The sequence below is a fragment of the Mauremys mutica genome, chromosome 8 (genome assembly GCF_020497125.1).
Source record: "Mauremys mutica isolate MM-2020 ecotype Southern chromosome 8, ASM2049712v1, whole genome shotgun sequence".
Lineage (NCBI taxonomy): Eukaryota > Metazoa > Chordata > Testudines > Geoemydidae > Mauremys > Mauremys mutica.
Window position 1 is genome coordinate 9,230,924 of NC_059079.1, and position 72,089 is coordinate 9,303,012.

Consider the following 72,089-nt stretch of genomic DNA (forward strand, 5'->3'; position numbering starts at 1 on the left):
CAAATTCCTACAGCATTTTGTAATGCTGACATTTTATTTTGAAACTGACGTTACTAAAAAGTTAGGAAGAATTTTTAATACTACAGGGGTACAGACCTTTTCCATTTGAACTAAAATTGAAATTTCAGTTTAAACAAATACACAGGTAATAGTGTTAGTAATAAAGTACTTTAGTGCTTTTCATGACCTCTCCTTGCCCCACCTCCACCCCCAAACCTTATGTGCTCTCTGCTTTGTGTACTTATATTATACTGTCAGCTAGGTGAAATCCTAGCTCTATCGAAGTCAATGGGCGTTTTGCCATCGACTTCAATGGGGCCAGGATTTCACTCTTAGTCTTTCATTCTGTTTCCCCCCTTTAAATATTATAGACTGTGAATTAGCTCTTCCTTCTTGGTAGCAACTAAAAGCTTTCTTTAAGAAAGAAAGAAACGCTGCTCATATTGGATGCTGGTAGATACTGTCCAGAAAGAAAAAAGGTGGGAATCACTAGCAAACCCCAAATCACCATTCATTCTAAGAACCCCGTTCTCATCTCAAAATACTGGCATGTTGTTACACATCTTGACTGATCTACTGCTACTTACCCATGGAGAAATGCAGCGAAAAGTGTTTTGTTTTCCCAAATGTGTACGGCAAGGCACTTTGAGTTTAGAGCTCAGGGGTGGCACTAGCTTAAAATAAATTAATCCGTGCTTAGCACTAGCTCTCCCCAGTAAAATGGGATTCATGTGCCATGTTGGACAAAGCTCCACCCTTCTGTTTTAAAAATAATGCTTTGCACCCCTCCGTAGTACCTTTAACCTGAGGCTCTCCAAGCATTTTACAGCTGGCTGACTAAGCTTCCTAACATTTCTAGGTATTCATCTGACATTGGAGATGAGAACAATGAGGCACAGAAAGGTTAGACTTCTCCAAGATCACACAGTGATCAATGGTAGAAACAGGGATAGAACTAGGGCCCCTTGACTCCAGTCCTGCACTTTAACAACTGGACAGTCCTCTCAGCTCTTCACATCGGGCGCAGACTGAGTGCAGCGCTCCCTTTGTATTGAGTGCATTGTGTGTAAGAGATGGCCCAAGCATCCAGGATTTCATTTCTGATTACCCCTGACTCATTGCGTGATCAACCTAGCATCCCCTCTCTTGAGTGGAAGAGACAGATGCAACATATCCCTTTTGGTCCTCCATGCATTGCCCCGGCATCCTGTTCAATACCAGACCCAGAGAAGGTCCAGTGCTCATCCTCAAGACCTTTCGTGAATTGGGCCTGACTACCTGAGAGGGGCCTCTCTGCCTGTGCATCATACCAAAGTCAACAAGGACAATGATAGCTATTCTAAATCTCTCCAGAGATGGGAATATGGTGTTCTTGATGTATAGCCGTCAATCGAAATTCTCTGCCAATGGATGGGTTTCATATCTTGCCTCCTTCAGAACACAATGCAAGATACCTCTTTGCAAAAGCTTCCTCCCCAACAAAGGCAGCAGTAAACAAACCAGCCACCTGCCTTCCCCTTTCCTCCCCACCCCCATGAAAACCAGTGAAACACCATCTTCATTGGAGGAGGAGCACAGAAGATAGCTTGTACCTGGATGGACAACACAGATTTTTAATTCTTCTATTTGGCACCCAGATAACATAGTGAGTAGTTCACTAAAAAGATGCCTGTCATATTTTTGAGGGCCAGGTTAGATAAATCATCATGAGTCTTCCTGAAAATTAAGGCTAACCCACTTCACTGTGCGTATCTCTGCCTATAGAGTTCCAGTGCTCTGTCTCCAGCTGGGTCATGTAGTGTGCATGAGTGACTTAAATTTGGCTCACAGAACATTATGCTCGTGCAAGACTAGCTACGTAGAGTCATTTTGCTTGTTTGGTCATTTTTTCAAAATATTGTGCAATTGATATTTGTCACAGTAAACGCTTTACCACATAATGTACGTGTTCTGTTGTCATGCCAAGAGACCTTCGTGTTAACATTTTCTACAGAGAATATATTTCCCCCCACCTTGGGAATTGGAGAGGGTGGCTTAAAGATTAGCAACTTGTTCAGAGTGCACATAATTGTTCCAAGTTTTTTGTTCTCCAATGAAACAAGTACAGGGTGTGTGGAAGAAATATTATTTGGGAAGTGGTCATTAGTGTGTAGGGACAATTTCCGGGAGCATTCACACAGGCACAAGGCTGATTGAATTAGTAAGAATCAAAGGTAAAATTCCCTTACCCCAAAACAAAAGTGAATTTTAAAAAAAATGATTTCTCGATAAAAGAAATCTGCTAAAGAAAAAAGCGACAAGTCTGAATGACACTGATTAACTGCTTTACTATCCTTTTTCATAGCAGCATCTGGGGAAACTAACACTGAAGTCCAAAATATGACTTTTTTAAATTTTCAAGTGAATTTTAAATGTACAGGATCATTCGCTTTACAGTGTGAAAGGACTGAATTTAGTTACTACTATCTATTTGCATTAAAGTAGTACTCATATGTCACCATCTTTATATTTCGTTTAAATTGCATGGGATCTAACAAAACTATATGCAAGAATTAGCTTTTTACAAACAATACAATTCTGATTTTGAAGGCAGCACAAGAAGCACTTAATTAATTTTGCATGATAAGGAATCTGTTGCAAATATACAGCGGTACTCCCACTCATCACCATCTGCCATGGAGGATTAAATGTGCAACTCACAAATGAAATCCTGCAAACTTGGTGCAAAAAGGTCCTTGCTTGAATTTAAACAAGGCTGTGGAAACCTGCAAACACATTGTAAAAGATCATGAAAACAATAACAGCTTTGTCCATCTGTGAGCCAGTTTTAGCAGTTTTTTTTATTGTGGTGCATTTGCAATAACACTTGCATCTCACAATGCAGATTGTCTGATATGTTTCATATTTCTTCCATTTGAACAGAACAAAATCATTAATGTTAGTACTTTGAATGCTCCAGTGCTTTGGACCAGGTTTTCTGAGGTTTTTAGTGCAATCACATGAAACACTTTTTTGTTGTTAGCTTTAACAATAATTTTGAGCATTTGTCAAATATGGCTATTGTTTGGGGATTATTTTATTAACAAATACTGTTCTGCACAGAACTGAAAAATAAACAGCAGCAGCTACTGTTGCCTTGATTAGAAATTCTATCCATGGAATAGCTATCCATGGAATATCTTTGCCGTTTTGACACTAATGCAGCTTAGTTCTTTTTTTATTCTTACTACTTTTACACTGGGGGCTTCATTGTTCTAGATACTGATTTTTTTTTAAGCTGAGCTCGTAATTGTATGTGTAAAGGAACTAGATGTGGTATTGAAGGGCCTAGTCTGATCTCTTGAACTTAGGTGCATATCCTGACTCAATTTTTGTCAATATATCTCATTGTCCTGAGAGCCATTCTCTTCTCCTTTCGGATATATGCCAGTAAAATGCTTCGGTGCACGTGAGAGGTTTGGATCTCACAGAAAACTACGACCCTACACACCTGATCCTGTAATGTTCTTGGCACTCTTAGTTCCCACAAAATGAACCCTTAATCTGATCCCCATAAACTCACACAAGATACATGCCTCTCCTACAAGTTGCAATTTGCAGCATTCTGAAAACTGTAACTACGTCAGTGAAGTTTCACTGAAATGTAAAAGCCTTTAAAAATCATAGAAATGGAGCCTCAGGAAAATGTACCAGCATTCTCAATGGTTACCATTTCATTCTGATGATGTGCACTGATTCAAAACCTATATATACCTAGGTATAATGTGACTGATCACAAAACCTATGTATGTAATATCATCAAGGCCATTGCTAGCTGGAATTGTGTATGTGCATCCGTCATCATCATAGGGTCTACTCCCCACACCTTTTTTTTTAAGGAGCCACATTCTCTTTAACCTATCTCGATCCCTTCATGTACCTGAAAAGGTTTCTTCAGAGCATACTATTTTTGTGTAACTTGCATGTTAAAGCCCCTGTTACACACCTTACTCAGGCAAATTATGTTTGCATTTGAGAAATGCAGCATCAGTGTTACCGCTTGTCTGTGAATTCATAGAAAGAATGGAATCGAATGAATGCCTGCAAGACTGTTTAAAAAAAAAAAACTACTACAGACCTAAGAAGGCCTCGCTCCTGAGCCCAAGCATCAATGCTATTATGATGTGTGTGGGTACCAAGCTATCACCACTGCTCCAGGCAGGTTTGCAGGCGTTAGCTGAATGGACAAGATCTGATGTTTAAGTTGCTGAGTCACCTGCTTCCAGCCATCACTGAGTAGGCCTGAGAAGTTGGTGGGAAGCCTGCCAAAAGAGGGCGTATGGAATACAGATGAAACTCCAGGAGTTGGGCCATGGGCTCTTTCATTCCTCTTTGGGCTTTTTCTCTTGCCAGCATGGTTACAAGGAAAGTGAGAATTGAGCCCTGCCATGGTGATGGAATAGTACCGGGGTAAGGGAAGGCCAAGTCTGACAGTACCAGAGGGAATTGGTTACCTATGAAATCATGCCTCCGAAAGGTTTGGCTGGCCAAGGTGACCTCATCCCCCAAGAAGAGTTATGCAGCCTCCGAGAAAGTACGTCCCACATCCAATTGGATCCTATCTCAAGCGAAGACAGCTATAGATGCAAAGCTGCTGAAGGCTAGAGCAATCCAGTCTCTTGTGAACACATGCTTAAGTCCAGCAGTATTGTTTGGGACAGGAAAGGGGAGAAACCAGAGGTCTTGGCTGATCTGAATGAAGGTAGCGAAACGGCGAGGAGCAGAGAGTGGACCTGATTTGCAGAAGCTGGGCAGGCCCTTGGGTATCTTACCTGTGCAGTACGAACTTGCATTTCTCAATGTTACGGCACAAGGGGGAAGTGATGGGCTGTGGGACTAGTAGGCAGCGTGAACCAACAGGAAGCAAGTTCTCTGAAGTCAGAGGTGCTGGAAGAAGCCTTTCCCTGAGTGTACAAGGAACAATTTGTTTAGAGAACAGTTTTTTCAAGAGAAATGTTTTTTTGTTTGAGACGGCACTTAGCTTCAGAAAGCACATGGCATTGAAAGTCATGGTTAATTAGTTCCACCGCCTCTTCCTCTTCGCACAAGGTCTCTCTAATTCAGCGAGGCTGCACTCACCTCCTGCACCCAGTCTGGGTCTGCAAGAAAAATACCTTTGGAGTTCATGAAGTCCTGCTGTGATCCTTCCCAAGGGAGCACACTGGTAGGCTGTGTCTACAAGAGCTGCAGGTGCTTCATGCTTAGAGGCTGTTTGCTCAGAGGCTGATTTTTGTTGTTTTTCCCTTTTTTTGTATTTTTAAGTGCCTCAAAGTCATTGGGCCAGACCCTCAGCTGGTGTAAATTGCTATAAATCCACTGGAGGCAACACTGCCATGGTGATGTGCAGCTGCAGGAGATTGGGCCCAATATTTTGTTTCCATGTCAAGAAATAGAGTTCAGTGGAAAAAAACAAAACAAAACCCAATAGCAGGCATAGTGCCAATAAGGACTCAAAGATCTAGCTCCAGTGGGTGCTGTCACCCCCTCTGCCCTTCAGAGTCCACATCACACTGTCTTGCAGCCTGATAAGAAAAGAAGGGTCATGAGAGTGTCTGGTTCAATCAGTAATGCTGTCCCTTAAGGAGGCTTGTTCTAACTGGTGCTCCTTTCCCTTTGTGCAAAGAGCGGTGAGGAACAGGATAATTTCTCACCCCCTTCCCTTTCCTGTCAGGTAACTGGCTTAGGGCCTGGTTGACCAATGAGTTCTCCTCCTGTTTCCATAAACTAAACACAGCAAACACTGAACTTCTCCCCTCTTCCTCACGGCTGCTACCCTCCCTGCCACTCACTCTCAAAGAGGGAGGGGCTCTCTCTGAATGTTCCTGTGACGGGTTCCACGTGGAACTGGGGTACCACTGAGTCCCCTGAACCACCAGCCTGGGCCCCCTCTCACACTGTACTGCTGTGACAAGCTACCAAGCCCTCCAAGCCTGCACTTTCATCAGCATTCACACAGATAAGGACACACCCAGCTGCAGTTATATGCAGGCTCTCTAACTCCCAGTCTGGAGCCCCAGAGCAGTACCGTCCTGCCCTGGTCAAATCTGGCCAGTATATGGGTTCAATATACCCATATACCCTCTGTGTGAAGAGGACCATACACCCTTCTAGAAACCAAGCTGAGATTTTCCCCAGACACCGTAGTCAAATGCACGCTGGTTTGGATTAAAACATAAAATAAGTTTAGTAATGCCAAAAGGGTAGATTTTAAATGATTATAAGTGATAGCAAACAGATCAAAGCAGCTTACCTAGTAAATAAACAAAACCGCAAACTGAGCTTAACGTACTAGATAGGTAGGATATGAATTAGCAAATTCTAACCCTGAGTGATAAACAGGTTGGCAGATTCTTAAGGTACAAGCTGCCTTTGTTTTGCAGCTTGAGTTTCCTGGGTTTTCATACACAAGGGATTTCTAGCCTTAGCCTGGGATCATCACTTCCCCCAGTTCAATGTTTCTTCCTCAGATGTTTCTAGGTGTGTTGTTGTGGGGAGAGTGAGGTACCATCATGATGTCATTTCCCCCCCTTTTATATCTTCTTCCCACTTGCTGGAAAGCTCTTTTGCTGTGACCTGGGCCAAACAGTTCCCATTGTGTTGTGCTCTCTCTGAGAGGTTTCTATTGTACACAGTTCCTGGGGTCATCCTTGTGTTTGTGTGCATTTCCTCAGTAAGCCATTAACATTGGCCTTTTTACCGTTGTACCTGAAAGGCTGCTTCTGGGTGTTTTCAACCTCACAACATGTTTCAGTAATACGTACATATGACGATAGCACATGCAATCCAACAAGATGCTTTTAGAATGATATCTCACAAGGCATACTTTGTGCAAAACATATCCTAATTATATGACAGTGGTGAATAAGGGGGTGCCAGGGTGTGTCAGTTCCCTTTCCACCTTTGCCCTCATCCAGCCTCTTGCCAAATCTTGTTGCTTCTCTCATCCAAGCATTTCTCAAATGGCTCCTTCCTCTCTGTCCCCTTTGCCAAACCCCAGGAATTCCCCCTTGGACTACTATCACCTTCTCTCCCAGCTCCTCAGCCCTGCCTTTTTCAGTCTCTGGCAACAGTCAACAGCTCCCGTCATCTTCTCCTTCCCGCAACCTGAGTATGTCTCGGACCATCTTTGCCGGTTCCCTGGACTTTGGCGGGAATGACAACGGGTGCTGCACAGTGCTGCCCTGGCAGAGCTAAGCTATGTGTGGAGTCTCCAAGTGGGATTGCTATGAGAGATGCCAGTCTGGACTGAGATGTGTTGATGGAGTTCTATCAGGAGGTATAGGTCTGGAATAACAAGGGTGGTTCTTTGCGTAGTGTCCCAATGGGTGCTCCACTTCAGGCACATGCTTACCCCACATGCCTTCGAGTGGAGATTTTCATTAGCAGTGTCCATTCAGCCTACACAGGCACCCTAGACAACCTTGTGTCCCACAATGAGGCTATATCGGGCCCTCAGTTCCTTCTCAACCACCTAGGCTTGTCCCCGCATTCACAACATTTGCCTCTTGCTGTCTTCAATCTAGCTTAAGTTAGATTTATTAGTGAATTGGTTAACTGACTTTTATTTGGAGAATTGTTTGGTACTTCCTTCCTTATGGGAGCCCTTTGTCCCTGAGAGGCACACGCCTGGTTCACTGAGTTTTAAACATTGCCTGAGAATCACTAGCATGTGGAGAGTTGCTCAATACGTGGCTGTGCCTAGTGATGATATTCCCTCCTTACCATACACATCGCATTCACCCTTCTTGCTCGATTCATAACAGACCAGATCCCCAAATTTTCCAATGGGACCAGGCTAATTTATATTTTAGTATTTGACTAATGGACCATAAAGGAGGAATCCATTATGAAAGCCTTGCAAATTGCTTCTTGTACAATCCGCTGGGCAGAGCTGGGATTTTTGTTTTGAATGGGTGAGTAAAATGTCCTTAGTTGGTTTTGTCATCAGCAAGAATCATATTAAAAGGCAGGTAAACAGATTTTGTGCCTGGCCTGGCACATTTTCACAACAATTTGCAAGGCTGCATTAGAAGCGGTCATATTTATGTATATTAGAAAATATCATGTGCTGGCAGAGTTAGATTTTCAAACCACAATATGGTACCTATTAAAATGCCAAAAGTAATGAGATCTTATCAGCTACGAGTTTAAAAAAACCCAAAACACCAAAAACTGCTGGTTCAATGTATACAGCTGGGAAATCTTTAACTGCTTTTGTATTTATATAGTTTAAAATGATCAAACTCTCTCTGTTTTCAATATCAAAATATGAAATACAGTTCTGTGCTATGTTATAAACTGAGTTTTGGGCAGTGGAACAAATTTTTACAGCTAAGTTATAAGCACTTGAGAATAAGGGGTTTATAATGGAAAAGCTGACAGACCCTTAACTATCGCACCGGGATTTCTCTTGCTGTTAGGACCAGATAAACCAACAAGGTAATTCAATGTAGTGTTCCAGCTCTGTGACGCTAATCTACTCCTTCTGGTCCCAGGTGTTTGGAGAAAGTTAAATATAAAACTTAATGAAACTGCAGTGACTACAGAGCTGGATGGTTATCCCTGCACTTGGGAGAGCGAATTTGTCCCCATGGGACGTTTCTAAAAGGAAAGTGGTGACCATCTGTGGACTACTGAAGTGCAAACAGAGAGTGGGAGTTTTCTGCAATTTTTCCCAAAGAAAATAAAATGTCTGAATAAATAAATCTGACTGCAATCTGAAAGTGGCTCAAAGCAAATGCAGTTATTGTTGGGTGCATCAGTTATCTGGGAATCAAAAATGAATTTAGATGGAGAGCATTTCTGTAAAATCAAATGAATGGAGGATTCAGTCTAGTTCCTTCTGGCCCTCTCTAAGATTATCCCATGTCAGCACCTATTACTGCAGGTGGGGAGAGCTTCAGTGATACTCACATATAGTCACTAAGGGGCATCTAATGGGAAGTGTCCATTTCAACAGCAGGGAAACTTGATTGGAAGGCAGACTCAGAATAGGAGGGGAGCACATGCCTAGGAGTGCAGGGACTGGCCCCTCCTCCTCCAGAGGTTCTCTGCCTTCTATTGGCCAGCCCAGGGGAGATGGGAGCTGATTGGACCTTTGCTCCCCCATTTACATTTATCCAGGTTTCTGGAGTCTCTTTTGCCTCATTTGTGCCTTTGAAAATCTCCCGCTCCTACTCCAGCACATGGTTACGTCCATCCCTGTTGAGTAAAGCTCTCAAGCATGTGATTTAGTGCTTTGCTCAACAGGGATGGACTGCTGAGTCAAGGCCAATCCTGTTAGCAGTCTCAGCAAGTAAACTAAGGAATGCATAGCTCAGCATAGTCCCTCCAGGTGGGAGGTATTGGCAGACAGTGTGTGTAAGCCTGCAGTGTTTGTACCTATTCTGTGCGCAAACAGAAGTTGAAGTCAGGGTAACACCAGAGGCAGGAGAAGTGTTGCTCATGCCAGGCTTCTTAGATGGTTTTTAGGTGACACAACCCATTATTGTTCCTGTTTATTTTAACCCCTCCCAGCTCACTGCATGAGACTGTTCCTAAGTGGGTGTGGTCATCCTGAACAGTCCTCCCAAACATTGTAAGGGAAGGTTTATTAGAGGTGGGACTGTTAACACTGTTTATTACTAAGGTTGCCCAACACTTCCCATTATAAGACTCAATTTTCAGTTGTTTCTAACTTTGGCAAATTTTAACCATTTGGGCTGAAATTTTCCAGGGTGGGTGGCTGCCTCAGCTTGATTGTTCCTGGAAAGGTTCAGCCAAAACAATTGTCATTTCTGAGAACAAGGGAAAAATACCTTGTTTTGCCTGTATTAAAAAAATTCTGCCTTTCTTTTCTTTGAGAAGCTCCCATGTCCATATGCTTTGGAGCAGGGCCTTGGAATTTGTCCGGGCTCTTCGCTGTGCCTGTGAAAATTTGTCCAAATGTAGCCAAGTTATAAAGCTTTGAAAATCTTAGTTTGCACATGCTCGGTAGTGACTTCTTAGATTTTAGCCTCCAAAATATCTTGAGTCCATCCTCAATGGGCACACTCTACCTTCGCAGAACTTCTAATGGTCACTGGACTTCATGTGAGCATCCCCACAGTGACTGAGCATGCTCTAGCCCAGGGATACGTGAACTAAGCTAGACCATCCCTGCAACTGCAGCTCCCACCTACTGATATCACCCCCTATAGTGGCACTCAGGCAGCACGGAGAAGGAAGCCACCAAACTCCAATGCAGAGGAGACGAGGAGCCGGGAAACTGCAGCTGGAGAGGAGGGAGGGAAACTGTGATTGACAGCAGTTGGAGGCTGGGCACGTGGGAGAAGACTAGGACTGGTTGGCCAAGGGCAATGGGACTGAGAGCCAAGCTGGGGTGGAGGGGAGGCTGGGATTCATTGAGCAAGGATACAGACGGGGGGAGAGAATCAGCAGGTGGGCGGGGGAGCCTGGGACTCAGACAGGGAGCCTGCAGGGAGGGGCAATGACTGCTGTGCAAAGAGACAGGCTGGGATGGGAAGCCTGAACAGTGGATTCCGGGACTGGCTAGGGGAGGAAGACTCATGATTGGGACAGGGACATATTGGAATGGATGAGGCAGAAAGGGTCAAGCTTGGGGCAGAAGGGTCTGTCGCCACTAGAGTACACACCCCTCCAGAGCCTGGAACAGAACCCAAGATTCCTGAGTCTCACTCGTCTGCTGCTGTAACAAATCCCTGTGAAACCCATTGGTGCCCAATTAGACATGCCTGGGACCTGATTTTTCGGAGTATTTAGCATTATACAGCACTTTGTATGTTCATCAGATGCCCCCCCATACTTAGTTACAGATGTAAGTGTTCAGCATTTCTGGAAATCAGACCCAGGGTATCATTATAGGGCACCTGTAAAATGAGGAACACACAACTAATGGCCCCACTGTAAAAAGTCTGGTTTAATGACTTTCACAGCATCACTCTGTGGCAAACGCAGGACACCATTCAACTGTCTTAACCATGACACCATCCTTTCACTTCCTGCAATCTCCTGCCTCTTTCACTACATGCCTTGCAAAGGGCCACCATCCCCCTAGATCCACAATAGGAACACACTTTCCAACTTCTGCAGCAAATAAGGCAGAGGTTCTACAGATAGCAACCTCCTTTACTACACAACCCTGCTCAGATAGGCTTCTGAAGTCACCTGGCAAGGATCCATTGATGAAGGTTCATATCGGCACAAATGACACTGTGTTGTGGGATCTCTCTCAGATAGTAGCTGACTTCAGGGAACTCGGAAACATGCTGAAGAAGAATGACCAAGCCATCTTCTCTGTGATCTTTTCTGTCCTCCGAGGAAAGGAACATAGTGTAACATAAGAATGGCCACACTAGGTCAAATCAATCCTCCATCTAGCACAGTATCCTGTCTTCTGACAGTGGACAGTGCCAAATGCTTCAGAGGGAATGAACAGAACAGGGCAATTATTGACTAATCCACCCAGTGTTGTCCAGTCCATGCTTCTGGCAGTCAGAGGTTCAGGGATACCCAGAGCATGGTGGTAGACCATCTTTGCTAATAGCCATTAATGGACCTATCCTCCAGTAACTTATCTAATTAATTTTTGAATCCAGTTATACTTTTGGCCTTCACAACATCCTCTGGCAAAGAGTTCCACAGGTTGACTGTGTTTTATGAAGAAGTACTTCCTTAAGTTTGTTTAAACCTGATGCCTATTAGTTTCAGTGGGTGATCCCTTGTTCTTGTGTTATGTGAAGAGGTAAATAACACTTTTCCTCCACACCATTCTTGATTTTATACATCTTTATCGTATCTCCCCTTACTCATCTCTTTTCCAAGCTGAACAATCTCAGTCTGTTTAATCTCTCCTCATATGGAAGCTGATACCCCTAATCATTTTTGTTGCTCAACTCTGTACTTTTTCCAACCTTAATATAGCTTTTTTGAGATGGGGTGACCAGAACTACATGCAGTAGTCAATATGTGGGCATAGCATGGGCTTATATAGTGGCATTATGATATTTTCTGTTTTATTATCTATCCCTTTCCCAATTGGTTCTAACACTGTTAGCTTTTTTGACTACTGCTGCATGTTGAGTGGGTGTTTTCAGAGAACTAGCCAGAAGGACACCAAAATCTTTTTCTTGAGTGGTAACAGCTAACTTAGACCCCATCATTTTGTATGTAGAGTTGGGATTATTTTTTTCAGTGTGCATTACTTTGCATTTTTCATCACTAGAATTTCATCTGCCATTTTGTTGTTCAGCCACCCAATTTAGTGAGATCACTTACGAGTATAAATTCAATCTAATTAGAATGACTGAAACCTGGTAGGATGATTCACAGAATTGGACTGCTAAAAATCAATGGTTTCAACCTATTTAGGAAGGATTGAGTGGGCAAAAGGGGAGGGGTTGGCACTCCTACCTGTTTCTGAGTCACTGATAACTGGGAGAAAAATGATCTTGAATGCTTATGGATCCATGTCCTAACGGTAACAGCATAAGATGGGGTATTAGTTGGTGTCTGCTACAGACTGCCAAATCACACTAGGGAACAGAGTGACCAGCTCTGTACACACCTATCTGCAATGTGTAGGGGGGGAAAAGCTGCATGATCATGGTGGGACTTAGTGACATATACTGGAGGACTCATACTGGCCATACTAAAATATCCTTGGAATTTCTCAACATAATAGATGACAATTTCCTAACTCAAAAAGTGTTGCACCACCATGGGAGAATTCTTTATTAGATCTTGTCTTAACAGATAGAGGAACTGATCACATAACTAAAAATTATGGTAGTTCAGGTTCAAGTAATCATGACTTCATCATATTTATAACGTGCAACCAGAATAAAGTCCATCACTGTAATATATATGCTTGGTGATTTAGTGGGGCCAATTCCAAAAAGCTGAAAACAATTATGAGCCAAATCAGATGGGAGGAAGAATTTAATCAGAAAAATAATAATTGGGAATCATTTAAGAACATGTTGTTAGATGTCCCAAAAGCAACAATCCCCCAATAAAGGAAGAAGGCTATGCTGGTTTTAAAAAATGACCTGGTTTAGAGGGAAAGTGAAGGCAACTGTAAAAAATAAAAAGATATTTATAACAAATAGAAGAAACAGAAAGTTGATAGTAATGAATATAAATCGGAAGTTAGTAACTGTAGAAAATTGATAAGGGAAGCCAAAGGACAAAAGGCGACCTCTATTGCAAGCAGAGTTGAGGACAATAAGGAATTTTTAAAATATATTTGGAACAAACAGAATCCTGAAAATGATATTAGTCCATTACTAGATGGAAATGGTAACATTATCAATAATAATGCAGAAATAGCAGAAGTGTTTAATAGATGCTTTTAAAGTTAGACATCTTTAAATCAGCAGAGCTAAATAACTTGAATCCAAGAGTTTTAAAAGAGTTGGTTGAAGAGCTTGCTGGACCATTAATGTTGATTTTCAATAGATTTTGGAGCACTGGGGAAGTGCCAGAAGACTGAAAGAAAGCTAATGTTTACCAATTTTTAAAAAGGGTAAATGGGAGGACGCTGGGTAATTATAAACCTGTCAGCCTGACATTGATCCCAGGCAAGATAATGAAGCAGCTGATACATGACTCAATTAATAAAGAATTAAAGGAGGGTAATGTAATTAATGCAAATCGGCATGCGTTTATGGAAAATAGATCTTGTCAAACTAACGTGATATCTTTTTTTGATGAGATTCCAAGTTTGGTTGTTAAAGGTAATCGTGTTGATGTCACATACTTAAACTTTTGTAATGTGTTTGATTTGGTACCACACAATATTTCTATTTAAAAAACGAGAATGATATAACAGTCACATGACAGACATTAAATGGATTAAAAACTGGCTAGCTGATAGGTCTCAAAATGTAACTGTAAACAGGGATTCTTCACTGAGCAGGTATGTTTCCAGTGGGTTCCCGAAGGGATAGATTCTTGGCCTCATGCCGCTTAACATTTTTATCAGTGCCCTGGAAGAAAACAAAATAATCACTGATAAAGTTTGCAAATGACACAAACATGCGGGGGAGTGGGTAAATAATAAAGAGGACAAGTCACTGAATCCAAGTGATCTGGATCACTTGGCAAACTGGATGCAAGTAAACAATATGTGTTTTAATATGGCTAAAAGTAAATATGCATCTAGGAACAAAGAATGGAAGTTATACTTACAGGATGGGTGACTCTATCCTAGGAAGCAGTGACTCTAAATAAGATTTGGGGGTTGTGGCGCATAATTAACTGACCTTGGGCTCCCAGTGTGATGCTGTGGCCAAAAGAGCTAATGTGATCCTGGGATGCATAATCAGGGGACTCTCAAGTAGGAGCAGAGAAGTTATTTTACCTCTGCATTTGGCACTGGTGTGACCACCGCTGGAATCCAGTGTCCAGTTCTGGAGCTGACAATTCAAGAAGGATGTTGATAAGTTGGAGAAGGTTCAGGGAAGAGCCATGAGAATAATTAAAGGATTAGAGAAAACGTCTTAGAAAATAGACTCAAAGGGTATGTGTACCCTGCAATTAAACACCCGCAGCTGGCCTGTGTCAGCTGACTTGGGCTTGCGGGGGTTGGGCCATGGAGCATTTTAATTGTGCTATAGAGGTTTGGGGTCAGGCTGGAGCCTATGCTCTGGAACCCCAGATGGAGGAGGGAAATAAACAGTATGTGATCACGTAATTAAAGACTGTATCATAATGGATCTGCACCAGAGGCCCAAATTAAGGTTGCAAGGGCAGCCTTAATTCTGGTATTTCTTAACTTTTTATTATGTGAATTTGCAACCTTAATAATGTTCTTTTAATGTTATTTTTGGAGTGTAATTACCTGAAGACGGCTCAGTGATTTCACTTGGAAGGTTATCTTTGAGTGGTCCAAACTGCCTTTGCAAGAGGCTGATGTTTACTGCTGCAGTGCGTGTATTTTGAAGCCAAGTTAGTGTGCTGTAAGAAATTACTCAGACCATTAATTTTGGAAACCGGTGCTGGAGAGATCACGAATGTTAACAATTCTAATTATATCAAATCTGGGAAATGTAATAAATATAAGACTTTTCATATGTGTCTCAAGGCATAATATTTGAATACTATGGGCATTAATTAAAATATCTGAAATTTTTAAAGACCCCCCTCCTTTTATGTCTAGTGTTAGAACAGACACATCATTCTGCTAAGGTTACAAAAAATAACGTTCTTTGGGGCTGATAATCTCATTTATAATCATGGCATGGCAGGAGCAACCTTTTGCAGGAATTTTGTTTATGCTTCAAAAATTTCCCCTCTGATAATTTCTCCTCCCATACAATAGCTGGCCTGTTTTTGTCTCCTCTGCAGTGCTGAAAAGATAAAAGTCCAGATGATTTGGCATTGTACAAGGGAAAAAAAAACCTCTCAGGGACTGATTAATGATGTTATCCATCTCAGAAGATAGTAATTCCCTCCTTTAGAGCCTAAGGGAAAAAATAGACTAACCTTTGAATTCATACTTCATCATCTTCCATTGGCATTTGTGGCTTTTCGCAGGACACTGGGGTCTGCAGCTCTGTTAGATAGTCACAGTGGTTGGGCTCTGAGCCAGCAACTATGGCGGCTTCCTCCCCACCGCTATTCAAAGCAGCAAATCAACAAGGAGAGAACAAGGCTGCTCTTCGCAGTTCTAATGTCTGCAAACCTGTCATATACTCTGCAGGGCTCCCTGCCTGCTTCAGAAGCTACCTGGTCTCAGCAAGGCCTCAGTGCGGGAGTCCTGAACGCCTCACATACGCCCTAGCCTTCCTCTGAGACAGTGATGTTGAATAGTGTAGCCACCTCAGGGACCTAGCGGCCATGTTCATGTTATCTGTGTGATTCTGGGGCTGAGGACTGGTCTCATCAATCATTGTTGATTGCACGCTAAGGCTAGCACAAAGTATTAGTTAGAGAGACTGCAAAGTCTTTCCAGAACTTGGGAGTTCAAATGAACTAAAGAGCTTAAAAGCTTCCTTTTGTTTTTGACCTTAAATTCAGGGGGCTGGGTTTGTTGGTTTGTGTTTGTTTTTAAAAAGCATCTAAATATACAGCTACCTGCTCAGTTATTAATGGTTGGACCTCACCGTCATGAATGCCATTCTCACTTTTTGGAGTGTCTAATTAAAGGACCAGCGGAGGAATTGCCTTTTGCTGTTAAACCACTCTGCTTGGTTTACAAAATGGAGTCTCTTTTCCAGCAGATGCAAACATAATGGATTATGTCTATCAGAAATCTCAGCTGCAACCAGAATCATTGCCACCATTGGGTCACTGCAGAATTAGATGCAATGAAACATTAGGCACAATGAAGAAGCTGACATGCATGCGGCAGAATTTAAACAGATATTTTCTCCAGCGAAGACACAAAATGTATCTGTCTGAAAAGCGAAGGTAGCATTTTGCAGTGGATCAGAAAATGAATGTTTCTACTAGAACAGCATATAAAAAAGGGACAGTTGCTTTTCATTTCAAAGACATAGATACAGTCCTCTCTCTCTCAAAAGTGTTGGGCTCAAAACACCTACTCCTGTTGGGATTCTGCACAGTGGTGCATTGCAGAAAGGACACAGGTCACTGCTCCCTGCTGGTATTTCCTACCCCAGAATGAACATGCAGAATCAGCAGACTTCCTGGTTTGCTTGCGCATGTGTCTGCGCTGGGCACAACCAGGTGTCATGCAGGTGAAGCTGCACGTATACATACTGAGAGCCCAGAGACTTTTTTTTTTCTTTAACGTGGCTGAGTGCACAAAGAAGCCTGCTGATTTTGTATGTTCAGTGCCGCGGAGAAGAAAATCGATGTGGGAACTACAGACGGCTGCAACGGTGTACTGTAAAGTGTAACATTAGGCTTCTTTTTTGATGGAAACAGAGCTGATTTATTCTTAATGGCTTAGCTTTGCTGACCGTTAGATTTTGTTTCATTATTCAAAGGCAAACACTGAACAAGCATTTTCGGAAAGTGCCAGCTCTTTCGGGTGGGAGGAGGCGAGCTCCATTTGTGTGTCCTTCAGATGCTTGTTTTATTTATTTCACAAGGCTTCAGGACACACTCTTCCTGTGGAATGCATCTGGAATGGAACTCTTTTCAACAGGCCTTTTGCTCCTGATTTGGGCTCCTGTACTTTTTGTCTTGTGTTTCTTGCATTACAGATCTGATCCCCCTTACCTAAGTATTTGTCTCGTTATAACTGTATTGTGACTTAGATACTGCACCCCCTGCCCCACCCAAGAAAATAACAAAGAGCCAAGTTCTGGCTCTCTGCAAGTTTTCCCCCAAAAGGGTAATAATCCTGCTTTTGCCTGTATTCCAAGCTGTATTCCTGCACAAACACCCCCAAAGATCCCTTGCACTGTTCACCTGTGCAGACGAATCCTGCCAGTAGCAAACGTAATCCACATGAGGGAGGTTGTGGAGTGGCAGCAGGGGACACACATTACACAGACACTGCCCCCTGAGCGCTGGATCTGAGTGCCTAGGCCTGCTCCAGAGCACACATCCCTGCTCAAAGTGCAGAGGCTCAATGGAGTGTCAGCTCAGCCCCTTCTCCTGCACAGCAAAAGCTGGAGACTTGATACCTGCCCAGACTCCAGCAGAGGTGAGGGTGGGGAGAGAGGAGCAGGATTTGTGCAGGGCTATTACAGAGACAGTTTCTTATTTATATGATTTCTCCCCCACCCAGCAGCTCCTCACCACCTGCCTGCAGATCAAGTGCAGTCCTTCATCACCAGGCTCAGTCGCCCCAGATTTGATTGGTCCTTTGCACACCCAGTTATCATGGTGGTAGGAAGCCCATTTTATCTAGAGGATCCTAAAGCTTCTTCCAGGCTTCTGTACAAACACCAGTATATGCAGGACTCATTTCATCTATCAGTGGAAATGCAGCCACCTCTAGGTGAAGCGTGGCGGCTGCTAACAGTGCACACGACCACTCTCGTGTTTTACAACTGGAAGTGATTAATTCTGGACCAATCTGGAACTGCAGGAGGAGTCAGGTAGGCAAAATGTAGTTATCTCAGTTGGACAATGAGGCTGTGACCCCTTTTGCTTGTGGAAAGTGCCAGTGCGTCTTTAATGACCATGAGTGGCTAGGACATTTTTTAGCCTTTTTGTCTCCTCTTAGTTTAATTGTGTACTGTATTAAACCTATAGCCTAAATCTGTAAGGCTGAAATATGCAGAATTTAGCAATTTCCCTGGCAGGTTTTAAGCACATAGAATTCAAATGGGTTATGTAAAGCAGCAAAATCTACACCATTTAAATTGCCCTGACTTCTGAAAACTGCAGGTGCCAGTACCTGAAATAAAGCCTGAAGGCTGACAGAGTATCTGAGGGAGGTCCTTTTGGCTCACAAAGATCAAGCACTAACTGAAAGTCAAACATACCCTTAGTTCTATTTTTTATCTCATTTCAGTTTCACGCAAAATAACGTTGCCCTAGAAATAAAATTTTCCCATACATCTACCATAGCTGCACAATGCCAGTTTAGCGGCGTAATAAAGCAAAGCACTAGGTGCTTGACAGTTCTCTTTGTAGCTGTCTCAACGTGCATCCTAACTCTGTAAAGCTATTACCATGTATGCCTATGTGTTTGGGTTTTTTCCCTCCTTTCTAAAGCAGTTACATGACTTAGGAATTTGGTCATCCTTTCTGTTAGTAAGAAGTGTATATAGGAAGAGGACACTGGTAGAAAACACTGTACATTAAAATGTAGCCAGCTGAGGACATTAGTAATGTGACCTACAGAGCCGTGCAAAATGAATTTTTATGATTTTCCCAGCTTAACATGGTAGCATTAATATTTCATTACTAGATTTCACTCTGATTTTGGTCCTGTTTCTGTCGCACCCAATTTATTGCTTGAGAAAGTTATTTTTAATCTGTAGTCGTAACTGAGAATAAACCCTTAGAAAACCTTCCCCAGCCTGGAATTTGCTTGCTATGTCTCATTATAGCCCATGTGATGCTGTATCCAACATCTTTGTTAATGGGAACAAAAATTACACAGCAATTTGCTGGGTTTTTTTAACTCTTAATTTCTAGCTCTAAATCCTGCATTCTTCAGTTTTCTTATTTTTATACATGAACTACAGGATAGGGATGGAGATGTATGAAAGCGACTTGATCCCAGGTACACCAGTGATGGAGCATCAGCCACTTGCACTGGAAGACCAATGGTTCATGGACCTGGCTGAGCTTCGTCCTGCACAGTATCTGAGGTCACAGGGCAAAGATGGCTTTTCACCACCTTTGTGCCTCCCCAACGCTGTCAATTAGAATAGCCTCAGGGTTGTCCCTAGCAGCCAGAGAAGAACAAAGGGCTTGTAACAGACTAGAGACTATAGTCCTAACTTGGTCACCTATTTGAACTTCCTAGGCCTAGTCTTGAAAGGTGCTGAGAACCTGTAACATCTATTGAAGTTAAGTGGAGAAACAGATGCTCAGGGCCAGGATGTGGGTCATTGTTACAAGCCATTTCCTGAGGTATGGCATAAGTCATTATTCCTCCCTCCTTTACCAGATGAAAAATATCTTCCACTTCCTTGATGTCAGCTCCCTTCAAACAGGTTTAGATGACGATATCCTCTCCTAGGGATATTTTCTCCTCCGCTTCATGCATGGAGAATGCAGGAGGGAATATGTCCCTTAGGTTTTTTCCTTGCTACATGTAATTTGTTCTTTTGACCTCTCCTTATAGGTCATTCCCTATGATCCCTTTACCTGCTTCATTGCCCTTTCTCTGTTGAAGGGTGAGATTGTGCCTAACTGCTCTGTAGGGACACAAAATGGGAGAGGAGGCAAGAAATTCCTTATCTGGCACCACTGCAAAACAGGCAGGCAGGGTTGCTCCATCCACCCCCTGGGAGGCAAAGATGCCCCGAAGAAGTTATAACCTAGCCCACTCTAAGAATGGCCAACAGAGCTGGCCAGGAGCACCTGTGGATTATGTTACATTGCATGAAAGGGTACATACGTGTTCCCTGAGCTAAATCAGAATCCTTCCCTCAGTTTTCCCTCAGGTGTTACAGCTCCCCACATGAGCTGTGCCTCTATGACATGCTTGAGCCCATTGTGAGGCTCAAAAACTCCTGGTGTGGTCACACCTACCCTATGTGTAGGGAGACTATTATGTTTGATCTGCTGCCAATATGCGTGTAGCCCAATACAGCACTGGGATTTTTAGACACCACATCACGTTCCATGACTTGTTTCCGTGATCACACAGAGGCCTTTCTGTGCATTACTGCTTTCTCCTCTCATTATAGTCCAAGGACATTAGAATAAGGTCAGTTCCAGAAGGCATCACCCAAGTAACCCCAAGGTTACCCGTGCAATTTTCTACAACATTTATTTACTATCTCCCCATGGCAACTGATTATTTAGTGATACCTCCAGTTGTTGGTTAAACTTTGTCAGATCTCACTGTATGTAATATACCTGAATTCTGGGGATTACTGTTGCCCAAAAACATCTGCTACAACCCTTTCTGTAGCAATTGTAGCAGCCTTTCTATCTGGGAGGGGCACATGTGCCGAGAGCTACAGCCAGCAGAGGAATGGTGGAGCACAGTATTGGCACCCTAAGCCTGCCTCCCGCTCCTAACACTGCTGGTGCAGCTGGTAAAGTTAGCTGCGTGGTTGGGGGTGCGGGCAGTCCCAAGCAGATCAGATTACAGATACAAACTGATGCAGCAGTGTTACTCTGAGCCTCTATGGGAAGCAAACGTGAAGTGGGTCTGAATTTAGCCTCTTTACAATATCTTTAAATGATGCCCTGACTCAGAACCAAATGATTTAACTTGGATATTTTTTGTATCAAAAAAGCGCTTCTGGTTCCTAAACTTTAAGTATATTCTGTGTACAGAAGACAAGTGGCAGGAGAGGATTTTCATGTGAAAGCACTCTCTCCTGTAATTTTTACCGAGCTGAGAAATGTAACATGTACATGGAAATTACAAGCTACTATCAAAATTACCAAGACTAAAACTACCATTTTATCCTGCATTAGAACAATTTTAACATTGTTAGAGGAATACATCTCAGCAATTTTAAAATTATTTGAGTCATGACAGAAAGACTCACAACTGCAATATTTATCTTTCAGTTTCATATTAGGATGTTCCTTAAGACTTGAGAGATGACATATTATATAACATTTTATGGGTGCCAGAGAAAGTTTCACTGACAAGTAGATTGGAACCATTGATTATGTATGTAGGATTTAATTTAATCTATTTTGTATTCATAGTACAATAAATAAAAAAGCCGTTAGTGGTCACTGCAGAATTGCAACAACTACTACAAAAATTCAATTTATTGTTGCTTTTTTTTTTAATGACAGCCTTTGGAATCCATTTGATTAAATTCTGCTGTTCAGTGGACTTAATGAGTATTTTAATTCTCAAGAGATTTCTATAGGCATAACAGGTAAGATTAGTCTATCAAGCCATAGCTGTGGTAGTTAGTACAAGGAGCTGACTCCTTTGAATATAAATAAAATTCATAAGTGTGCGTGCATATATTTGAATATTGCTGTGATACATATTGGCAGACCACTAAATAACATGAAGATTTACCCTCCTGCTCCTGTATTCATTTACCAATGTACAAAATTCCAAATAGTCCATAAGCATCTTTCAGGAATGTATTTCTGCTGAGCGGTTGAAGTGAGCCACCCTTGGGATTCTCTCAAAGAATCATAGACATTTGAACATTGTGATGGGGTGTACAAATTCCACACTGGGCAACAAGCGGTTAATGAGCCAACGTGGACGCCAGTGACCCTGCCTCATTACACCTGTGAGAGATGTCAGACTTGGTGGGAGGAGCTTAAAAGGGAGAAACCCAGCTCGGTTGAGGGCAGAACAGGGAGGAGAGCAGACTTTTAGCTCTGAGCTCCTGAAGAGAGGGCCAGCTGAAGGCAGGAACTCCTTGAATGACTGCTGCCCAATGGTCTCTCCTGGAAGGCCCTGATGGTGACTCACTCTATTGACTTGGGAACTCAGATTTACGGAGTGCCCTGTAAAAGGAAGAGAGCTTTGGGTTGATTCATTTGTGTTAATTCCCCTTTTGTTCTGTTCATTGACAACTCCAGAAGGGGGCAGACTATCTGGGCCCCAGCCAGAGGGCTAAGCCTTTTGGGACTGGAACTGGAGCAGGAAAACCATCTGGACTTCACAAAGCAGCACCCTAGGTGAGTCCTGGCCCTGCCCAGACCCTAGGGGGGACCCTGGGAAAGGAACTCTGGTGACAGACTGAACAAACCTAACAACTCATCCCAGCCTTCGCTGGTGGGCTGTCCTAAGAGCCGGAAGAGTCTCTTTTGGCTGGTTGGCTGGTACAGTGAGTTGCTAGAAACCAAGTACCCTTCTCCTCCCTTGCCCACCCTTGGCAGGAAGCTTTTTTTTTTCACCTTCCCACTCATGCTGAGCTGGAGGTTTTATAAGGAATGTCAGGCCACGAGAACATTGTGTTTGCAGCAGCGGGGCATGTAGTGCTCATTGCACTAATGCATTGTGGGGGATTTCCTGCACAGCTGTGAGAGTGAGGAATTCTGGCAGCATGACACTAGGAAACCCACCGGTAGAAGCTGCTGGGTGTTGAGCTAACGGCAGCTGTAACTCTTGACAGTGGTAGAGTGTTTGCTGACTTAGTAGTGGAAGTCAATTGGTATGACCTGGCTAGGCCAGAGAGTGGAGAGAGTCTTAGGACTGCCAGGGAGACCTTAGGGTCTGAGAGGCACTTTATGAGGATCAAAATGGGGCCTTCAGTGAGGGGACTCTCTTACTGTAAAAACTCTTTGTATCTGTCCCTAAAACTGTAGCCTCAGGTTGATGAATCAAGCTGCTGCCCATGTGCCAATCTTATAACTTAATATTGTGTTGCATCCTTCTTGTGGCTTGCTCACATGCATGTAATATGCTGGAGTGAATCCTTTGCTTCTGACAGAATCACCTTCATGTTTGCATTAGCCAATACAGCCTCTGTCATTCCGTTCAGTGGAATTAGCAGACTGTAAGATGCTCCAAATGTTTTGCATAGCCTCATGGGTTTGGGGTATTTTTTCTGTCTTTCTCAGCTAACCATACAATACAATCATCACAAAACAGTGGGTCACGTTCTCCACTTGATGGGTGCCAGCCTCCCTCATTAATATCCATAGGCTCTAGGTATGCATCATGAGAAGAAAGCGTATTCTGTACATTGCATGTTCTGGTTGACTGACTTAGGCTCAAATCTGGCAGTTGATTCTACATAGGTGTTGCACCCATGCAGAGCCCTATGAAAATTGGAAGTATAACACACAAGATCTCTTTCGTGGAAATCAGTGGTAGTTTTGCTTGCTTAGCCCTAATCTACACTACGAGTTTAGGTTGAATTTAGCAGCGTTAGATCGATTTAACCCTGCACCCGTCCACATGGCGAAGCCATTTTTGTCGACTTAAAGGGCTCTTAAAATCGATTTCTGTACTCCTCCCCAGTGAGGGGATTAGTGCAGAAATTGACCTTGCTGGGTCAAATTTGGGGTAGCGTGGACGCAATTCGACAGTATTGTCCTCTGGGAGCTATCCCAGAGTGCTCCATTGTGACTGCTCTGGACAGCACTCTCAACTCAGATGCACTGGCCAGGTAGACAGGAAAAGCCCTGTGAACTTTTGAATTAACTCCAGTATGGACCGAACGAGAGATTCTGCATCAGATCGCTGTATGGGGAGATGAATCCGTGCTAGCCGAACTCCGTTCCAAAAGACGAAATGCTGGAATATTTGAAAAAGATCTCCAAGGGCATGAAAGACAGAGGTTATAACAGGGACCCGCAGCAGTGCTGCGTGAAACTTAAGGAGCTCAGGCAAGCCTACCAAAGAACCAGAGAGGCAAACGGCTGCTTCAGGTCAGAGCCCCAGACATGCCATTCTATGGTGAGCTGCATGCCATTCTAGGGGGTGCCCCTACAACTACCCCACCCCTGTGCTTCCCTCCTCCTCCACCCCTCCTGGGCTACCTTGGCAGTTATCCCCTCATTTGTGTGACAAATTAATAAAGAATGCATGAATTTGAAACAACAATGACTTTATTGCCTCTGCAAGCGGAGATCAAAGGTGGGAGGGGAGGGCGGTTGGCTTATAGGGAAGTAGAGTGAACCAAGGGTGGGGGGTTTTCATCAAGGAAAAACCAACAGAACTTTCACACCGTAGCCTGGCCAGTCATGAAACTGGTTTTCAAAGCTTCTCTGATGCACAGCGTGCCCTGCTGTGCTCTAACGGCCCTGGTGTCTGCTGTGCATAATCAGTGGCCAGGCGATTTGCCTCAACCTCCCACCCTGCCATAAATGTCTTCCCCCTTACTCTCACAGATATTGTGGAGCACACGGCAAGCAGTAATAACAATGGGAATATTGGTTTTGCTGAGGTCTAACTGAGTCAGTAAACTGCGCCAGCGAGCTTTTAAACGTCCAAGGGCACATTCTACCACCATTCTGCACTTGCTCAGCCTATAGTTGAACTGCTCCTTACTACTGTCCAGGCTTCATGAGCCATGGGAGCAAGGGGTAGGCTGGGGTAGGTGTGACCACGGGGTGCTGCTGACTGGGAGAGCAGCCTGAGGCAGAAGCCTCCAGCTGGCATGATATTCCAGGCAGGACTGAATCTCCATTAGACGAAACTTAAAGAAGAGAATGACCTGGAGTCATTCCCATTTTTGTCCTGGCGCCCCCAGCCAACCTCACTGAGGCCAGCCAGGAGCATCCATGTCTGCCCAGGAGCCCCCGACCAACCTAACTGAGGTCGGCCAAGAGCACCCATGGGACGATGACGATGGTTAGCAGTCGTATTGCACCATCTGCCATCCACAAGGCAAGGCAAGGGGATGCTGCTGTGTAGCACTGCAGTACCGCGTCTGCCAGCAGCACCCAGGAGACATACGATGACAGAGAGCTGAGCGGGCTCCATGCTTGCCATGGTATGTCGTCTGCACGGGTAACCCAGGAAAAAAGGTGAGAAACGATTTTTTGCCGTTGCTTTCACGGAGGGAGGGAGGCCTGACAACATGTACCCGGAACCACCCACAACAATGTTTTTGCGCCATCAGGAATTGGGAGCTCAACCCAGAATTCCAATGGGCGGCTGAGACTGCAGGAACTGTGGCATAGCTACTAAAGTGCAACACTCCGAAAGTCGACACTAGCCTCGGTACTGTGGATGCACACCGCCGACTTAATACGCTTAGTGGGGACACACACAATCGATGTATCAAATCGAATTCTAAAAAATCTACTTCTATTGAATTGACCTAATTTTGTAGTGTAGACATACCCTTAGAGACTCAAAGGCAAAACTCCCATTGATTTGAATGGGGCTAGGATTTCACCCTATATGACTATACATGCATTTGCTAGCACAGTGAAGATTTTTTGATGATGTTCACTTTGCATCTCTAAATTGAACTTGGGTGATAGGGTGAACAGCATGAGTGGCTTTTGAGGGTTTAATTAATCTGTGCTATCCAAGAATGAATAATAACAAATCCTAGCTTTTATATAACACTTTTCAGGTGTAGATCTCAAAGCCCTTTACAAAGGAAGTCAATATCCTTATCCTCATTTCATAGATGGAAGAAACTAAGGCATAGAAAGGTGAACAAACTTGCTCATGATCACCCAGCAGGCCAGTGGTGAGCCAGGAATGTAACCTGCAACTTCTGAATCCCTATCCAGTGCTGTCTCCACTAAGCCACGCTGCCTCTCATGAAGTAAATATACTTCTGCTGCTGTAAGAAGTGATAGACCCAAGGTGTAAAGTTTGGATCAATAATTGAACTTGGATCAGACTCTCTCCAACTATTGGGAGGGTGGGGAATTTGGTGTTTTATAATTTTTGTTGTCTCTAGTTGGATTATGTTACTTGTTCCCATAATACAAGAACTAGGGGTCACCAAATGAAATTAACGGGCAGCTGGTTTAAAACAAATAAAAGGAAGTTCTTCTTCACACAGCGCACAGTCAACTTGTGGAACTCCTTGCCTGCGGAGGTTGTGAAGGCTAGGACTATAACAGCGTGTAAAAAAGAACTGGATAAATTCATGGAGGTTAAGTCCATTAATGGATATTAGCCAGGATGGGTAAGGAAGGGTGTCTCTAGCTTCTGTTTGTCAGAGGGTGTAGATGGATGGCAGGAGAGAGATCACTTGATCATTGCCTGTTAGGTTCACTCCCTCTGGGGCACTGTTGGTAGACAGGATACTGGGCTAGATGGACCTTTGATCTGATCCAGTACGGCCATTCTTATGTTCTTGTGTTACTTCTAATAGTAACCAATGGCCAATTTTTAAACAACCCAGTAGAGTCAAAAACAAAGGCACATTAAAAGAACAGATTAAATATAGCTTGTGCTTATGCTGATTTCCAGAAATAGGTTAATAAACAGTGCCTAGATGAAAGGAGACTCAAGCATTAAAAAAGAAATCAAAAGGTCTCACTTAAGTAATTTTTTGGGCAGGAATCAAATTAACGAATATAATATGCATTGCTGACAAGGTGCTCAATCATTCTCCGCCGGGAGAATTTTTTTACATATATATTATGTATCTATATGTTGCTTCCATTACCACTTCATTTGATAATGATAAATGGCATTTTTATCTGAAAGGAAAATAGTAAAAGTTATGATTTGCAAGAGCAAGTTAGAATAAATTATATTATTCCATACTGCAGCACTTTCTGCTCCCGTAAAAACACTGGCTTTTAACTCCGGGCTCTGCTGTAAAAGGAAGGCAAACATTTTTTTCACTTCACTGACTATTTTCTTCCAATCTAATCTGTAAGCAGCACAAAATTCTGTTTGGCTGGGGGTTTATTTTAAGGGGGGACGTTAAAAAGAGACAATAGAGACAACAAGATTGTGGCAGTCTTTTCTTAAGCAATATAGCATCTTAATTTCTGGTGAATTCAAACAACCTCCAGCTGGGGGCTGATTCTGTCAGTCTGTCTGTCTGTATCTGTGTCTGCTTTTATCTCTCTCTCTAGGCATTCATCACCGTGACTTTTGAGCCCCACTGAATAAACAAGAGTTCTGTAGGCAGGGTGGCTGCAGAATCCAGCCCCTACTTGATGCTGATCGAGTCTGACACTGACAAGCACTTATCCCCAATTCTCTAGCTCTTTGTATTTGGCCTTAGATACACGTGTTGTCTGGGAAAAGTTAAAAATAAACCATTTGGGTCTAAACTGTGGCCATTTCTCATGCGGTTCTGCTTTGCGTGGGAGGGAGAGCCCAACTCACATCAGGGTCAGCCAGAAATGCTGTTAGCATGCTTGAGGGCACACATGGGTTGCTACCAAGATGTTTCCCCTCCTAGGAGCAGTTCACCTGAAAGGCACCAGGGTGGGATAGGGAGTAAGCAAAGCCAGGGTTCTGCCCCCACTTTGTATTAGCCAGGAAAGCTGGCTGGCCATCCAGGCCCAGGAATAGATATTGCGCCTTAGGGCTGGTCCAAAATTTTCCATCACCACTTTTTTCAATTGCAAATCAGGTTTCTGAGGAAGTGAGAACACTTGCTGAAAGTATCTGGATACCCTGAAAACGGTCCTTTTTTTTATTTTATTCATTTATTTATTTATTGAAAACCAAAATTTTGAAAATAAAAAGTTTTATCTGAAAACCAGTTTTCCAGGTTTGGGGTTTTCTAAATTAAAAGTTGAAAATTTCCACCTTAATAACTTTGTGGGGTGTTTTTTCCAAAATGCATATGGACTCCCCCCACTTTTCTGACCAACGCTGCTGCAACCTTTTAAGAAGTGTCACAAATTGCTCTTCCCCCTTGCCTCAGGGGAGCTCCCTTAGGCCAAATACTCCCAAAGCTTCCCTAGGTCCGTTCCACCCCCCTGCAGCCCCTTAGAGCAGATGGTGGGTAAGTGTTACAACCGATCCCTTTGTTAACGAGCTTGAGAAATCATTTGTTCTCGTTCACTCTGGTTTAAACAAGGACCAACTCCACCAAAGCCAGTGGAATTGTGCAAGTGGAGGAAATGAGATTGGAATCGCGCCCTGAGACTTCAGAGTTTTGTCTCAGCAAAGATGCCCATGACAAACAAATATTAGATGAACAATTATTCTAAGGTGCTGCCAGATAAAATGATCAGCCATTATACAGTATAATGCAATTTTTTTATATGTATTGATTGCCAAGGAGACTTGTGCTTGAAAATATACTTGAAAAGTAGTGACTCTCAGACTCGGTACAGCAGGAGATTTAGTGATGTACTAATGTGCACCTTGGCTCTGAAAGCACATTCTTATCATTATTACAGTTCATAGTGACAGGTCAATGCATCCCACCAACTATGCCCACTGACTAGGGCTAAGCTGGAAGCCTGTAAGTGTAAGCAACAACAGAATGTGGCAGCACTCAGAAAAGTGACTCAAGGAAAACAATGTTATGGGATCCATATCTGAGGTCTCTTTGATTCTGTATTAAGTCTGCGTAGTTTGGAAGTCAAAGGATGAAGTTTCCAAGCGTCAACTCTGCAACCTCACTCTGGGCTCTGAAAGTCAATCTATATCGTGACTTCCTCCTACTTCATCACCAATAATAAAGACTGAGCAATTAGCGCACACATGATCATTCAGGGCCGAATACAAAGACTTCAGTGGGAGTTCACTTGAGCCCTTAGCTGCTAATGTGAAAAGAAGAAGGGAATCCATCTCTCTCCCCCATAGCTATAATGACTTTGCAGGGCTAACACAACAATATTGTGGAATTTTGCTGATGGGAGCAGAAGCTGATCTTTTGAGACCAAATATGTCTTAAAGAAACATATAGAACATATCTGCTGAGTCAGAGGGTCCCACTTGTACACAGCCCTTCTCTGACTGTAGTCACTCGGTAATGTTTTAGAGGTTTGCGGGTTTTTAAATTGAGAAGAAAACAACAGGGCTCTAGATACTGCTTCTTGCTGCTGCCATTCAGTATTGCAATACAATGCATTCCTAAGGTACATTGATTCCATCACATACTCCAAGAAGTGGGAATAGCCCTGTGCTCTCAACTGCGATATTCAGTTCATTTAATAGGAACATCTATTTCTAACATGTAAATATTCATCGGGGAGATAAATCACTTATTGGTTATCCTTCAAGAGTGTGTTTGTTGGGACAAACGAGGTCAGTAGGGGGGTAGAGTGGAAGGGTGTGCGTTAGACAACTGCAGGTAACCACCTCTGGCTTTTCGTATAGAAATAACAATAACTAAAACATGTTCGGTTGATGATATCACTAGTGTATTCAATAGAGCAATGATGTACTGACCACCTTTACCAGTGGAAGCAGTACAGGAGGGGTAACACTTAGTAAAAGAATGTTAGATATAGATAATGTATCAGTAGCATGTGTTTTAGATGTTGGACTTCTATGACTTATATATTGAAGTAACAGGAAAATGCCCCCCTCCTGCAATATATATACAATATATAAGCATGTTGGTTATAATAAATATTATCACGCACACGTCCATTCCACATGGGCTTATTGTAAGGATCCGTGGGTTTAGAGGCTGCATTGTGGGGTCCTGGGCAACCACCATCTCTGCATCGCCACTGGGGAGCCAAATGGAGCAGCATCTGGATGGTTAGGCACCGAACGTTTAAAAGAGAATGTTTAAAAGGGAACTGGATATATTCATGGTGGCTAAGTCCATAAATGGCTATTAGCAAGGATGGGTAAGAATGGTGTCCCTAGCCTCTGTTCGTCAGAGGATGGAGATGGATGGCAGGAGAGAGATCACTTGATCATTGCCTGTTAGGTTCACTCCCTCTGGGGCACCTGGCATTGGCCACTGTCGGTAGACAGATACTGGGCTAGATGGACCTTTGGTCTGTCCAGGTACGGCCGTTCTTATGTTCTTATGTATGTTCTTATGAACGAAGTTCTGTCCAAAGAGGCCAGAGTGACAGACCCCTATGGCCTGCCTGATTGGTCCATACCAACAATTTAAACCTGGAAGTTTCCCCAGGGAGCCAGCTGAGCAGTAATGCAACTTCCGGCTTGCTACTGCTACAGCTCTTGTCTTTTGCCCTGTCTTGCTCCTGACTCCTGCCTTCAATCCTGATCTGGCTTGACCTTGGTACCCTTCTCTTGGCTTGTCTTGGTAACTAGTCCCAATCCCTGTCTTTGACCCTGGACCAGTGGACACTATCAGCCAGTCATCTATGCCCTGGCCATTTACCTATTGACTGAACACAAGACATCCTAGAGAAGTTAATGGGATCGCCCTTTGAATAAGGAGAGCAGACTTGGTTCTAACGCTCCAGTTCATCAAAACAATTAAGCAGGAACCCTCAGCCCGGCACCCGCATACAATGAATGGAGAATTAGGTGCCCAAGAAAGGATCCCCAGAAGCCAGCAAGCTGAGAGGGGCCACCTGAGCTAGCCACGAGTGAAAGCCCAAAAAAAGGCACAGTGCGAGGAGCAGGGCTTAAGTGCCTAGGTGACTGACCTGGGGTGCCTGGCTGAGGAGCCATAGAAAATAAGAACATAAGAACAGCCATACTGGGTCAGACCAAAGGTCCATCTAGCCCAGTATCCTGTCTTCTGACAGTGGCCAATGCCAGGTGCCCCAGAGGGAATAAACAGAACAGGGAAACATCAAGTGATCCATCCCCTGTTGCCCATTTCCAGCTTCTGGCAAACAGAGGCTAGGGACATCAGCCCTGCCCATCCTGGCGAATAGCCATTGATGGACCTATCCTCCATGAATTTATCTAGTTCTTTTTTGGACCCTGTTATAGTCTTGGCCTTCACAACCTCCTCTGGCAAAGAGTTCCACAGATTGACTGTGTGTTGTGTGAAAAAATACTTCCTTTTGTTTATTTTAAACTTGCTGCCTATTAATTTCATTTGGTGGCCCCTAGTTCTTGTGTTACAGGAAGGAGTAAATAACACTTCCTTATTTACTTTCTCCACATCAGTCATGATTTATAGATCTCTATCATATCCCTCCTTGGTCGTCTCTTTTCCAAGCTGAAAAGTCCCAGTCTTATTAATCTCTCCTCATATAGCAGCCATTCCCTACCCTAATAATTTTTGTTGCCTTTGTCTGACCCTTTTCCAATTCCAATATATCTTTTTTGAGATGGGGTGACCACAGCTGCACACAGTATTCAAGATGTGGGTGTACCATGGACTTATATAGAGACAATATGATATTGTCTCTTATTATCTATCCCTTTCTTAATGATACCCAATATTCTGTTCGCTTTTTTGACTGCCACTGCACATTGAGTGGATGTTTTTAGAGAACGATCCACAATGACTCCAAGATCTCTTTCTTGAGTGGTAATAGCTAATTTAGACCCCATCATTTTATATGTATAGTTGGGATTATATTTTCCAGTATGCATTACTTTGCATTTATCAACACTAAATTTCTTCTGCCATTTTGTTGCCCAGTCAACCAGTTTTGAGAGATCCCTTTGTAGCCCTTCGCAGTCTGCCTGGGGCTTAACTATCTTGAGTAGTTTTGTATCATCTGGAAATTTTGCCACCTCACTGTTTAACCCTTTTTCCAGATCATTTATGACTATGTTTAATAGGACTGGGTTCAGTACAGAGCCCTGGGAGACACCACTATTTACCTCTCTCCATTTTGAAAACTGACCATTTATTCCTACCCTTTGTTTCCTATCTTTTAACCAGTTACCGATCCATGAGAGAACCTTCCCTCTTATCCCACAACTGCTTATTTTGCTTAAGAGCCTTTGGTGAGGGACCTTGTCAAAGGCTTTCTGAAAATCTAAATACACTATATCCATTGGATCCCCCTTGTCCACATGCTTGTTGACCCCCTCCAAGAATTCTAGTAGATTGGTGAGGCATGGTTTCCCTTTACAAAAAGCATGTTGACAATTCCGCAATAAATTATGTTCATCTATGTGTCTGACAATTTTGTTCTTTACTATAGTTTCAATCAGTTTGCCTGGTACCAAAGTCAGGTTTACCACCCGGGGTCACCTCTGGAGCCCTTTTTAAAAATTGGCATCACATTAGCTATCCTCCAGTCATTTGGTACAGAAGCTGATTTAAATGATAGGTTACTGACTACAGTTAGTAGTTCTGCAATTTCACATTTGAGTTCCTTCAGAACTCTTGGTTGAATACTATCTGGTCCTGGTGACTTATTACTATATAGTTTTTCAATTTGTTCCAAAACCTCCTCTAATGACACCTAAATCTGGGACAGTTCCTCAGATTTTTCACCTAAAAAGAATGGCTCAGGTTTGGGAATCTCCCTCACATCCTCAGCCATGAAGACCAATGCAAAGAATTCGTTTAGTTTCTCCACAATGGCCTTATCATCCTTGAGTGCTCCTTTAGAATCTCTATCGTCCAGTGGCCCCACTGGTTGTTTAGCAGGCATCCTGCTTCTGATGTACTTAAAAAAAAATTGCTATTACTTTTTGAGTCTTTGGCTAGCTGTTCTTCAAATTCTTGGAGAATCTGGGCCTTGGTCCCAAAATCCATGGTCAGTTCACTAGGCTATGCTGCTCGTTGGGAATTTATTTAAGCACTTTTACCCAAACGACTCTTCTCCCTGACAATTCACACTATAGTGTATTTTCCCTTCACACTAAGAATTAACTAACACATTTAAAATTAAGATTAGAACTATTTTAAGACTAGAACACAATTATTTCCCTGCTTTGCATAAAGCTTTGGTACCACTGAGAAAGCTATCACTTGTCCTAATGTCTAGAGAAGATTATTAATGTCCCACATCTCCGGTCCCGTGGTATTAATTTAAAACCAGATCACTGAATTTGCCACTCCAGGTAACAGTAATATGTTACTGAGATAAGTGAGTTATTTTTATCCTTTCCTTTAGTAAAGAATTCTGTATGTGAAGAAATGTGGCCTTCCTAACCTGAGGAATACTTTGCTTTCAGGACAAGAAGACACAAAACAATACAGCCAAATCTATTACTCACTCTTATTGGACGATGCGGTGGATTTTTTACCCAGATGACCACTTTGAAGCAGATAACAAATTGCACAGTACGTGGTAAGATATATAATATGGCTAGATTATGTAACTTTGAGCAATAATTATTTTTATCATGGTGTTTCCTTGAGCTCTTGTCTTCTGAATCATTTGGAATATTTACCTCTTTATTATTAATTGAATGGCAACTTTCTCTAGCAAGCAGAATTATAGCTGCTTAAAGTGACTGATGTTTATTAAAATAAAGGGTGGAAAGTGTTAATTTAATACAAATGCTATTCACCCTCCGCCACTGTACATCTACCCAGCATTGGGTCCAGTTACTTGGGCTAGGTGCTGGGATCTGAGTGTACCACTTATTGTGAGATCCAGATTCTCACACACTCATGACTGTATATGTAGTGTGTGAAATTATAAGCATGCCGGGGGGGGAAGCACCGTGTCCTAAATAGCTAAGACACATGAAGGTACGATATTATATTAAGCTTCCATTTATAAATAGTTGTTATAAATAATAGCAAATGATTAATGGATGTTTAATGAAGGGTTACTCAATTGTTACAAATTATCCTACAGTCCAACGGGTCAATAGGTTGCTTATAGCCATGGCTTATAACTATCTATAGCACATACGACTTGTGTCATAACATGCTTATAACAGCAATTAATCGATTATTAACATGTTAAAATGGAACCTTTATTACAAAGGGTCACCCAGATGACTATTCCTGGCAGTGTAATAAAGCACTCTAGATCTTCAAAAATATTATTTATGCTTTGAGGCAGATATGTCAGTTTCCTTCAATATCTTTGAAAAGACTTTTTAAATTTAGTTTAAATTAATGGGCTTTGGAGTCCATTGTCTTAAATGCAAAGGTTCTGTATAATTGTGGGCCTGGATGCTCAAAGGATTAAATTGCACAATGTGGCAGACAAGAATGGTCTTTTGAGACAATACATGTGAAGTGGATATTTTGGGAAATAACTAGGAGAGGTGAATGCAAATTCCTCTCTCTCCACCACCAACCCCAGGTTCTGAAAAAAACTCAGCCTTTTCAATCTACTTGCCTATAAGCCAGGATGGTGTCCCTAGCCTCTGTTTGCCAGAAGCAGGGAATGAGCGAAAGAAGCTGGATCACTTGATGATCCCCTGTTCTGTTCATTCCCTCTGGAGCACCTGGCATTGGCCACTATTGGAAGACAGGATACTGGGCTAGTTGGACCTAGTCTGACCCAGTACGGCCGTTCTTATGTTAAAGACTGAGGCTGAAGTACAGGTTGCACCAGAGTCCCTAACTGATGGAAATAAGTTTTAATAGAAGTTCAGGATAGTTACCTGGTCAAAATATTCCACTGAAATGAAGCCCTGGCCAGCTATAGGGAAATGTAAGAGTTATTGGGCTGGCTGAATTTGCAAAATACCTGGTAATTGAAACACTTCCTTGTTCTTATGCCAAGGAAGGGACCTTTGCCTGCCGATTATTATATAAAGCTATATAAAGGGAAGGCTAACATATTCATGGGGATGCTAGTTCTGAGCTAAAGCTGTTATGAACTTGTAAACACAGAAAAACCCCTTGGTGGGGTTTAAAGGACTGACTTCTACCAGAACCACTGCAGGTATTTGTGTGGGGAGGAGATCTCTAGTAAGTTATTAGCATGTGTGTAGATCAGGGATTGGCAACCTTTGGCACGCAGCCCAGCAGGGAAATTCGCTGGCGGGCTGGGACAGTTTGTTTACCTGCAGCCAATGGGGGCTGTGGGAAGTGGTGGCCAGCACATCCCTCGGCCCATGCCACTTCCCACAGCCCCAAAGGTTGCCGATCCCTGACCTACACACATGCTAATAACTTACTAGAGATCTCCTCCTCGCATTTATTTGATCATACACACCCTTCTTTGTGTCTGTAGTAGTTTATGCCTCCCCTGCCACACAAGTATATATACCGATAAAAAAAATCAGCATGCACCTCTCACTAAATATTAAAAACACTAAGACATTGATTTAAACCAGGGGTCTCAAACTCAAATGACCCCGAGGGCCGCATGAGGACTAGTGCATTGGCCCGAGGGCCGCATCACTGACACGCCCCCTTGCTGCCCCTGGCCCCACCCCCAATCCACCCCTTCCATGAGGCCCCACCCCTGCCCTGTCTCTTCTCCACCTCCTCCCCTAAGCGCGCGGTTTTAATAAATATATACACTCAGTAATGCACCTCACTCAAAGGACAAAACACGCACTTAGATTTACTGCCTAAGGCTCTGGGAGGGAGTTTGGGTGGGGGAGGGGGTCTGGATGCAGGCTCTGTGCTCGATGCAGGCTCCAGGCTGCGGCAGGGGGTGGGGGTGCAGGCTTTGGGACGGAGTTTGGGGATAGGAGGGAGTGCAGGGGTGAGGGTTGTGGGGCTGAGGGCGAGGGGTACATGATGCAGGAGGGGGCTCAGGGCTAGGGAAGAGGGTTGGGCTGTGGGGTGAGGGCTGTGGATGAGGGGTTCATGATGCGAGGGGGCTCAGGGCTAGGGAAGAGGGTTGGGCTGTGGGGTGAGGGCTGTGGATGAGGGGTTCATGATGCGAGGGGGCTCAGGGCTAGGGAAGAGGGTTGGGCTGTGGGGTGAGGGCTGTGGATGAGGGGTTCATGATGCAGGAGGGGGCTCAGGGCTAGGGCAGAGGTTTGGAATGTGCGGTGAGGGCTGTGGATGAGGGGTTCATGATGTGGGGGCGCTCAGGGCTGGGCAGAGGATTAAGGTGCGGGGGAATGAGGGGTTCATGATGTGGGGGCGCTCTGGGCTGGGGCAGAGGATTAGGGTGTGGGGGGATGAGGGCTCTGGCTGGGGCTGAGGATTAGGGTGCGGGGGGATGAGGGGTTCATGATGTGGGGGTGCTCACGGCTGTGGCTGAGGATTAGGGTGCGGGGGGACTGAGGGCTCTGGCTGGGGCTGAGGGTTTGGGGTTAGAGAGGCTCAGGGTAAGGGAAGCCTGCCTTGCCAGTACTGGCGGAGGGCAGGCACTAGGACCCTGCACCCTAATCCTCAGCCCCAGCCAGAGCCCTCATCCCCCCACACCCTAATCCTCTGCCCCAGCCCTGAGCGCCCCCACATCATGAACCCCTCATCCCCCCGCACCCTAATCCTCTGCCCCAGCCCTGAGCGCTTCCCTGCCCACCCCCCCAGCCCGGCGGGTCCCGCTTCCGGCCCCGGCCCCCTTCCCCCTTCCCCCTTACCCCTTACCCGAGCGCGTCTCCGGCGGTCCCGCTCAGAGCCGCGTGGTGAGGGGGCGGGGCTGTGAGCTCCACGCCGAGCGCAGCGCTCAGCCCAGAGCTCCCAGCCCCGCCCCCTCCCCACGCGGCTCTGAGGGGGGCGGGGCTCAGGCGCTCGGACGGAGACTCGGCGCTCTATGCGCCGAGGCTCCAGGAGAGGGGCGGAGGCGGGAGCCTCCGCTTTTCTCTTGGGGGGCCCTGCGGAGCTCCCCTGGGGAGCTCCGCGGGCCGCAGGGAAGAGCTCCGCGGGCCGCATGCGGCCCGCGGGCCGCATGTTTGAGACCCCTGATTTAAACAAAGCCATTTACATATATAGTAATGTAAATCTTAAGTGAGATACAGAGCAGCATTTCTCAAACTGGGGGTTCCGACCCAAAAGAGGGTCACAGGCCTATTGTAGGGGGAGGTCACGGTATTGCCACCCTTACTTTTGCACTTCCTTCAGAGCTGGGTGGCCGGAGAGTGGTGGATGCTGGCCAGGTGCCAGCTCTGAAGGCAGTGCCGATGCCAGCAGCAGTGCAGAATTAAGGGTGGCATGGGCTATTCATTGCTGTGAGTAAAATGTGTGCAGTAAGTTTGTTTCCTAAAGATTCTCATGCCTTTCCCCCCCCCCAAATATATTCCACATCCTGCAGGTGAGGGTGCCCCCCCCAGTTTGAGAACCTCTGCCTTACTGGACCACGAGGGAGAAATACAGGTGCAGTTGCCCTGAACCGTGACAATGCTCACAACAGCCCTGTGCTATAAATGAATAGAGCACGGTGCCTGTTCAATAGATGGCCAAACCGAGGCAGAAGGATTGTGATTTGCCCAATGCCACAAAGGCCTGATCTCCGTTTCTGCCATTGCTAAAGCTGCCCTAGTGTAAACCCATTCTCCAGTTTGGACGTAAAGCAGCCAGAGAAATCCTCCTATGCAGCGGAAATACCCAGGTATAAAAAGCTGCTGACGGTGGCTCCATCACCAGCTCTGCTGTCTCCTGCACCAGAATACCCCCTTCTTAAGGTGAAGCAGAGTATGTGTCTGAGGAGGAGGCTCCCCTATGCCCAATTCTCCGCTTTGGACAGGCCTCTGCCACCAGTGGTGTAAATTAAAGTGCTGTGCTGGGGCAGTGGAGATTCAAACCTCTAGAGTAGGCGAGGACCTCTGCTTGCAACCAGGGTAAACTCCACCTATGTAAATCACAGCTTTCCTTGTCTGCAATAAGGGTTTTATACTGGTGCAACTATATTGGTGTAATTACACAAACGGGTGTAACTGGTACTAATTCCCAATGTAGACAAGGCCTTAGTGTCACAAGTGAGCTAAAATTCAGGAGTTCCTGGCTCCCTGTGTTCAAATCTCCTTACCACCTGGGTAACAACTAGAGAAGTCCTGCAGCTTTTTCAGGCCCTACACGGTACTCTCGAGTGCTTGTGGCTTTTTGTTCTCCCTGCCAAATGATCACTGTTCTCAGCTACTGTGCATGGAAACTGGCTTGTCTTGGAGTGGGTCATTTTTGCAGACATCACCGAGCAGGAGATGAAAGCTTCCTTTCATTGCAGCATGGCATATGGTCCACCACAACACCCAACAATTATAGGCAAAGCAATTTTCCAGAATCAGCCAAATCCCTGCATAATTGTCAGCAATCAACATAGTAATTAATAAATTATTTTGAGTAAAACCATTGGGACAAAAATTATTTCCCTAGACCAAAAATTGTATTTTCTTGCCAGTCATGGCTTTTGTAACTCAAGGTAACGGTTCTTACACTCCTCAGCAATTATACACAAATGCATCCAGTATTAAATAATATGTTCATGCTGTGTTTGACTATCGAGCAATTTCAGCTGACTCCTTCCTTGTTTTCCACATTACAACCAGTCACTGACACATTTTTTTAAACCCACAATGAAGGGTAAAATGTTTACATTAGGTCATGTCACTATGATGTTCCATTGACCAGGAATGCACCTTCATGGAACTTATCATATATTTCATTTTGACAATATTTTCATGCTCTTCCACTCAGATTATCAGTTATGTACAATATCTATTTTTAATTTAAAAGTACAACCCTGAATAATTGAGTACCATAGAGAATACTAATGCATGGAGTAAAGTGGGACAAATAGACTTTGTCTATAAGATTTCTATGATCCTCGCTGTGTTAATATAAGCGTGAGTTCGTCTGGGTATTTACATATTAGATGTGGCGAGCAATAATGCAATGAGAAGTAAGTTTTGCATTAATGTTTTCTCTTTCAAATAGGACCAGTTCCTGAACTTGTCAAACATAAATGCAAAATTATGAAAAACAATCCTAAGCTAAAACTATGGTTATTAAAATGTATGGCAACTAATTATTGATCTGATGCTATTCTGCATAAAGAAGACATGCTTGGCTGAACAGAAATATTTTAAAATCATTAATATACATGTGTTTATTTTACTGTCTAAATTGGAAGTGGTAGATTATTCTTATTGTCTAACAAATTAGGCTGTGTGACAGGACTGTACAGCAGTCCTGATGTATGATTTCTTTCTTCTTCTCCTTATTAATTTCTGTCAAATTAAAACTAAAACACCATTGCAAACCTTGAACAGCCATAATATGAAAATCAAATGTGAATTAGCTATTAGAAAACCCTAGTACCTCAGATTGCTCCAGGCAAACACAGAGATACAATGCTAAACACTATCTTTGTATAAGAAAGGAGGAAAAAACTCTTATGGGACATGCTGCCAGTTGAAGTTAAAGCCCTGTCAAAACAGCAGTTCTGCTGTGGGAACATTCTAAAATCTTTGTGCAGCTGGGCGGGTTTTTTTTTTTTCCTCTTCAGTTTTCCCCTTAAAATGAAAACCTAAGTGAAATTCTGTTCACTGCAGATTTGCCAATGCATCATGTCACTCTAAGGACAGATTAATAATTCCTGAATGTATTTCAACTGAATTTCATGGCCAAGATATCTTGTAACTTTACACCTCCTCACAATGACCTTTATACTGCACTTATTTTACCAAGTATCACTGGTAACATTTTTTCCATTCCAACGAGCTTCAGGGTATATATATCGTGCTATTACTTTGGAATTATGATGGTGTAGAGCTCTCTGTAAATAATCAATACCGTGTAGCTCATTCATTGTAAAATTCTGAAGAGCATTAATACTGAAGACTGTTCATCTTTCATGCATTTTGTGTAACTCTAAGTTAACCTTTACAGAAGGTACATGCTCATTTCAAGGAATCTCTAAAGCAGCTGTACTAATCTAACCTTGGATAATCACAGATATATGTTGTAACAACAGCTGTGTTTGGGCTGCGGGTTTTGACTCCCATATGGAAAGTGCTGTAACAGAATGCAAGGCTGGAGGTTGAACAGGACTAGCTGTCAGTTTCAAAAGTTCTTTCTTAACTCCTTTAGAGTCAGAGTCTGTTGCTCAGACTCTCTGAGAGACCTCCACTGTGGCTCATGAGGGTGGCACAGCCTAATCCCAGAGCTGAAAGCTTTCATTGGCAGGAAACCTCCTATTGCCAGTCAGTGAGATATGACACAGCCATAGGAGTCAAGCGGATCAACAAATTCCTAAATGTGTCCTCCAGAAGTGTGCTGAATATTTAAACCATTGATGGCTGAAGGTGGATTTTTCTAGCATAATGACCATTGTTGTCAGTGGTTACACCATTCTGGAAGATCTAAAAATTAAGCTTTCTGGAGCCAGCCTGTTGCCATCTAAGGTCAGGTACAGCCTAAGGGCTTCTGTTCTCCAGTAGTGTCCATGAGATGGCAGTTCCATTTTTTGAGATGGAAGGATATAAATCCAGTTATGCTAGTGCAAGTCTGGTGAAGTATCATCTGCTGTCTCCACTGGTGCCAGTCCTCCTGGCCTCACATTTGGCACTGCATACAAAGCTGCTCAGGGAATAGGGCTAGGATTACCAGAAGGAAACCACACAATTCAGATTTCTCATTAGCTACATCTATTGTAGACAAACCTAGTGTTTACAGCTATGATGCCTCTGTGCCTGACTCTGATTTGCACACCGAGCCCTCTGAGTTTATGATCTGCTGCAGTCTGCTTTCCGGTCTTTTGTGGTTTCCTAACCTCTGTCTAGGCTGTGGAGTTTGGTGTGTCCCTGATGTTGTGTCTGTGTCACTCATTGCTGTTCCCTAGATTTATGCTGCTGTTGGCTCTTCTGTCCTGGACCATTCTGCCTGCATAGGGTATCCTGTTCTTCTGCAATTGTGTCCATTGGCTTTGCAGACACTGACCTGTCTTCAAGTCCTTGAACCTAGAAGTCTTGTCCCATGGACATACCAATGAGAGGACTTTCTGTGAGGAAGAAAACTCAGTTTTCCCTCACATAATTTTCCCCAAGTCATTCCTTTAAGTGGCAAAGATTGTTCCCCCTCTCTCCGCCCTCCCCACAGCCCCATGGAACAACCAGTAGTTTCACCCCACAGGACCCTATGATCTAGACCAGAGACCGGCTTGCTGCCTTCCTAGACTGTGTCAGGGAGATCTCAGAGACCAGCTCCAGTCCATGGACTGGTCATTGAGAAACAATGATCTAGACTTTCTGCCTATCCTCTTCCAATCTCTCTAAAGCCCTGAGCCTCCATGACACATCTGAGACCCTCTGTCTCCCTCACCCCACTTTCTAGCAACAAAGTTCTACTGGAGTTAAGACACTGGAGTCACTATGTAACCTTGGGAAAATCACTATTATACCTTTCTGTGTGAGGTGTAAAATCACTCCGGACTTCTCTGAAAGCTGGTCATTGTTTCTCAACTCAGTTTTCTAGGGGTAGTAAAAATAAATGAGAGGCTTTTCAAACTACTAAGTAGAGCTATAACCATTTTTCACACAGCCTACAAGACTGTATTTAGATTTCCCTTGTTCACCTAGGTTTACACTTGGTAAAATAGAAGTGTATGTCCTACAAACCATATTCAAAAGTACCTTAGAGAGCAGAATAAAACATGACAGAGTATAAGTTAAAGGAAGCACTGAGATAAACACCCCAGACCTACAGGACTTGGCTGAACAATTGTCCAAACTCGTCCCGTTTCCTCTCATTCTCAGCAATTACACATTAATCATTTTTAATTCCTAGCAATAAATTCCAGCAGGTCTCAGCCTTACTAGACTGTGAAAATGAAGATTATTCTTACAATTTATTTGTACTGCAGAAGCATCTAGGAGCCCTTGTCATGAACTGGGACACCATTATGCAGGCGTCTGTACAAACCCTGAGGTAACAGAGTATATTACCCCTATTAGTGACAAGGTGTGCACCTTTAGGAATGTTTGAAAACTTCAGAAGCTGGCGTCACAATGGTTAGCAGTTCCTTTCCCCTCGCGTCTAACCTTTCCCAGCACCGACAGTTGACTCTGATGTAGTTAAACATGAAGAAGCAGGATTAAATACTTGTTTAAAGAATCACATTCTCAACTAGTGTAAATCAGTTGAGGTAAGCGGAGCTATGCTGATTTACATCAGCTGAGGATTTGGTCCCTATATTGTAATAGGCCCGTATTTAAGCTAATAGAAGAAAAAACTACAAAATGCGTCTCCAATAACGCTTGTTAAAAATTTTACATGAATCTCCAGATTTGGTTTCACAAATATTTTGAACCTCCACCCTAAAGAGCTTATTGAATTGTGCAAATTGTGCTGTTCTTTTGGTCTAATAACTTGAGAGCTCTTACTGAATCAACTTTATAATGAATCCTTTCAAATCCTGATGAAAATGGTGCACTTACTAAGGAACTTTGCTTGATTTTGAAATTAATGCGGTAATTTAAAACTACTTTGGTAAAAAAGGTTTAATGACAGCTGAATCCTCAGAGAGGACAAAATATGGAGGCTCTATGAATAAAGAATTTGCTGCTTCTGCTCTTCAGGCTGAGCTGATGGGTAGTATCTTCCAGCACTGCTATTTGCTGTCATATAACAAGTGTTCCAATGGTGCTCTTCGTATGGTGGCAACATACTATACCAAACCTACTGACCAAGCAGTCAATGGCAAAACTCCCTTTGACTTCAACTGAACCAAGGTTTCATCCATTGTTGTCTGCTGTGACCTTGGCTTGCTTACAGCTTTCATTAACTTATTCATATTTTACTGACCAAAACTTAGTAACAGAAGTTAGGAAGGACTAAGGACCATAAATTCCTTTGCTCCCTACAATCACAGGAAATTGATCATCTGAGATTTCCCCATCTGCTCCCAAATGATGATCCTCCAGTGGCAACAATTTCTTCTCAAGGTTCTTGACAACATGCTGGGGGTGAGGAGTTCTTTCCAGAAACACTAATTCGGTGCTCAGCTCAAATATCTTCATCTGAGCAAGAATGATCAAAATCCTATTTGCTAAAATCATTAGCACAGGGTTCATTATCTAATCTTATTTAAACCATGGGCATCCATGTAATTCTCTTACTGTTTTTAATCCTTAAATCCCCGTAAAGTGGATTAGACCAGTATAATTTGGGTATGACTTCCCACACCTCAGCTACCCTTTGGGTACAAGCTAAAAACCCCAACACATAGTTAATCTAAACTTTGGGACAAATTATCCTCTGGTGTAATGCTCCACTCAGTCCCATTGAGCTATGCTGATTTTTTGATTTATAGCAGATGAGATACTGATCTTTTGTTTTTATAATTTTTAGGAGCCTGCAGTTTCTAAACTCTGGGAAAGGCTGACCAGTGCCTCTCATGAACTACCACCATAACTGCTCTACGTAGTGCATGATATTGAGCTCTCATTAACACGCTTGCGACATGACGGGTTGCAGGGCTATAACTGGGAGCAGAATGTGGACTACGGTTGTTTCTTGAATGGCGCAAGGAAACAGAAGAGATGGTGCCAAACTTGATGTGCACTAGGCTCTTTTCTCACACAGTTTCCCCTCTCTCTCTAGAAATGGGACTTATTGTATTTGTCCATGCAGACTGGAACATGTTCAAGGTGGAAGACTTATGTTCGGTGGAAATGTCCTATTTAGCAATGGCGCTGTCCAAGGGACTACTTGTTATGGTCCTGGTTTGATCTGCTGCAATATGGCCCCTGTCAGAGTGGGTTAGGAATACTGGAGCAGATCTTTGGCCCGGTTCCAGCATCTCTGCAGCACTGTGGTGGTGCTAAGGGGTGGTAATGCTGATTTAATAGCCAGCTGAGGATGTGCTGGTTTGGGGAATCCCTGCGTGGCACGTAGCTGTGGCTGCCATCACCCTCCTTCACAACCGGCAGTGCAAAGCACATGTTGGCTGCAAGGCCTCGGCACTGCTATGATCTAATGACCCCTGGCTGCTCCAACAGTCACTTTGGTCCTCTCCCGAAGGTGGGAGCCAAGCACAACTCGGCCAGGCCTAGTGACTGAATCCACAGGCTCTTTATGGCTAGTTGCTTTGTAAAGACAAGCCATTGTCTTCACTTCCAATGGGGTGGGATTTTGATTGGCATCTACTTTGGGAAATCTGTCTATTTTGAGTACTTATATGGCCACTGTGACCAGAGAAGCTGAGTACCTCGCAATATTTAATACCTTCCCACCATCCCCCATGCACAGGATAGGAAAGCATGGAGTCACAGATCCTCAGGGATTTAGGCACTTAAGGTTAGGTGCCGAAATACTTTTGAGGATCTGGGCCAGAGAAACCAAGTGGCTTGCCCAAGGTCACACAGGACATCTGTAGCACAGCAGGGAATTGAACCAAGTCTCTTACACCCCAGGGTGGTTCCCTAAACACTGGGCTATCCTTTCCAGGGTGATAATGAAATCAGAAGAAAATCATCTGCAGTAGCCATACCTCTGACATGGCATTTGATTTTATAGTTTTACAACTGTCCCCACTGTTGAAACTACACCAGTTTCTTTTTCAAGAGAGGATTTCTACTTAGTTAGGTAAGTCTCATGCTCTTTAAAACTTGTCTAAGTATTAGATTCCATGAATTCCTATGGAAGCTTAAATGACCAAACATTTGATTTTTAAAAAATCATCTTAATCTGGACCAGGAAAAAGGATCCATACATATGTTTCTTTAGCAGGACTTGCTTTCAGGTTAATCATAGATTGGTTTGTTAGGAATGGCTGAGATCATGTTTCTGAAAAAGTTTATGCAGCCAATTGGCCTGAAATTTTAGCATCAGCTTTATTCTCAGACCATCCCTGTTTGGCCATATTTATGTGATTATTAAATAATGCAGGTGATGCTAAAATAGTGGCAGTGGTTAAAACTCTGAAGGATGTTACTGTTTATAGAATTATATTGGTAGCTTAATTGGACAGGTTCAGCGGTGGAGCAGGAGGAAATTTAACGTGTCTATATGTAATGGAAGATGCAAAAAAAAAGAAAATCCCAACCAAAATTGTTGAATTTACAAGAGCAATTTCACTGGTGGGTGTCTGAACTGCAAATTCATCAGGACAGTGACCTTTTCTTTATTCCAATCGGCAAAATATCTAGTACATTGTTGCCACTCTACCAGTAATAAATAATGGTGGTTATAATAAGGTGATGCACTGAGATAGAAATAATGCCAAAGCTAAATATAGATGAAATGGTGATGGACTTAGTTAATATGTGGAGGAAAAAAGCCCCTGGTGTAGGAACTGATCCAACACTTCTCAGTTCAGCATACAGCAGCACTGAAGAAAATTAATAGGATGCTGGCATGCATTAAGAAGGAGGTATATATGTAACAAATCCAATACATTTCTGTTTTCACGTCAGAAAGCCCTGTAGTGGTTAGACCATACTTGAAGTATAGTGTCCAATTTTGGTCATGAGAGTAGAAAACAGATAGAGTTAAACTAGATAAGAGTATGGCAGAGGGGAACTCAAACAGTTCATGGATTGGAGAGGGCTCATCAGTACTTGAGACAATGATGAAATGGGGATTATTTAGCTCCAAGGAAAGGTGACTAAGAGGTGAATGACTGAAACATTTAAACCAGACACAGGTTGTTATATAATTCAACTTGGCGAGGCTAGAACTAAGGGACACAGGACTCCTCACAGAGTATACCATGTAGAGGTGGAAGTGGATGCGGTTGGCATGCTGGCTGGAGTTATTGCACTCCACATATAGCAGAGGTAGTTTTTGAAGGTCTTTTCCCTGGCAGGTGGTAGAAGCTAAAAAAGTTTTCTCCTCCTCTGCCACACCATCAACAGAGCCCAGGTAGCAGAATTGTTCCTGGTGTGTAGACAGACTTTTGAATCCAGGCTGCCTCCATTTTGAAAAAAAAATGACTATCTCTTGCTATGAGTAACTTTAGTGTTGATATGGATAAAACTGATTGGATCCTATGTGGATCAACCAGCTCCATGATAGCAGAATTAGGTCATGAGGAAAGAAATTCAGTGTCATCTATAGATGTCTAATTCACTATTTATCATCTTGGGTACTCCTGTGGCCCCCAAAACAATAGTCTCTGAACACCCCATAATCTTTAATATACTTGTTGTTGCAGTTCTAGAGACAGTGAGGCCCAGGAATCAAACACCGAATACAACAACGAGGGGGCTGGTTTTCATCCTCCATGTGGGTAGGATGAATTAATTAAATTTAAAAAATCAGGAGGTTCTGAAAGTTTAGGCATCCTGGGTAACATGAAAGAGAGGATGATGGAAAGTGATGGCTTCGAGTTTACTTCTGGTCATTGATGGGGCTGGGAGATGTTGAGTAGAATTTTTTGATGAACAAACAGCTTGGTTTGCTACTGATGGATGGAAGATGTGGGATCTGCACTGAGATAGTGCCGCTGTGGGAATTAAATAGCACAGGGTAGGAGAAATGAGCTATGCCTGACCAGAGAAGAAAAGAGGACAAAGTGGCTATTAACAGTGAAATATTATGTTGTTTTTTCTAATTAGCAAATGCTAATTGTAGGAATGACTATAGAGAAGAACCAAATCTCAAGTGGAAGTAGGTGATAGCAAAATATTATTAAGCCAAAAAGGATAATGAGGAAGATATAAAATGTAATAAAATGGAAAAGGTGATTGTTCCTTCAAGCAAGAAAATGTTATTACCAAAAAATAAACAAACAAATTTTCTCTGTACTTACACAACACAAAATTGCTTGAATTATCTTTTGCATAAAAAGTCTAAAAAGTATATTACAATTTGGAAAAATCAGATTGGGGTAAATTGGAGAAACTCAGTGAAGTACAGAAATATCTAGAGAGAAAGGATACTCTACAGGAAGAAAATAACCAGTGTGTTATAACTATGTAAGATAAGGAAAAGAAGGAAAAAAGAAAGATGCATAGGATTAAATTTCCAGAATGGTATAAGAAAATAGAGTAGTAAATTCATATGCAGATAAAAGAAGAATGTATCAGATACAACAAACTTATACATTCTTTGAAGTAGGGGTCACAATTATTTCAGCATTTGGTGGGTGGGGAGAAACTAATAGTGAAATTGACACTTGCTCATGAAGTTACACTCTTTCAGATGTTAGTGTCCTGACAGATTGTCTTTGTGATGGAATCCACAAGATCAGAGTCTGCTCTGGCCTGTGTTTTAGAAAACACACCACTTCTGATTAATAAAACACAAGTTGCTGCACAAATAGGATTCAGTGATCATATCATTAGATTTGAAATAGTTGTAAGAAAAACATAGTAGCACCAAGTATTGTTCTCTTTACAGTCCGACTTTTAGAGAATTCAGAATGAAGGAAACAAATGTGTCTAGAATACACTAGTTAACAGGAAAGATATTTTGGTGCACTGTAAAATATTTTTTAAAACAGATAGGGAGGATATAATCCAAATTAATTCCCTCAAAACCCACCAGATATCAATTAAAGACTTCCTAAAGTTAAATAAAGTTTTGCCAGAATGTATAACCACAGACATTCTGATAAAATTGGCACAGCCAAAAAAACCCCCAACAATCTACCTTCACTGGAAAAATATTAATATTGTTCTTAGGCAACAAACATTCTTCAGTGGATCTTTGCATTGTACACTATACTGGGGAAAACATACATTAAACGTTATGTGAAGAGAAACTGAACAGATTGGGACTATTTACCTTAGAAAGGAGATGAATAAAAGAGGATATGATAAAAGTATACAAAATAATGAATGGAACAGAGATGGTTCATCTTCTGTTCAACCATTCTCATAATACAAGTACAAGGGGATATTTAATAAAACGGAAAGGGGGCAAATTAAAAAGTGAGAAGGAAATATATTATCACACACACTCCACCTGTGGAACTCCTTACCACTGAATATCATTGAGGCCAAGAGTTCAGCAGGATTCCAAAAAGGATTAGCCATTCCTACAGATAACAAGATCATCCAGAGTTTCAACAGCACATATTAAAAAATAAACAACATTTTGGAAGGGCTATAAACCCTCATGCTCTATGAGCCAGCCTGTAATTATTGGGGGTTAGGAGGAAACTTGCCCTGGGAGCAGGTTATTCCATAACTGAAGCATTGATGTCACTTGTCTCTGGTGCTGGCTGCTCTCAGAGACAGGATACCAAACAAAGGGGACCTCTATTCTTATCCAGTCTGGCAATTCCTATTTTCCGGGTGGGGATGAGGTGACTAGATACCACAGTGATGGAAACCAAATAAATGATTGCAATAATCATAAACAGAGTATTCAGAATATTTTCTATGGCTTTCTAGTATATGGAACATCAGAGCATGGTTTCCTGATCACTGTTCCAAATACTGGTGGAATTAGATGTAGCCTCTCTTCTCTTCCTATTCATATTCACCTCAGTGTCACATTAAACTCTCTCTTGTATGTAGGCAGGATTGGGCACGTGCAGGAACCTCACTCTTCTTATAACGTTGCATATCTTGGCCCTCATCCCGCAATCAGACCTTTAGGACCACAGGGAGCCCTGTTGACTCTAATGGGAATCTACTCAGCTGGCTACGATTATGGGATCACGGCCATACATTGTTCACAAGAAAAGATTAGGCAGCAAGGGAAGACAAGATGGACATAAATGCACAAACCTGCAAACATGAACCAATGCAGCATCCTGGGCGTGTTGGTGGTGGGTCACTCTACTGAGGTGGTGCAGGGCCGCCCAGAGGATTCCAAGGGCCTGGGGCAAAGCAATTTCGGGGGCCCCTTCCATAAAAAAAAGTTGCAATACTATAGAATACTATATTCTCGTGGGGGCCCCTGTGGGGCCCGGGGCCTCGGGCAAATTGGCAGACTTAGCCCCCTCTGCCCCCCGGGCAGCCCTGAGGTGGTGGGACTTGAACAACTTTGTACTTCTTGTTTAGAGAATAGATAGGGTTTTGTAAAGTTTCAGCATGGGGAGGCATTTTCCAAAGTTACTACTAGTGCAATTTTAATGACGGTGGGATGTGTATTGCTTTTTGGTATCTGTTGGAGATGGAACAGGGGAACCAGGGGTCGGACATGGAACCAGGGGAACATGGGGTTGGAGATGGAACCAGGGGAACATGGTTTGATGTGGTTACAGCACAACCTGGGAGTTGGGAAATTAGGGTTCCATTCCCACCTATGCCGTTAACCTGCTGTGTGACTTGGAGCATGCCCCCAAGCGTTCTGTGCCTCAGTTTCCCCATTGGGGAAATGAGGCTAACAGCACTTTCCTACCTTTACAGAGGATGACATTCATTATTAGAGTTTGCAATGTGCTTTGAGATCTGAAGATGAAAAGCCCAGTTGAACTGCAAGACGTTATCCTCTCTCATGGCAGGGGAGAATTTTTGGTTTTGCAATAGCTCTGATTCCCCCCTGAAAAATTATTTCCTTCCCCCCCCCAACAAAATATCCCAAACAAACCCAGAGGAAGTAACATTGTGACTCGCTGGAGGAGAGTCAATGGATACCGAAGTGTGGCTTTGTCAGTTTAATAAACTGCTCCTTAAACACAAATGGCTCCAGTCTTCAAACTTAACCCCTGAGAACTACAATTATTTTATCTACCAATCTTTAGGATTACTGACACCCTCAAAGGGAAAAGCTGTTGCCTTAGATTAGCCAGAGCAGCTACCGTTCTGTCCTCCTTAGAGACAGAGGATAGCTGTTTTATCCTTGGGAAATCTATATAATCCGAAGATTAATCTGGAAGACCTGAGCTCTTTGCAGCAAAAGGCCATTCCTTACAAACTGCTTTCTCCACAGCAGAGCCACATCTTCACTTTCTCTCTCTCTCTCACATGAGTAAAAAGAGTCTTAATTGTCCTAATAAAAATGCTTTAGCATCAAAGATCACAACAATCACAATATAATTTCTTACCCAGAAACAGTTTATCCAGGGACAGAAATGGTTTCTAGATTCCTAACTCTGAAAAGGGAGTTAATTATCGCTAGTTAAATGAAAGCACTGAGGAGACTGGATGAACAGCTTTCTCTTAGATTTCCTGCAAATATCTCTTAGCCTTCAAAATACTTGGTACCATCTGTGGCTTGGCTTTAAAATCATTGTGGGATGGAAGTAACTCAAGATGCAGCACCTGAGCTGCTTCATTAGCCTGATTTACCACCCTGGTTCTCATTTTCAGCAATCTGCTAGTTTTGCATGCAGGAGGAACAGCCACCCCTCCTTGCTGCATTCTCTGAGTCTTTTGTGCTCCCAATCAACGTGAAAGGCATGCTTTTTGCAAGAACACAAAAGCATTTTTTAAAAATTCCCATAAAAATTGCACTGCAATTTAGGAACAGAGGAAAAAAAGCAATCCCTTTTGGGAACAAAAGCCATTACCTGATTATTTTTTTTTGTCCACTGAAGGACTGGACTAGGACTCAGGAGACCTGGGTTGTATTCACAGCTTGGCCAGTGGCTGACCTTGGCCAAGTCATATCACTGCCTTGTGCCTCAGTTTCCCCAATCTATAGAATAGGGTTATGATGCCTACCTCCTTTGTAAAGCACTTTGAGCTCTTCTGATGGAAAGTGCTATAAAAGTGTTAGATATTATATATATTATTTAAATAACATATCCCTCTATCTGCCCTCTAAAATTTTATGTAGTTTGGAAATTACATTCCTAGAGACCCTGATTGTGGGACAAGACTGACCTGAGATCTATGGCAAACACTACAAGCTGGTAATAGGGAGAGGGAGTTTACAATAATAGTGGAGATTGCGGTGTGTGTAAACTTTCTCTATTCTTTTATAACTGAAGTTGTCTGCGTTATCCCACCCATTGAAAAGGTACATAAAATATTGTAGATTCTCTCTTCTCCTAAGGACATTTATAGCATGTGGCAAGTAAAGAAGGCCTTGCAGTCGGCAGGAAACCAGTGGGGCTTTTTGTTTACCTTTATTTCTGTATTGCTGAGGATTTTTTTTCTCAAAATTAGTGCCCTCTCAATTCGCTGAGTTTCCTGAGCACTGCAGTTAAACTACTTTTTCTGATAAATATGGAAACTTGATGACTTGAAAAAATCCTTCCATGTCAATTCCGCAGTTCATATTCCTGCTGAGATTGTATCTAATTTTGAAAATCTTCACACTTGTGCCCTGCCATCATGTGTAATCTTTTATGCATGGCTACCTCCACTGCTGCTGAAGCAGTTGCTATGCGACAGATGAACCTGCTCCGTGGGGCCCTGACATTAGTGAAAGCAAATTGACCACAGGAGCACTAATCTAGCATGAAAAGCAGTTGGTGCCATGCATTTCCCTGAGAAGGATTACCTAATCAACAAGCAAAACCTCCTTTCAAACGTGAGCTGAATTACCTGGGCCTGGATTTCCCTGTTTCACACCTTTTTGCTCTATCGAATCATCCTACAGGGTAAAGTCTACGAAGGCGCAATTCTCCAGAGACGCAGAGATTTGCCCCATTTTGGAGTCTGCTGCACTCACTGTAGCATCTTTGCAAATTTGTCGTCTGGGCCGATACTCACTGCAATTTGTTTTGTGGTGGGGTTTTTTCCCCCAAGGTTACTAAAACTGGGAATGAAGACGAAAGCTAGCCAGACAAAAGGGGACTGTCACTTGCTTATCACACAACTGATAGCACCTATGAACTTTTAGCGTGAATAAAGAGTTAGCTACAAAAACAAGGCCCAGCACACTGTAGTTGGAAACCAAGGTACAGTTCATAACAGAAAGTATCATAGCACGCTGTTGCATTCATGCTAAAAGTCATCTCAGGGGAATTGTACTTTACCGGATGGAGCTGTGCTAATACTATTCATGATTTAACTCTTCGGTACTGGGTAATTTTCTTTGGATCAATTGCCAAACCTAAGATTACAGCCATTGGAAAAAAGTGGGCTCTAGCGGACTTGAAGTCTTGACCTATAGTTTGGATGCTTTGGCTGATAATCTACTGTACTTCTTTGGGGGCAGAAAGGATTTTTAACCTTTATCTTTTGTTACAGGTGGACAGACGTGCTGGAGAAGGAGAGGGCAGCACTTTGAAAGTGTGGCAGGATAGAGATGTTTGGCATTTATGAAGCTAACAGCTGTATGTATTTCTTGAGTTACTTCATCATGAACACCGGGGGCTGGCATTTTCAAGGTGTTCTGAAACCAGGGGCCCAAATTTGTTCGACTGAGGGCCTGGGAGGTGTCGTTAATTTGCATAAAAAAGAAGTAGGTTGTTGCCACCCTCCAGGTTCTTATAGGGGTGCAGTGCATGGAAAGTAGAGATTGCAGCAGGGAATACCACTCAGATCCAGGTGGTGTGTCACACGCTGGAACGGTTAGTCTCCACGAGCTGCACTTCACTGTCACAAGGGAGTGCGACCATTAGCTGTATTCCAGCACTCAGTGCACAACGTCTGCGTCTGAGGCCATCCCTTTACTAAGGCCCTGCTCCTGCAACGTGCTCAGCAACACTCCCTCCCATTGTGGTGGAATTTGCTTGGTGTCTTTCAGGAGCCGCTTGGCACTTCATAGGATCAGACCCTGAGTGACATCTTACGGCCAGACTGCTGGCCTTCGGGGCCTATAAAAGATCTCAGCAAGGTAAATAGAAGCATTTCCCTTTCTATGAAATCTTAATCTCCTCTCTTCCTTAACGCTCAATATATCTAAGCTTCCAAACAAAATCGCAGTTACAATAGGACTCGCTCTCGTCCAAAATAGTCATTTCATTTAACTCATCAAATGAGTTTTTTCTCCAGTGCGGCTTCTGTTTACTGCTAAGCTCTTGCCAAGGCAGTGAGTACAGGGGTGACTGACTATTCAGCATGCCACACGTAGGGACTTAGCAATGTGACTCCCATTAACCTGAATGGGACTCACGCAGCTAAATCCCCACCCTGAATATTTAACCTCCCTGTCTCTGTCTATTCCAGTCTGTATAAATTGCCTTGATGAGGGAAATAAATAGAAACAAATACACTCTGACTCTAATGTAATGTTTAAACATATGCAGGTTCAATATTCCCTCAAGCTGGCCTCCGAGGGATCTAACATTATCTCACTTGTGACCCACCATTATGCACTGTACATCGCCACAATAGCGATTTGTTTTACTACCATTGCCCGGCTTATATGGAGGCCTTGGTATCGGAGAGCTTTTGGTCTTTTAAATTTTGCATTAATGGCTTTTGGTGCAAGATTATCCACTGCCAAGCGTGAGGAGTTACAAGACTGTTTGGGCCCAGAACGTATTAATCATACTCCGTACAGAAGGTCATATGTGGCCTTCACTCACACGCTCTTGGTTGTTTATGTCATCAGCTCTCACAGCCTAATCAAGGTCCGGCCTGGTCAGTACTTGGATGGGGGAAAATAAATGCTTCATGACCACCACTGAGTTGGTACTGCACTAGCATAGCATTAGGTAGGGATGGACTGCTGCAGGGCCCCCTTTCATATGACCAGTTAAGCCAGGCACCTGTTGCTAAAGTTCCCACGGCATTTTTTTGCAAGAGTAGGAGTGTATCAATCCCAGTGTCTTGGCCAAATGGCCATTTGGATATCTATTTATTTATTTTGAATGATCAGCACGTCCTATATCTATAGATAAAACTCATCTCAAGTCCGGGCTGAATTTGCAAGACAAAATCATTAAAACTGAACTTACATTGAGGATCATGCAGTATTAGAATAATAACAAGGGGCCAAATGCACTTTCAACAAAGTTCTTAGGGCATTGACTTAAGTGGGGCAGGATCAGGCACCTTGACTCAGATCCTCAATGGTATCTAGGTGCTTAACTCCCCTTGAAATCATCCCATTGAAATTGAAACCTTTGAGGATCTGGGTCCTTGAATAGTAGATGGGAGTTGCATGTATCTATCTGAGGGCAAATCTCTCCGCAGGACACTCTCTGAAAATAGTAACTTTCCCCTATTCTAAAGATTATCATCATTGTACGTTATTTACCCACAATCCTAATTGTTGGGTAAGTTAAATAGTTTCTGCTCTGATCCCACTGTGAAATATGAATCAAAAGCTTCAGAGTCCAATGAAAACTGATGCTGTTTTATTTTTTTGACACAAAGGGAAGAATGACTAGAAATGCCATGTTTATTTTGACAATAATATATTTGCCTTTTCAGTACTTGTGACCTTCTCTCGTGCATTTCATTGAATCTGAAAGATAAGTCACTATCCCTTAGTCCAGGGCATGTCAGGAATCGGAGAGAAGGATGGGAGTGGAAAGGCACAAACACTTTGAAATCAGAGTAGGGTTGGGGGGTGGTAAAAAATTGAAACCGCAGTCCTGTACGTTTCGTGTGATGAAAACTAATTATAAAATCAGAATGTATTACCATAATTGTTTATATCTGTGTTTTAAGGAATTTGCTGTCTTCTGAATCTAATAAACGAAGGAACTGAAGCTTGACTGCTACAACACTTTTTAATCTGTTTGGAAATTAGTCCAAACAATGAAGAAATGCTTTCCAATATTACATGAAAATGGTACAGTAAGGAAAGAAAATGGAAGGGAAAGGGAAGCCTTTTTTAAAAACCCTTAAGGGCACAGTTGTTCCTGGCTGACTTGGGGTACATGGTGGGAGGTGAGGGCATAAAAAGACGTCCTCATGCTTATGTGACCCACCAAAGTGCCAGGCAGAATTCCACATGCTGCTCCACAAGGGCACCATAAATCCAATGACCCCTCTGCATCAGGTGGGTGATCACAGCAAGTTACAAGCTGCTTCCCACAAAAGGGATGTGGCGTCTGCGTACCTGGGAGTTGCAGGAAGTGTTCTGCCCTCCTGAGGTGGAACGACGCCACTCCACCCCTTAGTACTGACTGTGCCTAAATGACACAGTCTGGCTCTAAATGAGCCCCACTGAATATGAAATATATTGTGAACATCTCATTGTGTGTTTATAGTATGCTGAGCATAGCATCTGAGCATCTGACTGTACCTCTCAGCTGAGACAGGAGAATAGAATAGAAAGGGCAGAAATGTGTATATATGCTACCATTTAAGAGCAGGCCAGATGGACAGGGGCTTAGTGTAGTTCTTCAATGTCAACCTGGGTTCTTAATCCCACTTCAGGTCACAAAAGGAAAATGAATATGTTTGTCTCTTCTCTTGTCCACATGATGAAACCATCCTATTCTGCAACACAGTTATCAGTCTCCGCTCAAGAGATGCCCGAGACTGGAAAAGTCGGGGTGGTCTGGGAAGTGGTTGGATTGGAGGATAAATGTACTCTGCAAGACAGTGGAGCACCCATTGCCTAGGAGGTAAATTTAGTAGCCAACCCAATTTAGAAATAATAAAGGGAACTGGATGAGTCAAGGAGATGGCAAAGGGCTAGGGAGTCTTTGACCTCTAGGTTACTGCTTTGTATCTCGTTCAGGTCAGTAATAATTTAAAGATCTTGGATGAGATTTTCAAAGGCACAAAGGCCAGTTAAACCCCTAACGCTCATTTATGTCTTTGAAAATCTCCTCCATCATCCTCTGATGTGGCATGACACAGGGGTCTGCATTTGCTTCCTAATGGCTAGGGTTCTGTATCATACAAACCTGAACCACAACTCTTGCTCAGCCTCAGCAAAGAGGCCAAGATCTGAATAGGCAGGAAGTGTGAGTTGCCCTTGCACCCCGTAGGTGCTTTTTCTGGATCGGGATATTTCAGGGTGGAGGTGTGCACCAGGTTCCACTTCTATTGCCTGTGCTATACTTGTTCTACAGATAAAAAGAGGACCTGGGTCCCAATCCCACAAAACACTTCAACACATAAATAGTCCCATTAACTCAAAAGGTTGACTCACATCCTTAAACCTAAGGGTATGTCTTCACTACCAGCCGGATAACGATCGATTCAGCGGGGATCGATTTATTGTGTCTATTCTAGATACAATAAATTGATCCCTGAGCACTGTCCCATCGACTCCTGTACTCCAGCTCGGTGAGAGGTGCAGGCAGAGTTGATGGGGGAACGGCAGCAGTTGACTCACCGTAGTGAAGACACCACTGTAAGTCGATCTAAGTATGTCGACTTCAGCTACATTATTCACATAGTGGAAGTTGCGTAACTTAGATTGATTCCCCTCCTCCCCCCAGTGTAGACCAGGCCTAAGTGTGTTCTTGCGTGTGTTGTGGGTTCAGGGCCTACGGTCCCATGGTTTTCAGTCTGGCACCTTTCACCAGCTCTTACATCACACTAATCGTTATTTACAATAGAAGAGAGAGTAATGTTTTGTTTGAATATTGTAAAGTTCCAGGGATGGCGGTTGAACAGGAGCCATATCTCTGATTCCAACAAAAACAAAAAGCATCTCACATTTCTTCGGTTGAAGCCAGTGAAATTGTCCCTTTTCAATCAAGTTTTGGCCAATATAAATGTCCTGCAAGGCTGAAATGGTGTGTGCCCAAATCTTGCTGCAGAATGAATATGCAAAACAATACAGTCATTCTGAACAGCTAAGAGAGTAGAGAGTGCTGAAAGCAGAGGTCAGCTATTTATCCACAAGGCAAGGAAGAGGCGAGTGAATTTCTCACACTCCTCAGGCAATGTAAAGCGTTCGTGCTCTCTCCCTTTCTCTCTGTCTCTGAAGATGAAAGCAACATTTGTAGCTTGCTGTAAGAAAAGAAGTTTGCTAGAGGACATTCTGCTTCTGGTCCAGCTTGTGTATATCTCCCACGTGCCTCTAAAATTTTCTGCTGCAATAGGTATTGCTCCGTAGAATCTCTGATGAGTTTATAACTGTGACTCCTTTGCTGTCTTGTTAATTTTGAAAATAAAGTTGTATTAGAGAGTTTTTTTTTAAAAAAGCCCTACTCCACAACCATACACGGTCAAGTGTCTATCAGGCAGATCAGACTTGAGCAGCGTGTTCAGCTGGGATGCTTTCCCTGGGAGAATTTCACAGCTGGGATGTGACCAGCTTCTAGCCTGAGATTTCATTTCTGATAGAGGGAAGTCCATCTCAGATTGTGTAAGCCCCTCCAGGCAGGAATTGTGTCTCGTTGCTTATGTATTGTACAGTGCCAAGCGCAGTGTCAGCACTCAATAATAATAAATCTCAAAAGGATTTTATAAATGAGCGTGAGAGGTGGGGGAGGAAGTAGCTTGAATAACCAGGGATAAATTCTGTTCTCAGTCACAGTATTATTGAACAAACTTGCTCAGGTGTATCTGAGAGAAGAATTTGTCCCCTCGTATTGATATTCCAGTTCTTCTTGCTGCTCCTCTTTACTTTATTTTCCATCCAGTTGTACAAACAAGCATTTCTACTCCAATCCCTTTTCCTTTGGGATCATGGATTGTCCCAACCCTGAATTATGTGTTTTCAAAAACACAAACTCATCAAATGGGTTTAGAAATTTTAAAAAATGGCACAAAGCTAACAATGTCAACTAGTTCGATTCGAAACATGAGCAAATACAATTTAATGAAACACTCCTTGTATTTTACAAAACAAAACAAAAAATGATTGTGGGTGATTTATTGTATTTATTTTATTTTTTTATGCAGACAGGGTTACTTTAAAAAAAAAAGAAACATTAAGCGTTTTTACTACATTCTTACTGACCATGCTCAGAACACACTACAGAACTGAACGTGCTTTAAGCTACAGTCTCTGGCAGCTTGGCACAGTGGGGCAAGTTTATGGACATAGTATTTGCTCGCAGTCATTGGAGGTATCGGCTCCAGCTGGCTAAGATCATGACGTGGTAAACACTTAAATCATGATGGGAAAGGTTTCACTCATCTATTTCCCAGTTTTTCAAGGCTTCACCCAGGCCCTTCATGTGATTTTAACATAGCTGCCTTTGTTTGCTGTACACTAACTTTGTGAGTGTAACTGCAGCAAGCTCTTGTGAGCGTATAGGCACATACACACAGGTATATACATACATATATTTGGTCGGGATGAGGCTCTTGACTTGTTCTTCAATCAATTATTTTCATGTATGCAGCTTCTTATCAAAGGGAATAGTATATATAAATCACCATGCCACGCGCTACAATTTTTTACATTTCAATCATATTTATATGTTGGCTTTTTTCCCCCTATTTCTTTTTATACATCTTCCTGTGCCTGCAAATGCCCAGCAAAAGCTGCGGTGTATATCCTTCTGGGTCCCAATTAAGATTCTGAACTGCTGTTCTCTGTATGATAACAACCTGAAGTGCTGACAACACGCTACCTGTCAACAGGCAAATGAAGGCCAACCATCTGTTCTACTATAAATTGTCTCCATTACGCTCAACTTGAAAATCCGCTTTTAAAGACTCCCTAATTATCTAGTAACCTGAGCCAAATGATGCAATGTTATTTTAACTAGAATCGTTGTTGGGTATAGGAAAAATAAACACAAAAAGCTTTGAACAAAGAGAGGTTTTTTGAAAACCTGTTTTAGATTTGATTTCTCTGTGTACGGTTCTGATGTGCATGCTGAAACAGCTTAGAATCACAGGGGCAAAGAGCAGCAGATCGCTGCTGGTTGAAACCCTGAATTTCAGTTGGTCGAGAGGGACAGCTAAATATTCCCACCCAGGAATCCTTTGTCTCAAACCACTGTAATTACCAGGTTCCTGGAAATAAACTACAGCAGCACAAAATTTGTGAAGCTCAATGTGCCCAAAGCACCTGAGGGGCCCTAAATACACAAGTTGCCAATAACGAACACCCTCAAATGTTTTATTCTTGGGACTGAGACAATCAGCCTGTCTGTGTTGTTCTGGGGTGAGATGTCAAAGGAAACGGGCTTGGACCACTCTTTGGAAGTATGGTTACAACCTGTCCAGATTTTCCCAAGATCGTCCCTTTTTTGAGGTAGCTGTCCCAAGCAATCTGTAGGGGTGCCCAGTACACGCTGCCAGCTGTCCAGTTTTATGGGCTAAGGATCAGCCTGAGTGGCCTGGGTGTTGTACCTCAGAGGCAGCAACCCTATTAACAGGGTGGTCTGCCCTGTTCTGTTACTGGAGCTGGGAAGGGGTCAAGTGATCCTTATAAAGGGCTGCAATTGCTCAGCTAGAGAAGAGGTACAGGAGGGAGGCTGGCTCCTGTGACTGTGTCTGGAGCAGAGGGACGCATGCAGAGGCCTGGGGCCCCGACAGCCTGTCTTGGTCAGGCGAACAGCTTTGTTTTGTGACACTTCGTGAGTGTTTATTTTAATTAATAAACTGTGCCCTGAGGGGCGGGTCTGAAAGAGACTTGGGTGTGAGGTTAGTGCTTCCTGGGTGGTGGGAGACAGCCTCCGGGAAGCGACTACTGTGAGCTGGGCAAGCCAAGCACTTGCGCTGAGCTCCAGCACCAGTAGGTTTATAGGTGAAAGTAAGCAAAAATCAATCAAAATATGAAGGCCCAACCCCTTGTGTCTGTATCTCTGCCCTCATCTCCTTACAACTCTTCCTGCTCCCTATGCTCTGTTGTCTCCTTCACTCACGTCTCACCGTGTGCCTTCATTCACGCTCTGTTATAGGCTTGCAATAACCTCATTGTTAATCGGCATGGCATCCTTCCATCCCCGCTCTCCCCGCCCAAATACGTATGAGAGTCTACTTATTTTGTCAAGTGTTCCAGCTGTATGGATTGTGGATCACTTTGTTCTGTATCACACCTTTGCAGTCTAAGCTGTACAGAGCAGGGACTTGTTATCTCTTGGGGTTGGTTCACCTCCTGTGCACGGCCGGGTACACTTTGGGCAGTGTATGAATAATACCAATGAGACCCAAAGCTAAGTTCCATTAACTCTAGTGATCCGTAACTTGAACCCACAAAAGCAAGGGAACTGTGAGGTTGGGCTGGATTCTCCACTGCCTGATACTTTATGCAACCACTTACCCCTCTTCAAAGAGCGGGGTTGAAAAATGAAGAAAACCAACCTCTAAATCGGAGTTTGTGCAGGGAAACACGCACCCAAGAGACTTGTAAACGAGAACACAAGATGTAAGGCAGGGAACAATCAGGCCCCGAGCAGCCTGACTTTTCTGCTAACCGTGGCAGAGCCTTAACCCAGCAGCTGGCTCAAACAGACAGGCCAGGCTTTGGGACTATACAGAGGAGAAATCTTCCACTTAACAGTAGGTTACACATTGTCCGTGTACAGAAGAAGGCTCTGAGACCTCTAACACTTTGAATTCCAGATGAGCCTCCACACAGGGGACTACTATAATCAGGGACCTCAAGAGCGGAAAGCACCAGCTTGAGCTAAAGAGGCAGGCTCTCCAGCTGAGAGCTGTAACAGGCCTGTGGAGTGGGCAGAGTGGGACGCTAAGTAAATAATGGGTTATGCAAAGAGAGGGAGAAACAATCTCTGCCCCACAGACTGTGCAGCCTGTAAACTACATGGTCAGTCTTTCAAAATCTCTTTCCCCACCCCCTTATCATTAATAATGATGGTTGTGGAAAGAAGATTATTTCACGTGCCTGTCAAAAAAAACCTACCTCATCCTGGACAAGTAGGAATTTGCAAGGCTGAGTTACATTATTTCCAGTTAATTAAATAGGTGCCAGCACACTTTATAGTGCTGTGTCAGGCTCCAGATCTATGCATATATTAATAGAAAATAGCATACTGTGTAGCAATGCAGCACTATGGAACTTAAGGGTCATTGTCCCCTCCTATGGTAAAACCTGCAGGAGGGGGACAAAATGTCCCAGACACAACCAAGGGTCACCTCACAGAGTTTCCGACAAATGCTCCCTTGGTTTGGGGGACTGTGGAGGAGGCCGATGATGTGGTCTCCAGACCTGAGACCCTGTCACACGGTGGCTGGACCCTGTAAATGAAGCAAGTCCAGCTTCCTTGTGCCAGAACAACTGCTCCCAGTCTGGCCAATGAAGATGGTGGGCAGGTGTAACACCAGCCCCTGGTCATCGGTGGGCGAGATCAAACCTGGGACCTCTGGAGTTAAATGCATAAGCCTCTCCTGCATAAGCTAAAAGCCACCCTTAGCTAAGGCTGCAGCAGACTCATTAATCTCTCTCTAAGTGGTCTTGGTGCCACTAGATGGGACAGAACACCACACCCAGGAGATGTGTGGGTTACACTGGCACCTGGGGGCTATAAAAGGTCAGAGAGAGACTCCCGGTGAGAGGAAAGTCAGGAGATTGGAGGATGTCTCTGGGGAAAGCCACAAAGAGTAGTAAACTCTCTGCAGCCCCTCCCTGTAAAGAAGGACGGATTCTCAGGAACCCACCGAAGGGCAAGCCTGCTGACATTCAAGAGCCAAGCCAGGAGTGGGAGGCTAAGAGCTAGGAGCTGGCGGAAGGGGCTAGCTTGCTGACTGTCTTGAGCCAGCGAGCCAGAGCTAGGAGCCCGACGAGGGCCAGGGGCAGCTCTACCTTTTTGGCCGCCCCAAGCAGTCATGCCCGGGAGGCGCCCCCGAGCCGCGGGAGCAGCGGACCTCCCGCGGGCATGACTGCAGAGGGTCCGCTGGTCGCGCGGCTCGGCTGGACCTCCCGCAGCTGCCGGCGGTTCGCTGGTCCGGCGGCTCCGGTTGAGCTGCCGCAGGCATGCCTGCGGGAGGTCCAGCCGAGCCGCGGGACCAGCGAACCGTCCGCAGTCATGCCTGCGGGAGGTCCACTGGAGCCGCTTGCCGAGCGTCCCCTCCGCAGGCATGACTGCGGCAGGTCCGCCGGCCCAGCCTGCCGCCCCCCCAGGAAAGGGCCGCCCCAGGCGGGTGCTTGCCCCGCTGGGCTCTGGAGCCGGCCCTGACGAGGGCTGAGAGCTAGGTAGCCAGCGGAGGGCCTAGCCAGCGGAGGGGCCAGCCAGCTGGCCTTCTGGAGCCAGAGAGTTACGGCCGGAGAATGCTGATGGCTGAGAGCAGCTGAGGCTCTTGGAGCCAAAGAGCTGAAGCAGATGCCCAGCGAGAACTGTGCTGGAGAGTCAGGGCTGGGGGCAGCTGTGAGGCATGGCAGGGCAGTGCGGGAGAGCTGACGGGGGGTCACAATGAGAGATGGTGCGCTAAGTGCATTAAGTTGGCGGACTGCGTCCACAGTACCGAGGCTAGCGTTGACTTCCAGAGCGTTGCACTGTGGGTAGCTATCCCACAGTTCCTGAAGTCTCCGCCGCCCATTGGAATTCTGGGTTGAGATCCCAATGCTTGTTCTGGCAAAAACAGTGCCGTGGGTGGTTCTGGGTACATGTTGTCAGGCACCCCCTCCCCCCCGCCCTCCATGAAAGCAACGGCAATCGTTTCACACCTTTTTTCCTGGGTTACCTGTGCAGACGCCATACCACGGCAAGCATGGAGCCCGCACAGCTGACCGTCACCATCAGTCTCCTGGGTGCTGGCAGACGTAGGACTGCATTGCTACACAGCAGCAGCTCATTGCCTTTTGGCAGCAGACGGTGCGTTACGACTGGTAGCTATCGTCTTCGTACTCCTGAGTGCTCTTTTAGCCAACCTCGGTGAGGTCAGTCAGGGGTGCCTGGGCAGACATGGGAGTGACTCAGCCAGGTCATTCCCATCTTCTGCCGAGCACCCAGGAGATGACAACAGCTAGCAGTCCTACTGCACCATCTTCTGCCGAGCACCCAGGAGATGACAACGGCTAGCAGTCCTACTGCACCATCTTCTGCCGAGCAACCAGGAGATGACGATGGCTAGCAGTCGTAATGTAGCATCTTCTGCCGAGCACCCAGGAGATGATGATGGCTAGCAGTCGAAATACACCATCGGCTGCCAGCCTAAAGATGTAAAATATAGATGGAATGGATCAAAACAAGAAATAGACCCAATTTGTTTTATATTCATTTGCTTCCTCCCTCTCGCCATGAAATTAACGGCCTGCTAAACCCAGGGTTTTGAGTTCAATCCTTGAGGGGGCCATTCTGTGTGACAGTTGTTTGTGTTTCTCCTTGATGCAAAGCCACCCTTTTTTGGATTTTAATTCCCTGTAAGACATGTCGTCAGTCGCCCCTCCCTCCGTCAGAGCAGACAATCGTTTTGTGCCTTTTTTCAGCCCAGACGCCAAAGCACTGGGATCATGGAGACCGCTCAGATCACCGCAGCAATTATGAGCACTGTAAACACCACGTGCATTATCCTGGAGTATATGCAGAACCAGAACCTGTCAAAGCAAAACCAGGCGAGGAGGCGACGGCAGAGCGGTGATGAGAGTGATGAGGACATAGACAGGGACATAGACTTCTCACAAAGTACGGGCCCCGGCACTGTGCACATCATGGTGTTAATGGGGCAGGTTCATGCTGTGGAACGCCGATTCTGGGCCTGGGAAACAAGCACAGACTGGTGGGACCACATAGTGTTGCAGGTCTGGGACGATTCCCAGTGGCTGCAAAACTTTCGCATGCGTAAGGGCACTTTCATGGAACTTTGTGACTTGCTTTCCTCTGCCCTGAAGCACCAGAATACCAAGATGAGAGCAGCCCTCACAGTTGAGAAGCAAGTGGTGATAGCAACGCCAGACAGCTACCGGTCAGTCGGGCATCAATTTGGAGTGGGCAACTCTACTGTGGGGGCTGCTGTGATCCAAGTAGCCAACGCAATCAAAGAGCTGCTGATATCAAGAGTAGTGACTCTGGGAAATGTGCAGGTCATAGTGGATGGCTTTGCTGCAATGGGATTCCCTAACTGTGGTGGGGCGATAGATGGAACCCATATCCCTATCTTGGCACCGGAGCACCAAGCCAGCGAGTACATAAACCAAAAGGGGTACTTTTCAATGCTGCTGCAAGCACTGGTGGATCACAAGGGACGTTTCACCACCATCAACGTGGGATGGCTGGGAAACGTATATGACGCTCGCATCTTCAGGAACTCTGGTCTGTTTCAAAAGCTGCAGCAAGGGACTTTCTTCCCAGACCAGAAAATAACTGTTAGGGATGTTGAAATGCCTATAGTTATCCTTGGGGACCCAGCCTACCCCTTAATGCCATGGCTCATGAAGCCATACACAGGCAGCCTGGACAGTAGTCAGGAGCTGTTCAACTATAGGTTGAGCAAGTGCAGAATGGTGGTAGAATGTGCATTTGGACATTTAAAAGCTCGCTGATGCAGTTTACTGACTCGGATAGACCTCAGCGAAACCAATATTCCTATTGTTATTACTGCTTGCTGTGCGCTCCACAATATCTGTAAGAGTAAGGGGGGGACATTTATGGCGGGGTGGGAGGTTGAGGCAAATCGCCTGGCTGCTGATTACACGCAGCCAGACACCAGGACGGTTAGAAGAGTACAGGAGGGCATGGTGTACATCAGAGAAGCTTTGAAAACCAGTTTCATGACTGGCCAGGTTACAGTGTGAAAGTTCTGTTTGTTTCTCCTTGATGAACCCCCCCCCACCCTTGGTTCACTTTACCTCTCTGTAAGCTAGCCACCCTCCCCTCCCCTCTTTGATCACCGCTTGCAGAGGCAATAAAGTCATTGTTGCTTCACATTCATGCATTCTTTATTAATTCATCACACAAATAGGGGGATAACTGCCAAGGTAGCCTGGGAGGGATGGGGGAGGAGGGAAGCACCGGGTGGGGTGGAGGAGGAGGGAAGGACAAGGCCACACTGCACTTTAAAACTTTAAAACTTACTTATTGAAGGTCAGCCTTCTGTTGCTTGGGCAATCCTCTGGGGTGGAGTGGCTGGGTGGCCAGAGGCCCCCCCACCGCGTTCTTGGGCATCTGGGTGAGGAGGCAATAGAACTTGGGGAGGAGGTTACACAGGGGCTGTCTGTGCTCCTGCTGCCTTTCCTGCAGCTCAACCATATGCTGGAGCATATGAGTTTGATCTTCCAGCAGCCTGAGCATCAACTCTTGCCTTCTGTCAGCAAGCTGATACCACCTATCATCTTCAGCCCGCCACTTACTCTCTTCAGCCCGCCACCTCTCCTTGCGTTCATATTGTGCTTTCCTGCTCTCTGACATTGACTGCCTCCACGCAGTCTGCTATTCTCTGTCAGTGTGGGAGGACAGCAGGAGCTCAGAGAACATTTCATCCCGAGTGTGTTTTTTTCACCTTCTAATCTTTGCTAGCCTCTGTGAAGGAGAAACATTTGCAGCTGGTGGAGGAAAAGGGAGAATGGTAGTTAAAAAGACACATTTTAGAGAACAATGGGTACACTTTTTCACGTTAAACCTTGCTGTTCACATTACATAGCACATGTGCTTTCATTACAAGGTCGCATTTTGCCTCTTGTATTGAGGGCCTGCAAGTTTGGTGTGAGAGATCACTCACGCTTCACCGCTCCCCTCCACGTGGCTAACAGCGGGAACATTTCTGTTCAGCCACAGCCAAACAACTGAGCAGGAACGGGCACCTCTGAATGTCCCCTTAATAAAAGCATCCTATTTCAACCAGGTGACCATGAATGATATCACTCTCCTGAGGATAATGCAGCGAGATAAAGAACGGATGTTGTTTGAATGCCTGCAAACACCGGGACCATACGCTTCCATGCTTTGTTATGCAATGATTCCAGACTATATGCTACTGGCCTGGCGTGGTAAAGTGTCCTACCATGGTGGATGGAATAAGGCCGCCCTACCAAAAAACCTTTTGCAAAGACTTTGGAAGTACATCCAGGAGAGCTTCATGGAGAGGTCCCTGGAGGATTTCCGCTCCATCCCCATACACGTTAACAGACTTTTCCAGTAGCTGTACTGGCCGCAAATTCCAGGGCAAATTAATCATTAAACACGCTTGCTTTTAAACCATGTGTAATATTTACAAAGGTACACTCACCAGAGGTTCCTTCTCTGCCTTCAGGGTCTGGGAGCACGCCTTGGGTGGGTTCAGGGGTTACTGGCTCCAGGGCCAGGGAGAGAAACATATCTTGGCTGTTGGGGAAACCGGTTTCTTCGCTTCCTTGCTGTGAGCTATCTTCAATCTCTTCATCATCATCTTCCTCATCCCCAAAACCCGTTTCCGTGTTGTGTGATTCTCCATTGACAGAGTCAAAGCACAGGGTTGGGGTAGTGGTGGCTGCGCCCCCTAGCATGGCATGCAGCTCATCATAGGAGCGGCATGTTCAGGGCTCTGATCCGGAGAGGCCGTTTGCCTCTATGGTTTTTTGGTAGGCTTGCCTTAGCTCCTTAATTTTCACGCAGCACTGCTGTGCGTCCCTGTTATGGCCTCTGTCCTTCATGCCCTTTGAGACTTTTTCCAATGTTTTGGCATTTTGTTTACTGGAATGGAGTTCAGCTAGCACAGATTCATCTCCCCAAATGGCGAGTAGATCCCGTACCTCCCGTTCGGTCCATGCTGGAGCTCTTTTGAGATACTGGGATATCATGGTCACCTCTGCTGATGAGATCTGCACTCACCTGCACCTTGCCATGCTGGCCAAACAGGAAATGAGATTCAAAAGTTTGCGGGCCTTTTCCTGTCTACCTGTCCAGTGCATCTGAGTTGAGAGCACTGTCCAGAGCGGTCACAATGGAGCACTCTGGGATAGCTCCCGGAGGCCAAAACCGTCTAATTGCGTCCACACTACCCCAAATTCGACCTGGCAAGGACAATTTCAGCACTAATCCCCTCGTCGGAGGTAGAGTAAAGAAATCGATTTAAAGAGCCATTTAAGTCGGAAAAAAGGGCTTCATCGTGTGGACGGATCCAGGCTTAAATTGAGGTACCGCTGCTAAATTCGACCTCAGACTCTGTGCTTGTGAGTGGGGAAGTATTGCCTCTCAGATATACCCAGGGGTGGTGTGTAATTTTCCCAGGTTATTGGGTCAGGGCTTGAGCCAGTTCTGTGTTGTATCGTTGGAAAGGAACCCCTAGATATTGAACCCAGCCCTGGTTGCTGCTCGCTCTGCCTGGCAGAAGGGTTACACTAACACTATGGTTTAATCAACGCACTGAATTGGTTTACAGTAAAAGGAAAACAAGGTTATTAAACAAAAAGTTGTAGCTTTAAGTGATAGCAAGTACAAGGAATAAAGTTAGAAAGGGCTACAAGCAAACAAAGGTAAAAAGAAGCTTCTAGACTCAAATTTGATTTAACAAACTAGAGTCTCTTGTTCAAGATGTGTTTCTCACCAACTCTCTTGCCCAGCATGGCTGACCAGACACTCTGGCCAGTACCCTTCACAGAGCTCAAAGTGCTCAGTTCCTTTGTCTCCTGAGGTAAAAGCAAAAGCTTCTTTTGGTTTCCCTCTCCTTATAGTTTCCCGAAGTTCAATGACCTTGCTTCAGGAGGCAGGAAGGCCTTTTGCAGGTGCAGTCTCCAACCCCTGTTGAGATTATTAAGTAGTCCTTTCCCCACTTGCTCTCCTGATGGCTTTGTTTACCTTGCATGTAAATGTACTTTTCTTTGACTTTGGTCACACCTTGCTTAATTTACACAGGAGTCACATTCAAGATGGTGGAAACACATTCCTTTGTCTGGAACATGGCTTAGGCACTGCTTGCCAAATACATTTTTAAGAACATATTTCCAGCACATATCAGTAAAGTCCATTATGGGGCTACTGTACAAACATCATGCAAGAACATTAATGATTATTGAGTTATTAGTTTTCCAGTGATATATTACTTACCACCTTTTGGGTATATAGCATGACAACAGTGTGCCAACTGTCATTGGGGTTCTTGTAGGGTCAGAGAGTTGCAGAAGGATGACAAGAGAATGGAAAAGCCAGTAGATGTCTAACTCTAAGTTAATAGGAAGATAAGGTTTCAGAGTAAGAAGTGGGGTTTTAGTAGTGTTAATCCCATGAAAGTCATTTGGCATCACATGTTTCAAGCCCTCTGAAAGATTAGGTAAATCTAATCACTTACTGGTAGACATCAAGTTGTGACTATATTTCTTTGATGGTTTTGGTGAACGTACCAGCAGCTGTTCAAACAATGTTTGCATACTGTGCCTGGAATTTCTGTTTATGAATTTTTTTTTCCGCGGGCTCTATAAATTCCAGAGGAGGATATGGTCCCCGTCCCAAGGGGCTTACAATCCATTCAGACAGACAAAACAATTCAGATACCAAATGTCTAGAATAGTCCATAGGATATTTATAGCAGGGTGAGATTTTCTGTGCCTTTGGAGAGATGGGATGACAGCCTGACCTTGGTGGGCTTCACAGAAGACATGAGGTTTTTTTTTTTTTTAAAGGATGTGAAGAAAGAATAGGTGGCTGCTTTACACGCTGAGTCCCAAATCCAGGCCATGAGACGTGCACGCATGGTTGGGAGAGCCTGGGAGTGAGCAGACACAACTCTCACTGAAGTCCAGAGCTAATGTTCGCTTCAGCGGCAGGAGAGAGCTCCGGGCAGAAGGGGAGACAGCACATAGCGAAGGTTAAATGGAACAGTGATGCAGGAAGTGAGTCAGTAACAGGAAGTGTGGAACAGTGAAGGGAGATCAGCTTTTAGCCTAGCACCCTTGACAGAGCCCCTTTCAGTTTGAAATGTGATCTGCATTTGTCAAGCACCCGACAGTATAGCAGTATCCAACAGATATGTCTCCTGGATACCAGGAGAAATGAAGGAAGGAGTGAGGCTGCAGGAGTAGGTGAGGCTGTAATCCTGGGGTCAGGGAGGCTTAGATAGTGTGAGGGAGTAAATGGCTGTTGCTGGGAAATGAGCGGTGAGCAGGAAGCTTGTGTGGGAAGGTGTTCATTTGTGGGGAGAAGGGAAGGATGGAGACCAGGAAGGGGGATGGGGGCGGACAGTGGGAGGGGAGGTTTAGGCCATTGTGACTATCTGATACCCAAACTGACTTTAAGGAGTAGGATCAACTTGGCATTTCTGTAGTGCTTTCCACCCAAGATCTCTGAACACAGCACAGATGTGAACTGGGCCTCACAACTGCACAGGGAGGGAGCACAGGATTATTATTATTCCAGTTTTACAGATAGCGAAACTAAGGCATGGAGAAAGTTGAGCAACTCTCCCAGGTTCTCACAGTAAATCTATGGCAGAATTAGGTAGAGAATCTAGCTTTTCTGATTCCCAGCTTGCCTTCCGTGCAAGACCATACTTCCCAGTCTTTTGATTTATGTGAATGCAAATCCAGTTAAATGGGCATATTTGTGTGCAAATGTGAAATCTAGGCCCTATTGAAGTCAACAGCAAAACTCACACTGACTTCAGTGGAGCCAGGATTTCACCGAAAGTCTTTGACTGAAAGACCAATCACATACATACTTTACTCCTGGGGGCCAGATTGGCAGCAGGTGTAAATAAATCACTGTAGCTCTGTTCAAGTTACCGGAGCTCTGCAATTTATGCTAGCTGAGGATCTGACACAGGGGAATTTGACTAAAAATGCTATGACCTGTTTTTGACATACCCATCTATATTGAAAATATATTACAAAGTTACAAATACATTTTAATAAATAAGATGACAGATGGCATGGTTATCATTAACTGAAGTGAAAGAAGGAAGGGGAACACATGTGGATTACTCTTTAAGAATGAGGGCTCAGGACCTGGGATCAGAACAGAAAACCTACAAACATTTTCACAGCCAGCAGCAGAAGCAACTGGTGAATGGCAACTGCAAAGGTCACAAAGAACAAAAATAAACAATGGGAAATATGGAGGCACTGCCATGCAAATACTGTTATAATTACACTTATGGAGGCGTGCATATGCATGATGCTTTATTGATAAGAAAAAGCCAATGCATGGGATTTTCAAAAGCATCTAAGGCAGGGGTGGGCAAACTATGGCCCCAAGGCTGCATCCGGCCCTTCAAACATTTTAATCCAGCCCTCAAGCTCCTGCCAGGGAGTGGGATTGGGGGCTTACTCCACCCAGCTCCCGAAAGCAGCGGCATGTTCCACCTCCAACCTCTATGTGTAGGGGCAGCCAGGGGGCTCCGCACGGTGCCCCCGCCCTAAGCGCCGCCCCCACTGCTCTGATTGGCCAGCAAACGGGGCCAATGAGAGCTGCAGGGGCAATGTCTGCGGACGGGGCAGTGTGCAGAGCCACCTGGTCACACCTCCGCATAGGAGCCAGACTGGGGGACATGTCACTGCTTCCGGGAGCTGCCCGGAGTCTGCACCCCTGACCCCCTCCCACATCCCAACCCATTGCCCCAGTCCTGATCCCCCTCCTGCCCTTCGAACCCCTCAGTTCCACCATCCTGCACCCCAGAGCCTGCAACCACAGCCAGAGCCCTCCCCCTCCTGCCCCAGCCCGGAGCCCCCTCCCACACCCTGAACTCCTCGTTTCTGGCCCCACCCCAGAGCCCGCACCCCGAGCTGGAGCCTCACCCCCTCCTGCACTCAACCCCCAATTTTGTGAGCATTTATGGCCCACCATACAATTTTCATACCCAGCCCTCAGGCCAAAAAGTTTGCCCACCCCTGATCTAAGGAGTATATTGGATGGGATTGTCAATGTACTTACTGTAAAACACTTACTAGTTAAGGGCCCCATGCTTACTCCTAGGCTTTAGCCCTATTGAAGTTAACAAAACTACTCTCTGTAGTCAGCACTATACCCATTAGTAAGTGTTCCTAGATCTGGGCCACAATCTAAGCTATAACAAGGGAAGTTAAACAGTGGGGAGTTAGGGAGGAGAGAGATCAGGTTACAATAAGAAGACCATGTGGTTATTTTATCTATTTATGCTCATTTATGGAGGGTTATGTTTAGGTTTCTTTGTTGGTTTGAAAGAGGAAGACTAGGGTTTGTAAGCTCTACAGAATGCCCGTAAGAGACTTGAAGTTGGAGAGGGGGAGGCTTGGTGTAATGGACAGGGCCGGCTCCAGGCCCCAGCATGCCTAGCGCGTGCTTGGGGCGGCACGCCGCGGGGGGCACTCTGCCAGTCGCCGGGAGGGCGGCAGGCGGCTCCGGTGGACCTCCCGCAGGCATGCCTGCAGAGGGTCCGCTGGTCCCGCGGCTCCGGTGGACCTCCCTCAGGCATGCCTGCGGATGCTCCACCGGAGCCGCGGGACCAGCGGACCCTCCGCAGGCACGTCTGCAGGAGGTCCACCGGAGCCGCAGGACCGGCGACCCCCAGAGCGCCCCCCGCGGCGTGCCGCCGTGCTTGGGACGGTGAAATTGCTAGAGCCGCCCCTGGTAATGGATCACAAATATATTAACATAACAAATGCAATATTTGTAGGTTTTGATCATACTGTTTTTTATTTTGCAATAGCAGCATCATGTAATTGCCTCCATGCCTGCAAAATGATATTTGTATTAACATGCTCCCCCTACCATTCTAAACACCCATAGAAGTTGTCCTCCTATGAGACGTTCTTTCAAAATGATAAACAATGGCATTGTTGTGTCTATAACTATGGAAACTCCTCATAGTGAAGTCTGAAACCATGCAAGTCTTGTTAGAGGTTTCATTAATAATGTGAAACAAAACTCAGATGGCTCAAACCTTTTGATCAATCCAGATAGTTCTGACTGAAGCGGAGTTGAGTATGGAAAGAACTTGGGTCTAGTTTTGAGACAGGGTTGGTTGAGTTTTGATTAAAAGTTGAGCCGAGTGCTAAGAGACCAATTGTCATTTTATGACTTCTAGCAGAAACCATGTGAATATTGTCATTTCTCATGTCTCAGCCCAAAGCCAGACTAAATCTTGTGGTATAGACAAGTTATGTCTAAAGCTCCACATCCAAATACCCCTGAATTTAGTATAGTTCAGATCCATATTCAATCTTTGTGTCCCTAGCCATCAGTTATTTGGAGGTTCGGGTTTCTTCCAACCAGAAACTCCAGGGATGTGAATCTAAACAAACCAAAACAGAAAACAGGGGGCAGGTCTCATACACACTCTGAACTGAAACCATGTTGTGTCTTATAGCTGTAATCAGGACCACTTCTTTAAGCAACTAGTGACATAATCATGGTCATTACCATTTAAACAAATAACAGCCACAGTTGCATTCCATAAACCACTGAAATACAGTATGTGTAAATACCTGTTAATAGACATACCATACCGTGTAATGGGGAAAAATGTAGTTTCAACAACATGACAGGTATTTCAGAATATCACATAATTAACTACGTTTGGTTATTTTAATTTTGTTTCTATTTGCAAAATGCAGTATGAAATATCTATTAATTAGATAGGAAGTTCCCCTGAAGACATCTATCAACTGTTTCTATTAATATAGGCAACTGTGAGTAGCTAGGAAGGAAAAACGTTCAGAAACAACTTTTAGTTAATTAAATTGAGGTTTGGATGCAACATACTTTTTTCCCCTAACAACCAATGTTTGAGTCTGTCTTCTAGACAACCATTTTAAAAGTTTTTCATCATATATTTCCGAGTGAAAGTTAATCCGAAAGCCTAGATTTATATTAGATCTTGAATCTGTATCATCATCTACTTGATTTGGAAGAACTTTAGGACAGTTATATAAAGTATCTGAGCAAAGAGACTGCCAAGAGATCTATTCTCGATTTAAAACATAGTTCTGACTCCTTTTGATGCCAACAGGAGTTGTGTGTGTACATAGGGGCAAGGAACCATCCAGTTACAGCTGAACATTGTGTAGAGCATT

At 44.2% G+C, this 72,089-nt stretch overlaps 1 long non-coding RNA gene across 1 annotated transcript; it reads left to right on the plus strand.

Annotated features, from left to right (window-relative positions):
• The first annotated feature begins 20,212 nt into the window (after positions 1-20,212).
• Positions 20,213-51,712, plus strand: LOC123376228. Its single transcript, XR_006581722.1, has 5 exons — positions 20,213-20,347; positions 21,403-21,488; positions 22,156-22,254; positions 32,996-33,111; positions 51,662-51,712. It is a non-coding gene; the product is annotated as an uncharacterized LOC123376228 (long non-coding RNA).
• Positions 51,713-72,089: the final 20,377 nt, after the last annotated feature.